This window comes from Camellia sinensis, chromosome 1 (genome assembly GCF_055761805.1).
Source record: "Camellia sinensis isolate YWXY chromosome 1, ASM5576180v1, whole genome shotgun sequence".
NCBI lineage: Eukaryota > Viridiplantae > Streptophyta > Magnoliopsida > Ericales > Theaceae > Camellia > Camellia sinensis.
The window spans coordinates 65,326,723-65,398,811 of NC_138961.1; the positions used below are offsets into that span (position 1 = coordinate 65,326,723).

General features: G+C 35.3%; 2 protein-coding genes across 10 annotated transcripts; both read left to right on the forward strand.

Moving 5' to 3' along the window:
• Nucleotides 1-32,525: 32,525 nt before the first annotated feature.
• On the forward strand, nucleotides 32,526-37,847 carry LOC114298571 (MLO-like protein 11). 9 transcript variants are annotated; one of them, XM_082878857.1, is made up of 7 exons: nucleotides 32,526-32,787; nucleotides 33,649-33,706; nucleotides 33,866-34,017; nucleotides 35,045-35,105; nucleotides 36,166-36,568; nucleotides 36,692-36,776; nucleotides 37,011-37,847. In XM_082878857.1, the coding sequence occupies exons 2-5, from the start codon at nucleotides 33,697-33,699 to the stop codon at nucleotides 36,195-36,197; spliced, it is 255 nt and encodes an 84-aa protein (XP_082734983.1). In that variant the 5' UTR covers nucleotides 32,526-32,787; nucleotides 33,649-33,696; the 3' UTR covers nucleotides 36,198-36,568; nucleotides 36,692-36,776; nucleotides 37,011-37,847. The 9 variants fall into 9 exon arrangements, 5 of the variants coding, with proteins under 5 accessions (XP_082734983.1, XP_082734969.1, XP_082734965.1 ...); XM_082878843.1 differs by having other exon boundaries at nucleotides 36,697-36,776; nucleotides 37,011-37,845; XM_082878839.1 differs by lacking the exon at nucleotides 37,011-37,847 and having other exon boundaries at nucleotides 36,166-36,346; nucleotides 36,435-36,568; nucleotides 36,697-36,915.
• Nucleotides 37,848-45,184: 7,337 nt separating this feature from the next.
• LOC114289421 (ethylene-responsive transcription factor 5) lies at nucleotides 45,185-46,869 on the forward strand. The gene has a single exon (XM_028233147.2). The coding sequence runs from the start codon at nucleotides 45,576-45,578 to the stop codon at nucleotides 46,488-46,490; it is 915 nt and encodes a 304-aa protein (XP_028088948.2). The 5' UTR covers nucleotides 45,185-45,575; the 3' UTR covers nucleotides 46,491-46,869.
• The last annotated feature ends 25,220 nt before the right edge of the window (nucleotides 46,870-72,089 follow it).

Below are 72,089 nucleotides of genomic sequence, written 5' to 3' on the forward strand. Positions count from 1 at the left end.
AATGAACCTTCGCCCAATTCCATATGAGCCTAACCTGTGCATTGAATGTACTGATGGAGAAAGAGTATCTCAAACCACTCAATCCTCGACCTCTCCCTAATCCTCTCCCACCTACACACGACTCTACCCAATATTCCATATTCCATCAATAGTACGGTCACCATACTGACTGTTGCTTTCGCCTTCGCCATGAAATTCAAGATTTGATTGACAACAAAGTCATCACCCTGCTTGAAAATCTCAAAGCTGTCAATAACCCTCCCCTTGACCGCAATAGATTGCCACTCCATAACATAAAACCCACCCACAGCTTGCCAACAACCAGCCATTATCCCAACTAACACATTGTACCTGCCAAGGAGCCCAAACCCATTATGTTCATTCTTGAATCATCTGATTCCGATCTAAGCAAAAGGAACAAAATCTTTGAAGAGATGGAAAGTTTACTTGATCTCGGTGAGTTCAAGCTTAATGAAGCACTGGGCTCTCTAGAAATGCCAGCACTGGTGGCTAGGATAATGAATCTCAGTCTCAACTAGGGTAATTGTCAAAAGCACTTGAGAAGGACCTTCTGAACTAGGGGCATAGTGTGAAGCAGTAATTGTTTCGGTCAATGATATGTGTGGGGACAACCGGGGTAATTATGAGATTCAATCTGTGAGACTCAGTTTAAAAGTCTGAAATCAATCCTGTCGGGTGTGGGTGTTAGTATTGCTAAATAGAAAGAAGGTCTAGACTTTCTCATGGGCTACTTGAAGTTGTTTTTGAAATTCTGTAGATGGACTTGGAGAAGGGAAACGCCCTTCTGTCTCAGAAATGCTTGTTTTGTTTTGAGTTGTGTCTTGTAAATATTTGTTCTAAGTCTTGTTTTATTTGTCTTTTCTTATGTTGTTGCGTCAGTTGAGTCTTTTCCTTTGAGTCGCTCTTGTATACCCTTAGGTCTTCATCTTTATGAAAGTGGGAGTCAAGTTTTTGATCATTTTATTGTGCCTATAGTGATGCATGTGTGACCTTTTACAAATAGAAAAGGGCTTTGAATTTGTTTTTGAATTTGTTTTTTGAATGAGATTTTGTTGATAAGCTCGAGTGTTGAGAAGGATCCCCTGAGTGGTTTAAGTGAATTCCGACTTATCGGCACAAAGTCATTCATGATTTCAAAATATTAAGCTATTTCTTTTGCAAAACTTGCGAAGATAGGTTCAGAATTGTGCGTGGTATTTTACATTGTCCTGGGGATTCTCTTCGCCATTAGGCGATCATTTTGGCAAGCACAATGCGGCTTTCAGACCTTACAAATCATAGAATTTCTCCCCTGGTGTTTTCATTATTTCAAAGAGATATTTCAAAGAGAAAAAAAAGAAAGAGAAAGAAAGGAAAAATGAAGAAAGGAAGAAAAAAAATAAAAAGAAATAAACCAAGAAAAAAAGAAAAGAAACAAAAGGAAGAAAAGAGAAAAGAAGTCAATCGTCAAGCCAGGGGCATCAGTTGGAATGAAATCTAATCAACTGTGAGGAAGGGAACTTCTGTCTGAATTCGGGGAAGCCAATGCAAGAAGGTACCACATTTCGAGAAGAACCAACACTGAAAATGAAGCAAGAGATAAGAAAAACGCATACATAAAAGAATGGAGAACCAAGCTCAAATCAAGGTGAAGCTAGTTTCAAGTGTTAAGGCAAGGATGACCATTGATCAAATCCATCATAAATGTTGTAACGCTATCCTTGAGAAGCTCACTAGGCCGAAAACCTGAAAGGGCGACCTAGGCAAAAGTTAGAGCATGAAAAATGAGAAATCAAAAAATATAGCTCACAAGGTTGAAAACCCCGAAGGGGCGACTTTAGCAAAAGTTAGAGCGCAAAAGGAGAGTGTCAATATCCGAGTGAACCTCAGCCATGAACTACGTTGACCTGATTCCCATTCTTGTGATACGTAGGCAACTTCATTCTAAAGTTCGATCTCAACCATATCTATCTCATTCATCTAAACCCAATCATCTTGCCCGATTCACGTCGTCAGCTTCACATCAACCCATGAGTTACACCAACTGCTGTGCATATCACATACTTGCGTTGGGTAAGAGAGAACTAGCTTGAATCAACAAGTGAAGAAATTTTCAATACTTGAACTTATCAGTAGAATCTCTATTTTGAGCAACAAAAAGGAATTGAAACTTGGGTTTTGCGAAATTGATTTCTATAAAGGAAACATAAGTAAAACTAGGGGCACTATGAATGATCAGTTACCATGAGTTTTTTTATGCTTTTAGGTTAATTGTAAGTTTTGTTGTGTCATGCCTGGTGTTTGTTTCAGACTGCGCTCTTCATTGAGTCACTATAATGTGTCTGTTGCTCAAAAGCACTCTTCATCAAGTCACCAAAGTGAGTTTGTCGCTCAAAAGTTTAACAGAGTGGCCTGGTCAAAATTCCATACACGAGTGTTCACTCCAAACTCGAAAACAAGTCCATGTGTGGAATTCATAAACAAGCTAAGAGTGTCCATACAAGGGGCATCGCGTTTATGATCATTGCAAAGTGTATATGAGGAATCTATCACTGCTTTGAGGGGAAGGGGGGACTAGAGTAAGTTCTTAACATACTGGGACAGAAAGAAAACATGAGTCTGATTGGTTGGCAGTTGTTCTAAGATCTGATGATCTCCATCGCACGTGCCTGTATAATCTTGAAAATAATGGCCAATGGTCAGACACTAGGACAATTTTCAGTGTATTTGACCGGCCATCCATCGAACAAAGGGCATGAACCCAATCGGTGGCCAATGATTGGACACTAGGGGCAATTTTTAGTGCATCTGATCGGGTCATCAATTGAACAAAGGGCATGAACCCAATCTATCTCTTAATCTGCCAAAGCCATTTTTTGGGCACTTTTCCCTAGGTTAGAGTAGCTCACCCCCATGATAATTCTAATATGATTCAGCTTTTGAAAGTTGTCTCCAACCTTTTCAAAACTCTCTTGGGATTGCCATCTTCCCTCTGATTAATACATGTGCTTTGGGTTTTTCCTGCATGCTTATACACTTTGGTTGAGTTAAACTGCGTGATTGGTTGCTCTTGCTCTTAACTTTGTTCTGCACTCAACAGAGTTTTGTCGAGTTACCACTCTTTGTATTACACTTCAAATGAGTTGTGGCAAGTTTCCCTGCACTCATTTCGTAAGGTACATGATGCACTACTCTGAGTACTGCTCATTTCCCTCTGCATACCCTGCACTGCACTATTTTGTGCATTTCACCTTGCATCGCATTGTTTTGTGCACTTTGTATCACACTATCCTATTCACTTTGTATCGCACTATTTTGTGCACCATTGCATCATCTTGTGCATTCAACCCACATAGCACTATTTTATGCTCCACTCACACTGTTTTGTGCACCTCACTCGCACTGTCTTGTGCATTCGCATCTATTTCGTACATTTAATTTGTGCATTTCAACTTGTATAGCACTATCTTGTACATTTCAAATTGCATCGCACTGTCTAGTACATTTCATCGTACATCGCACTGTCTAGTGCATTTCAACGTACATCGCACTGTCTAGTGCATTTTAACTTACATCGCACCGTCTAGTGCATTTCACCTGTATAGCACTGTCTTGTGCACTTCCTCCAGTACTGTCTTGTGCACTATTTGGGTCTAGAAGACCTTAAATCCTCTAAAGGTGCAATTCCTTTAGTGTTTGTCATGCCCGAACGACTTCCGGCGGTCTGGTATAGCCACTTGCTTGTGTTTACGGTAAGTTCTTATGAGATCAACTGCGACGGTAGAAACTAGAGTTCGAAAAGCGATGCCTAGAACGCAAAGGTTCGAGATTTCTGAGACTAAAGTCTGGTTTAAATACCCAGGGGTGTATCCTCGGCTTGACATTTGTATGACAGCCCCATAGGTTGAGGTAGCGTGTATGCGCCTCAATTCTGGATACTGAACCAACCTAGTATGTCACCCTGTTGGAGAATAGGGAAAGTTGCGAACATGGCCATGAAGAAAAGTAGTACATGTGGTTTGGAAGCGAAACCGAGACGAAGAGGAAGATCCACAGCAGCATAAGGTGAGTCATCGCCAATTGCCCCTGTAAAGTACTTCCACTTCCTAGATGCATCATCTATTTATCATCTATTACCTCTATTGCATTGCATATAGAATTTATTGCGTACTTCTACTACATTATCCATTTTATCGCCTACATCCTTTCCGTATTAAGCTTAGTTTGGCATGTGCTCATACCTTTCCCTCATTGAAACATAGTTCTGTCATGTGTCAGTACCCATGCTGCGCTAAGGCCAGTATTGAGGGTGTCAACACCTTTTCTGTGTTAGACGTGGTTTGTTTTGTGTCCATACCTTGTCTAGGTAAGACGTAATTTGGCTTGCACTCCTTGTTCACTGCATCCATTGCATCATATTTTGTCTTGTTGCATTCAGCATTTAGGATCACAATCCTTCCTCAACAGATCATTCCTCACTTATATTATCCCACCCAATTACTTGTACTCTTTCTTTTTCTACGAAACACATAGTTTTGCATGTGCTCGCACCCTTTCACATTGAAACATGGTTCTATTATGTGTAAGCATACATGTTGTGCTAAAGCTACTATTGAGGATGTAGGCACTTAGCCTGTGTTAGGCGTCATTTAGCTGTGCCCACTTCTTTTCTGTGTTAAACGTAGTTTGATTTTGCATTTCCGTCCCTTTATGGTATTTGTGTGGTTTCGCACTGCTTGAGGTTTGATTATTTCATTACATTATATATCTTTACATTGTTTTGATGCATTGCATATCATTTTGCATTCTACCCCTAAACTACGCTAGTTTGATTCCTTGCAATGGGATACGTAGGCAACCCTTGTGTCCAACCAACTGCATCTGCATTTTGTTCGTTTGCCCAAGTCTTACGGCCTTGTCAAAATGGGTCATCTCCGGGCTTTGACATTCACTCACATCACTTCATGACTTCAAGCTTTGTCAAAGAGGAGCAACTATAGACACCCCATTTTTGACCACCCTTAAGACTTGGGCGCCACTAATTGATCACTCGATGATGAAAGTGGTGTTGTACAAATCGCTCAATTTCTTCAGTAACAAGAGCTGCTAAATCCCAACCTTACACCCTATTTTTGACCAAAACTATCTTAGACCTCAAAATCGTCTTTTTCAAAATATTTTTCCAAAAAGTTTCTACAATATTCCAAGGCTCGCATTTCGGTAAAAATTACACTTTTCGGTAAATCGAGCAAAGACAAAGTGCAAATAAATGGAAGAGGGGTGAACTCTTTGAAAAAATATTTTAAACATATTATTTAGAGATTTGGAGTTAAAGAAAATAGGAGATGAGGAAAGAAAACTAGTTGATACGCAGTTAGGCATCAATCCGTTAGGACCAAAACTAAGTAGCCTACACTAAAATAGGCATATCTTTTTTCACACTTTGAATTTAGATGTGAGACTTCCACCATTGGAAAGTAGACTTCCGGGGCTTCAATTTAGACTTAAGAATGACCTAAAAACAAGTCCGGATGAATGAGTTATGCCTATTTGAAGTCGGGCCTAAAATCAAATTTTTGTGGCTGGCCACTGGTGCAAATTTTGGCCATTTTGAGTATTTTTCCGGCCAGCAGTGATGGCCAACCGGCCACTGGTGTCAAAAGCATATTTTTTGCAGATATTTTCCTCCAGCTATTTTCATACTACTCGAGCTATTTCTAAATAGATATTTTTGAATTGAGGCTCATGTTTTCTATATATACATGAACTATCTCTCATATTTCAGGGTTAGAATTTTTGGAGCAAAAATTATCTCTCTCTCTCTCTCTCTCTCTCTCTCTCTCTACATTTCACTCTCTTTCTTGCAAGTTTGTGCATAATAGTTTAGATACACCACACTTTTGCCTACACCTCCTTAACCAAAGTGGTTCATCTTTGAGTTGAGGTTCCTTAAGGCCTTCTTGGAGCTCTAGAAGGTGGTTTTGGCTTGAATTGTTGCCTAGAGTTGGTCTTTGTCACACCCCAAATCCGGGCATGACCGGCCGTGGCCCACAGGGACTTAGCCCAAGGCACACGTAAGCCTAAACACGAATCCAATCACATTGAACAACTGAATAATAGTCCAATAATAAATAACCAAAACTCAATCCAGACATGTTACAATTATAAACGGCAAAATCAACCGTAATAAAAAACCATCCAAACTTATGGGATATAAACAACCCACATATCAAAAATAATCCTAAATGAACTTCGATAAGAATAAATATAAATATGCACAAACTTGACATAACACTCTAAACTAAAGGAATGCCCTAGAGGTCCATGCAATTGAGTCCCCGCTACGCCATGAGTCCACTCTAAGTCCTTCTAACACCAGGAAGTGATAAAAACTAGGTCAGCTGATAGCTCAGTGAGTAGCAACATGGATAGTAAATACAGTTTTGAAAACAGGGTTCAATTCCAAAATAAGTTATATATCACAGAAACTAGATTGGCATACAGTTTGGTAAATACAATCTGTTTCAAAAAGAAGGTTCCACAAATCAACACTTAAAATACTCATGTCTCGCAAGAACATGATAAACGACATTTTCCACTTAAAACAGATTATAACATGAACACCAATAATTTTCTGGGTACCAAGAAAAACAAATAATCTGCCACACAGTTCTCAGGCTATAAGCCCCGTTGGATCCAATACCGAACTAAGAGTCATCCTCAGGGTGGCACCTAGGCCTTTTCTCAAAGACGATCCGATTGAAGGTCACCTAGTTGTTTTTAAAGGTCTGTTCCTTACAATCGTTGAGCACTAGAGTCATCACGGCCCAACCCGGATCTGTTCCCTAGTGGCCAGAGTCACCACACACAGTGGAATAATTTCCCTGGACTAAATACACACATGGTCCCAATAATCAATACACATCAGTTTTTCAAAACATGGTAGTTCATCATTATAAACATGAGACCAAAACAAATAGTTTACAGTATGCCAAGTTCACACATGATTCAGAAATAATTTGATTCAATTGATAATATAATAATTTATCAAAACAGTTTAATCATGAAACAACAATTTAATTTTCCAACAGTTCAGGGTAGGGGAACATTTATAAAAAATATGTAGCATGAAACTACTCACCTGAAACGCAATAATATAATCCTCGAATAGAGTGTAAAAGTCCAACTAGTGGCCTGAACCAAGTATAAAAACTACGCGTCACAACTAATTTAAAAATACTAAAAAAAAAAAAGGAACTAAGTAACCTCAAACTAAAACGCACTAACACGACTCAACCCAACTCACCGTTACTCTTAAATATTACCTAAGTTCATATTCTTCAAGGTCTAAAATCACCCAAGACATAGATTCCGATCGAAACTTAACTAAAAATAACTTTAAGATGAAACAGTGTTTTAAACAAGTTTTCCCAATCTATTCGCTAACTTTGAAAATTACAAAACCCACTCCACGCTATTCGAAAAATTGCAATAACCTCCAGATATGATCTAATATATCCTAAGTTTCAAACCCAATTGGTTTCACTTGATTTGCTTATCAAAATAATTTTCTACAATTCATTATATCCAAACAGGTTGTTTTCTGCAGCACTTTAAAGAAATTGACGGTTCTCTTAATATACATGAGCAATCAATGCAAGGCCAAAAACATACGAAACTAGTCTCGTAACCGGTTCTAATGACACTAATTTGATAATTTTTGGATTTATACCCAAAGAGAACAACAATCCCGAATTTACTGTTTCAGACTGGTTTCCTGGACAGATTTGAATACCTCAATTTATATGGATTTCGACTCCCAAAAATTATGAAAAAATTCAGATATGCAATTCAATGTGTAATTGATCTACTGTAAAAAATTTCAGATTAAAATTCATCCGTTTGATATGGTTTCTTGATTTTTAAAATTTGTGACTTTGTACAGAATTTTTGGACTGAAAATTACACCCAATCTTTACACATAAATTTAGCTCCTCAAGTTTCTTAATAGGATATCTATATACACAATGCATAAACCTACAACCTCTCCATCAATGAACAAAATAATTATAGAATAAGGATGAAAAACAAAAAGAAGAGAAGAAAACCAAGGAAGCTACACAGCACAACACACCCAAAGCTCTCCTTCTTGGCTACAACAATAATCTTGATGATTGAAAAACCCCTCTCTTTTCTTCATAAACCCACGGTTGCTAGGGCTACTAGTGTTGTGGAAAACAATTATAACAGGAGTTAGGGTTTGTGTTTATTTTATTTTATACTAGTGGTGGGCACACTTAGGTCAAATAGATAGATAAATATACAAAATACATATATAAGTTACATGCAATTCAAATGGTAAGAGTCTAACTTATTAATTTTGTGGTCTAGAGTTCAAGTCACACCCTCTTCTCTATTTTTTTTTAATAATAAATCTTGCTTCTCAATCAATGACTTTCACCATAAATTTATTTTAGGTTTAAAATTAATTAAAAGATCCTCCAATAATATTTAATTTGCACTTAAAGATTCATAATAAAATATTTTAGATTTGTAAAATTATTATGTAATTATTTACTTAATTTTTATATTCGGGTTCTCACAGTCTTCCCTTCAAGACGTATAACACTTGACTTTTGAACTTGCTTGCATACTTGTTTTTCTTATCTTTTCCCACTAATTTGGGCTGTTTTTGGGCTGTAAAAAAAATTTGTTTTATGGGTTGAAATTGGTGGTTTTAGGCCATTTAAAGTTAGGGAGTAGTCCACCCTTCTTTCTTCTTTGTTTATAAGGCCTTTCCACCTTTATTTCCCACTTTTAAACCATCTTTTTTTGGGCTTTTAGATACTGAATTTCAGAGTATTTTTAGTGTTGAAAATCATGTTTTGAAGTCCAAATTTAGAGGGGTTAGCCTCCCCTCCTTCTATTTTGTTTGCTAGCCTAGATAGCTCTATGTGTTTAGCATATTTTTCTATTCTTTTGTAGCTTAATTCCAGCATGTTTTAGGCTGTATTTTAGACTATTTTGCCTCTGTTTTTGGCTGGTTGTTGCATTTGAGTCTTGTTTGGCATGCTTCTAGTGTAAGTGTTCGCACAAGCTTGGTGTTTTAGGCCTTTAGACATCACTTGTTTGAGTTGATTGCATTGTTTTAGTGCTATTTTTCACTTAATTTCAGCAAGCATAATCTCTGCAACCTCCCCCATTTCTTGACTCTTTGTTTGCTTTGAGGGTTGTTTCAACCTTAGGATTGTTTAAGCTCGAGATTGTGGTCCATACTTAATGGTTTAATCCTCTTTTGGGGGTTTCATTATCAACGGCATGACACCTCTCTCTTACCTTAAACTACCCCTTGTTTGACACTTCCTTCTCTTTTAGAGTACTCAACTCATCAATGGACTTAATTGATTAAAGAATTGAAGGGTAATTAAAATGAGTAACACAAAGTTAAAACTAAAATTGTGCAAAGATAAGAATTTGATTGTGTTTCGGTGTGTTCAATCGAACGTTAATTGAACATAAGGAAAATTGGGGCATTTCATACTCAAAGTGATGAAATGTGCCAAGTTTCCTAGGTCTCCATTACCCTTGATCATACACGATAGGGTGAAGGTTGTGGTCTTGTTTACGCATTTATTAACTTGTACACCTTGGTTCTTTGGCCATCATGCAATGAAATTGCTTGATTGATAGTTTTTGAACCAAGTGTATCACTCCTTTGAGCTTGTTTTGATGATAAGAAGGGATACACAGTACAAATAACCTGTGAGAATACTCTCTCTTTTCTCTGTTTGCTCTCTGTTGTAGCAAGAAATGGTGCATCATTAGTGGCCGGTCGGCCACTGTTCCTAGCCTTTTAGCCATTAGTGTTGGCAACAACCCCCTATTGGTGGCCGGCCAGCCACCACTTCTGGCCTGCCGGCCACCAGTGAATTTTGAGCAAAATACTTATGAAGTAGAGCAGAGTTGGTTTGGAAGAGAAAAACCAGTGCAAAGGTTATGTAACAGAGGCTTTCAGAAGCAAACAGTGGAAGTTCTTCAGGTGGAAACCGAGCATGCATTGGCCTCCCTCGTTCCCAGACTAGTTAATTAGTTTAAATTAGTCATTTGTCATTTAGTTGTTGCACTTACGTGTTTTAATAACTTACTGAGTCTAGTTGATTCATTCGTGTTATAATTAATTAGTTAGCTAGTTTAATTAGTCACTTTGTAATTAATTAGTTAATGTAGTTAGCTAATTAGCTTTGCATTGTACTTATTTAATTAGCTTAAAGTAGTTAATTAAATTAGTTCGTCATTGTTGTAATAATTAATTAACTTAGCATAATTAATTATTTACTTGTGGTAATAATTAATTAGGTTAGATAGCTAGCTTATTTATTCAAGGTTTATTATAATTATTTAAGTAGTTTAGCTTAGCTAGTTTATTCATTTAGACCCTCATAAGCGAGGGCATCAATGTTATAATAATGTGTATGGCTTCCAACCCCACGTCTTTCTCCTTTTTATTTATCCGCTTTTGATGGTTAGATTAGGGGCATCACGTTTCAATTAGCATATCGCATGTTTGCATCCTTTCATTTGTCTTGCATGCACTGAGGCTCGGTCTATCATTCTAACTACATTGTTAGTTTAATACTTCTTTGAATATGTGCTTACACCACATGCTATTTAAATTGTTTCATATGCCATATTAATAACCGAGCCTATCTAATTTCGTTATTGCATGCGTTGTAGTAGCCATCTTGTATAGTTAGGTATCATGCATATTTTTTTTCTAAACTCTTTTGTTTTATCTTGGCTTGGAGTACTAGGTGAGTTTTTAGTGCTTTAGCATACTTACACGAGTGTGAGTGACTACCATGACTAGCATGCTTGCCATGAGGCAAAATGCTTACTTGTTAAACTGTTTGAATGCCTGTGGATAAATGTTTGTTGCTTGAATTGGAATGATTTGATAAATATACGTTTAAGCCCATTTCATGAAGTGACAAATTCACAAATTTTAAGCCCACTTTGTTAAGTGGCAAATTCACAAGCTTTAAGCCCACTTTATCAAGTGGCACATTCAAACCTTTTTCGAAAAACAAACATGAAATTGAATTGTTCCAATTTGAGAAAACTAGTCTATACCTTGTATGTGCGCATCACATTGTAATGCTAGCCTAATAAACCGGAACAAGAACATATAATGTACTTAAGAATCATATCATGATTAGTAGAGGCCGATCTTTGATCGAACAAGCAGGGGTGCTCAATTCATGACCTTCCCTTCTCGTACCTAAGTTCCCGAGCAGAGACAATCTTGGTGATGATGGACACGTAGCCTTTGGCATGAGTCATGGGTTTCCTAAATTTCCCAAAAAAAAAATATATTTAAGTGGCGACTCTATATCTAGCAAAGCAGTCCAATTTTGGCATTTTTTATTCAAAATCAAATTTCCAAAAGATTTGTTAGATTTTGACTCTTTGATGATTATTAATTTCACATTGCACTTATGAGATTAGATTCAAAATTGCAGGAGTCCGAACTGTAGGGCTTCTTTCAAACTTCCGAAAGGGGGCGCGAAAAAGCCGAGCTACACCAAGGAACAAACACAGATGCCTCTTCAACCCAAATAACTTGTAGTGGTCTATGAGACAAAAAGCAACAACCACCAAAACAACAACGATAACCACTCGGACTCAAAGACGTCAACCATGCTTGAATCACCTGCAACACCGAAATCACCACTGAGTGTTCAAACGCTCAGACATAGAAAATAAGAGAACTCCTTGCACACCAGACTCTCGATCAACTCTCAGAACGAGAACACAAGGAAAAATACGGCTAAAGAATAACAAATACGACATAACAAGCCTCAGACAAATTCTAAACCCCCATAAAGTAAACACATAGCACATAACTAGTAACTCAGGCTAAATCACAATGCACCGCATAACATAAGGTACCACATCCAAGTTAAAGAAAATTCCTTACTTTTCCCATTTGTCTCAAAACACTTTGCTTTTCCAAAAGGCGCCCAAACTTCACCGTCACGATCCAGATACATATTTTCAACCGTCCACAACAAAACTCAGAGATTTCCAAGCTGTTTTTACAAAAACCATAGATGATATTTATAACACAAAACCATTTGCATTTTGTTTCTGATTTGTTGGATTCAACATTTATTAAACCGAAAACTTACGTTTTAATTCAAAATTGTTTTAGTTCAAGAAAAAATTTCCCCCTCAAAATCATTCAGTAGCATTCCTCTGGACCCATCACACCCACGGTGATGCCACAATACCAAAACCAAATTTCCATGATGAAAATCCAACAACTTTCCAAAATGCCTGCAACACAATAACACAAGAAAAAGAAATTTCACACCTGCAATCACATAATGGTGCAAAAGCACAGTAAAATCGTAACCCCAAACCAGTTACCTCAAACTCAAAATAACTTCCTAACTGTCCATAAGGAACCTACATGCCACGCAATGACACCGCTCAATTACACAACCTTCAATTCCAATCTATTCCCAAGGTGACTATATGCCAACCAAACCAAGTACCAACCAACCAACCAACTATCCAACACCACTATCCCACACTAGCTTTCAAATGCTAATATACCTTTTAACTCCACTTATCTCAACACCACACCAACACATATTACCTAGCCAAACCAACTCCAGGATGGAGTTCCTCACACAATCTTACATTCTCATTTAATCACACCGTATTTCGCAAGTTAACCCCTAATACCTCAAATCATTGCCCATCCTCTGCACTTATGCTTACATCGCAACACTTCCTCGCACCATACTTGAGTTCGAGCTGAACTCCCAAAGATCATAATACACACTCACCCCAAGACAAATGATGTAATGACCCTCATCCTCGTCTTAGCCATGTTCATGTGCATCTGCATGATTTTGTTTTGTTAAGCTTGCATTTTTAGATTTTGAATTGTTTTGCCTAAGTAAAGGTCCCTGCCTTGTTTTGTGCTTATGTGATTTGCTTGAAGTATTGCTTGCATGCTTTGTTCCTTGCTTGGTGTGTTAAGCCTAGGTCCCACCCTTGAACCTCTTATACCTAGGACCATCTTAGAACCACTTTGGTTGACCTCCACCTTCACCCTGGCATGTTGGCTGAGATGTCATCACCTAGGCCGAGATATGTATCGGCTAGGCCGAGATGTGTAACATCCTTGATCCTTGCACCTGGTGATCTTGTTCCTGGACTGGTATGACGTAGACCGAGGTGTGGCACAGCTAGGTCAAGTGTTATCCTTCCTATCCGAGATCATTGAAACCTTATTGCCGAAGCCTATGTCCTAATCCGAGGTCATTGCCCTGTTAGAGTGCCCTTGTCACCTTGCTTGTTAAACACACTTTGTCATACTCTTGTCTTGTCATTCTATCACCTTTTTTAGGAGATCCAATCCGGCGTTGCCACGTGTCCCAACAGAGGGTTAAGTCAGGTACTAGCTGAGAACCCATATCATTTTGTGTCATACCTTTTGCATTGTAGAGAGAGAGGTTCTAGGAAGAGGAAGAGAAGTTTAGAGTGAGAGAACTAGATCCCAAGCTTGATCTTTAGAGTTTGAACCGTCGGATTTGCATTTTGAGGTTAGATTCTTGATCTACTCTTGTTGTTCTTTATATTGATCCGATCACATTCCATGATCTAGCATGATTCATGAGCCATGCATTGATTTAAAGTTTTGTTTTAGAAAGAGAAAATGATGTTCTTGTGTTCTTGAAGAAAAACCATGTTTTGATCTGAAAGTTTGTATCAAGATCCATGTTTTTATGTTTGTTTTCATGGAATCTTCATGTATGGGTACCCAGGTCCATGTTTTTGGAACTCATATCATGAAATCTCATATTTTGAATAAAAAAAAAAGTTATGATTTGGCATTCATATTCTTCATGTTCATGTTCTTCATATTCTTCAAAAGGAAACCCAAATTTTCCCAGACTTCATTTCCCTGAATGTGGTCATCGGGACCACACCTCAGCCAAGAGGTGTGGGACCTCGGCCAAGACCTGGTTGATACCTAGCATGTTTTCCCGAGATGAAAAGCAGTGTTTTAACTCCCAGCACATGTTTTGCTTTGTCTTGACTTAGTTTTGAAAGAAATGCTGAGATCATTTGCACTCATGTAAAGCTTGTTCTAGGGATGCATTTCATATCCATCTTTGAGCATCTTTTCTTGTCTTCTTGAAATGTATTCAATGGGATTTATTATGTACTTGTAGGCCTAGGATCCTTGCTTTAATCCCCACACCCGAAGAGCTATGTGAGTGGTATTTTTAATAAAGCTATGTTCTAATGTTTTGATAAAAGCTTTGCTTGTTTCGTTTTGGAAAAGTGTTTGTTCAAGTATGAATGATTATTCCTAGTTTTGTATCAAGTATTATCTCAATTTGATGACATTCTTGGAAAGTCCTTAGTGCTAGGGGACTATAATGCAACTAGTACCCTTGTTTGAGATATCTTCCTTGCCACCTACGGCCTTGTGCGAGTGGGTTTGTCTAATCGATTCCGGGTCGATTATTCCCTTGTTTTGTCAGGAATGTCATCCCTTATATTATATTGATGCTAGTAAGCATCCCTTGAAGCTTTGAAAGACTTGATAGATGAACTTGGTTCATCCCTTGATTTTGTACAAGTTATGCTATGTATTGTTTTGATAAAGATATCGAATATCATTCATTCAAACCTTTATTACTAATATCATTCACTGAGTATCCAAGCTCACCGTCTCCTTATATATATGTAGGTGATGAGCAAGAAGGCAGCGACGCCTAGATGTATTTTGCAAGTTGTGTTCGGATTCATGTTTTGCTAGCATCTTGAAGATTATGCTTCTTAGTTTGTAACTCATTTCTTTTGTATGTGTTGGTTTGAGAAGCCTTTTGATCAAGATGTAATATGTACCTTATTTTATTTGTATCCAAGTGGTACAACCATGTTAAATGTATGCCATTTCATTTGATCTATACATAGCTCTTATGGACTATTTAGATTTAAATTTATTGCTTCCGCGCATGTAAGCCCCATATGTATACTCTGATTGTGTGTGACTTTGCAAGTTGGCCTTTGGTAATCTTGGATTACTGGCCATCATGGCACCATTCTATTAGGGGCAGAATGGGGTCGTGACAAATGAAGTAAATAACAAACTTACACAACTTACTACCCGCTCCACACAACCTTATCATACCACTAGAAGTTCCATCCTCAAACTAAAACCGCAACAGAAAATCACCCCAACACTAGGGATTGTACATGGGGTTCATAAATAACCTCCACTTATGATAAAAATAGTTTAACTTAGCACACATTGAACCATGCAACAATACAATAAGCATAATATTACCACACCAAGGCAACCTCCCAGGATAGTCCCATGAACAATTCCTTTCTACACATCTCCTAACAACATACTTCTACATACCGCCAATCCAAAACAAAAGAATCTATACTTAAAAGCAATTCCATAAAACCAACAACTCCCTCAGTAGACTAGAAATAACTGCCCCACAACAGAAACTCAAGTCACTCTCATGCCAACCACTTAACTCAAACACCAACACTACCAATTCTTAAAGATGTTATAAGGACATCGATCCATCTAACCCACTTCTTGGTATGAACAACAATACTCCAACACCAAACACCCCCATAATGAGTTCCAAATACGCACAAACCACTCGAACGACCAAAACACCACACTTCTAGAAATTACAAATAGAAGTTAACCACTCGAATGTAAGAAGTACCGCTTGAGCGCAACACTGCTCGAGTGTAAGAAACACCACTCGAGCGAAGAATACCAACTCTCAGAAGTTTTGTAGACAAAAACCACCACTTGAGCTCAAGAAATACCACTCGAGCGCAACACCGCTCAAGCGCAGGAGACACTGCTCGAGCTAAGAATACACCATTCCAGTATCTCTGTAGACCTGCCAAAGTACTAAGAGTTCTCAATGACTGCTCGAGTGAAGAAAATACCGCTCGAGCGAATAGGCCAAAATTTAGACAAAATTTCTATTGAAAAACAAACCTCCGACCTATTCCAAATGCAACCATAATACTCAAACAACTCAAATCAATAAGGAATAAGATAAATAAGGATATGAACAACCATTAAAGACCAAAAAAATCGGAATCCCAAAACATCAAATAGGTCAGGTCTAAACCAAAATCATCATATCTCCAACATAAACCAATAACCAACATCAACCAAACTGAATATATTGACTGGTAAAACTCCACCCTCACAATAACCCAACAAGTCACAATGACCCACAAAGTACTCATCTTCTACAACCAAAACTCTACCGTCCATCCATTCTAAATCAATTTCAACCAAACACAAATTATTTAACATAACATACAAACCCTAATCAAAACAAGGCTCTCCAACCCTCATATTCCCAAGTCAAAACGCAATAGTTCTTACACGTTCAAATGAAGATTTTCAAATTCCACAACAACTCATAAAATAAACAACCCACCATACATGCATTAACATAGTCATAATATTTCAACGGTCCACATCATACCGATTACAAAACAAAACAACCACTTAATAATTACAACCGTTTATCCCCCAATTACAAAACAAGATAACCAAAACTAATTACCCAAAGCAACTATAAATCCTGCCAGATATTCAACTAACTAGTTCATCTAACTTACACAGAAAACAACTTCATCTGTTCCAACCATACATCATCTATAAAGAGAAACCCCAAGCCTAAATAGCCCAACATACTCTGCCAACCTCGAGGGAAGTCAAACAACAACTCACATCCCAACCAACCACACTCCACAATACTAACCTTTAGGTTACCAACACCATAGTCGAAACTATACACCAACACTACCCATATCTACAAGAGAAATCCCAACTCTTCATGTTCTAAAAACTCTTAACACTATCAACACCTCTTCCACGGGTTACAAGACTTAAAACAATTCACTCAATTGGGAACACACCCCATGCCTCTGACCACTCAAGGTCATAACTAATTCCAACACATACTAGTCCACGGACTAACAACCCACACCAAACCTACACAACGTCACTTAAATGAGTATAACAACTCCATCCAACCACCAAGCACAAAGGACCCCTCAAAGACATACTAACTGTCACTAAAGATAAACCAACACCAACTCACAACTTATGCTAATACACAACATATCACCAGTATAGCACTCACCAAGGTGCCCACTCCGAGTCCATTACTCAATCCATAATGTTTCTATAAGAAGGGAAACACACAACTTAAGATACATAACACTGGCATATTTCCAAAATACTAAAACAACACAATCACATGACAATTACTCAAACAACCCCATTGAGGCTCCAATTAATTTACATACCATCTACCACATAACACATAATCGCGCTAAGTCAACAAAGATAATCATTCGTTCCAGTACTCGCTTAGATTTCATCTTAGGTACAGATTATAACGATTCTGGTTCAGACCCGACCCAGTTCTTGCTTTTGAATTCGAGAAATCGTGTACTTAATTGTTGTTTATCTCATATCCATCTTATTGCTTGTTGAGGTTGGCTATTGGGAGTTTTGGTTGCATTTGAAACATGTTGGAAAATTAGTTTTTCCACGAATTGTTGCCCAGATTTTTGCTTATTTGCTCAAGCGATCTTTTATAGTCTGTAAAATTATTGAGAATGTGATATCTGCACTTGAGCTATTGCATTCAAGCGGTCTTTTGCAGTTTGCAAAACTACTGGGAGTTTGGTCGCTCAAGCAATGTCATTTATTGTGTATGTTCGCTCAAGTGGTGTTTTGGTCGCTCGAGTAGTCTATGCTTATGTCTGTCCGAGAAAATGACTTTTGGATCACTTTTTGGATCAATTATAAAAATGTTCAAAATTCATAATTTGAGATTTTCTCCATGGAATGCGGAAGAGATTTTCTCCTTAGAATAAGGGAGAGATTTTCTTCATAAAATGAGGGACTATTATTATGTATTAGTTTTAAAATAGAAATATGTGCAAAAAGGTAGAAAGGATGATTTGGTCATATTATATTAAGCAGAACTTAATGGAATATTCAAAAAGAATATGCGTTAGATGGAATAAAACACTTAGAAAGATGATTTATCAAAAAATGACCCAATTTTTAATGATGTTAGAAATATATTTCAATTAATAATTTAAGTAATTTTATTATTGTATAGGAGAGCAATTATGAATTTAATTTTTTTAATTAATTCTGTTAAATAAAAAATTCTGACAAGTAAGTATTTGTAATTTTCTAAATCACAGAGGACAATTTGTGCTTTAAGCAAATCTCTGAAGGTGTATTTATAATTTATTCATTTTTTAATATAAATTAGTTTATGTACTAATTTTTTAATTTTTTATTTAAAAAGTATATAGTAGAGCTTTGTTAAAAATAGAGAGTCAATGGTCTCATACTAATTTAAAATATTCATTTCATCCCAAAATATAAGTTTTTTATTTTATTTTTCATTGTTACAAAATATTTAAAAAAATCAAAAATTAATGACTAAAATAACATAAATTTATTATTTTGTCATTCTTTTAAATTCATTAATATTAATATTCTGAAGTATTAAATGGTAGTTTTGGAAAGTTAATATTCTTAAAGTATAATAATTGTACTATTAAAAAAATTAATTTTTTCAAAAACAACTAATATTTTGGGACGGAAGAATTAACGGAGTTCGTGTAAATTAATCAGTCTAGTTGGATTAGTATAGAAGCCATAACAAGCCTTATTCTTATCATCGAATCAAATTATTAAAGTAGGTTGTTAGAGTATCTCTAATGGTTCAAGTGAAAATAATTTAATCAAAATCATTTTTTGATTTGTTATTGTGCAAAAAAGCTAATTTTTTTTAGCGACAATGTTAGGTAGCTCAAAATTTTGTGGCTCAAATGGCTCAAATCTGTCAAAACGACGTCGTTTTGACAGATTTTGAGTGTAAAACGACGTCGTTTTGACAGATTTGAGCCATTTGAGCCACAAAAATTTGAGTTACCAAACATTTTCCTTTTTTTTAGTATACCACTCCACTAGAGACTTTCCATTTTAGCAGAACCATTTGTCAAATTTAACTATTTTTTTTTTTTTTTTTGTTCTAACCATTGAATTCACAATTCAAGAAAATATATTTTTTTTTTTCTAACTATTTGATTTTTTTTTTTTTTTTTTTTTTTTTGCAGCAAGATAACTTGCCAAATCTTAAACCAAATTTCACTCAAGACTTGACTTTACCATTTTTTTAGCTATATCAATGGCGCACTATTAAAGCATCACTTTTAAGAAACCAAGCTATTTTTTAATTTTGACATAAGCAATAACACAGATCCCAAAGCCAAAAATAAATAAAAATTACAATAAACGAGAAGAGGGAGGACTGAAATTAATTTGTCAAACAGTCAACAAGTTGAAAAATTGACCATCAGTCAATCTAGTGGTGTAAGTTTGACTTTGAAATGTTGGCTGTTGGTTTGTTCGTTCATTTATTATCTCATGTATCCTCCAACAAACCTCTCTATCGACTACCGCAATGTTTGAATCAGCAGCTAAACGACGACGCCGAGGTGAGGCTGTCATAAATAATGCTCTTCAAATAGAGCAATTTTTTTTTAAACTCAAATAATCATGAAGGGGGAATTTTTTTAATATTTTAAATAAATTTTTTTATTTTTTAAATATATTTAAAAAGTAAAATATTTATAAAAAAATATTTAATAAATTTAATAAATATATAAGAATACAAAAATATTTTACTTTTAAGTGTATTTATATTAGGTATATCTAAAAAGTAAATAATTACTTAAAATATTAAAAAATTTACTAAAAGTAAAAAATTTAATTTTTAAAAAAATAGTGTAAACCAAACAAGTTGATGGTGTGTGTGTGTGTGTGTTTTTTTTTTTTTTTTTTTGGATAAATTACAACAATTAACTTGAGATTTAAAAAATAATACAATGGTAAACCACTAATAGATCCTAATAGTTGAACTTAATTTTCATCAAGTCCTATTGAAAATAAATCTTGGTAAAATTGTCGCTAAAAATATTTTTTTTGTGACAATTTTTTATATATGTCGCTAAAAATTGACAATTAGTGATTTTTTTTGTTATAATTTTTATAAATTGTCTCTAAAACTTACAATTAATAACATTTTTTTATGACAAATTTTTTTCATATGACCTATTAGACAATAAATCCACTTATTAGGACCTACACGTAAGTATCCCTAATTTTTAACAACACATTTTTTTATATATATAAAATTACGTTATTTTTTATTTCAAAAAGGAATTTAATCATTTTTGTAATAATATTACATTTTTTCTAATAAATATTATACATTTTTGTTTGCACAAAAAATTATTTTCACATATACCCAATTAATTTTCACCTGCACCTAATCCAATTTTAATTTGCATAAATAAGTCGATAAGAGTACCGTGACACAATCCAAGCACCGCCCTTACTTTTTACATTATAAATTGAGGAGCAATGATAATTTCTTTGCTTTATATTTATATCATTTTCAGCATCATACCATGGAGCACCATTAATCTAATAAGGATTTCTCGTGTTTGGGAGAAATCTCAACTGTTCATTTAAAATTAAAAAATAAATAATTAATCTCTCTTTTATTTTTCTCATGATAATTTCCTTGCATTCTTTCGATGAATGATTAAAATTTCAATTCATCTGCTAAAGTTGTAAACCGAAATTTTCAAAACTTATATTTTGGATTTTTTTTTTTAAATTTAATTTGACGAAATTAAATATGAAACAAGATAGTTTTGAATTTTTAGACAGATAAAATCATATGAAAATAATGGATATTCTTTATTTATTTTAAATTTTTTTACAAACTAATTTTTCATTTTAAAAAATGAATTCTAAAAACTAGGCAAAAGACCTTATATTTTTTTGACAGTCCAAATAAAAGAAAAAAGGAACTCCTACTTGCGTATGTTATTTTGAGTTCACTTCTTCTGTCAATTAATTATACACGATGGTCAATGGAAAAATCATTGAATCAGATAATTATGGCACATTATTGGTTTGAATGACAACAGTAAAAGTCCATTTTCATGTTCAAGCAAATAGATCTAGGCACAACGTTTAAAGGATAGATTACACGTTTTACCTTATCATTTTTATCCAAATTTTATTTAAGTTTTTTTATTTTTTAATTAAATTTCATTTCAATTCCTCATCTTTTAATGGCAATAATTAAATCGTTAAATTCAACATTTGTTTCAATAAAATTCTCTCATCACTTATTATTCAAAGAATAGATAAAAAATAGTCATATCATGACCAGGTGAACACATTTTAAGGTCACTAAAACACCAAAAAAAAAAAAAAAATTATAGAACAAATTAAATTTTTTACCGTCCAACTTTCGTTGGAAAGCAATATAATTTTTCAGTGATTTTAATTTGAAATTAAAGTGGGACACAATTGCTAATTGAGATGGATTTAAATAGATTTGTATTCTCGTAAGTGAGAGGGGTACACCGTAAAAAAAATAAAAATAAAGGGACCAAAACCATTCAGAATTAAATAAAAAATTATCTCATAAAGTAGATATCATAAAAGAGGTTTTGGAAAAGGTTAAAAATTACCTATCCCACATTGATTAGAGAAGAAAGTATTGTCAAAACTCTCTCATAATAAAATTTGAGCGCTGCTGGGGAACCCCAGTGGGAGGTGACCCCCAGCACCCCCACCTCCACGTGAGGGGCTCTGAGAGCAAGGTCCAAAAAAAAAAAAAAAAAAAAAAAACAAACAAACAAACAGTTTTCAACCAATCAAAAATCAATGGGGGTGGTGGGGGTCACCCCCATTGGGGATCCAAGGCATTTTCCATAAAATTTTGATACATTAAGGATAAGTATAAAAAGTTTTCCTTGAACAGTCTAATAAATAATACTATTATCAAAATATTAAACTTTAAAATAGCATAACTTTTGATGTAAATGTCCGTTTTTAATAAAATTAATATTTTTAGAATTTTCACATCAAGATCTATCAAACAATATTCATGTTAACTATGAAATTCTTAACAAATAAATAAATAAATAAATAAATAAATAAAAGATTAGGACTGTTGAAATTGATGTAAACAGTAACAGTGACATGTTACTCTGTTTGACAGTAACTTGTTATTCTATCTCACAGTAACATGTTACTCTGTTTGACAATAACATGTTACTCTAACAATATTGTTCAAGAAAGAAAGAAAGAAAATATATTTTATTTGTCTTTACTCAATTATGTCTTTTCTCCTTAGTAGATTTATGAAGAAAAATAAATTAAACTGTTATTTTCACCAAACAATGGCCCACTAAAGGGTTTTGACTAAATTTCCCTATTTATATCTCTTGTTCTCTTAGAGGGGTGTGAGCCTTTTGAGCATTCAAATTTTTTGACAGAAGGAAATTATGGATGTGTGAAGGATGGGCGTGAGCTAAAATTATGGACTAAGTTTATTTTGTAAAAATTGTCACACATTCACGCCGCCGCCCTACCTGTGGAATGTGTATCGTGGGGTTGAGCTTCAGCTAAGTTATGATGTGTTGTGTTGTGTTATGCCTAGATTCGTATTGCGCTGGGACCAAGTCGATGGTCTACCAACCCTGTCCCATATTGATAATGGCCTTCAAGGTTGGGAGGCCCCTCCTACCTTTATAAATAGAGGCTTTCTTGTATAATTTGTAAGTGCTATTGTAGTAATATCCAACCATTGTATCTTAGGAGATAGATGTCAGCAGATCACCAGTACTTTTTGGTGAAGCGGCAAATCTATTTGAATAACACAATGTGAAACACGAGCCTCAGTTTTTGCTATTTGTTTTTGTTTTCGAGTTTCAATCTCATTTTTGGTTTTTCAATTTTTATTTTCCCTGTTACTAATATATTCCTCGCAGTTCTGTGATTACCAAATTTGTCAATTTCTGCAATTTCATTTTTCCAGATCTTTAATTTCTATAATTAATAAAAATAAGACAGTTTAATTTTTAATTACAATAAAAACCAACAACTTTTACTCAAATTCTATATCGATCTGCATATTTCAACTTTCACTCAAATTTTAAACGACGAGTTGGCAAGAAGACTAAATTGAAATTCTTTAATGATTTTAATTAGAAAGTGAGGGATCAAATGAAATTCAAGTAGTACTTGAAGGTGAAAAGATTTGTATTCAAAAAACGAAAAAGATTAGTCTTTTGTTAGTCAGGTAATTATTCAGTAATTCTAGAGTATAGACACGTGGTACTCTATAGTATTGTGATTGGTAGAGAATGTGAGTATGTAAGATATTGTGTTAGATGATTGAGAAATATGAAAGGCATAATAAATAATGATTGACTGAAAATACAAACACGTGGTATTCTGAAAATACTGGATAATTTCCTCCGTTAGGCCTCATTTGGGAACAGACTATTTTAGTAACTTTTTGACTTTTTGGCTAGTATATGAGGTAAAAAAAATTAGTATGTATGGGATGACTTTTTGACTTTTTACGAAAAGATGTATAAAAAGTAAAGAGAAAAAAAATCTTTGACTTTTTTGTATAAATTGTTAACTTTTTAATTTTTTAAATATTTTTTTGACTTTTAAACTAAAACTGTCACTTACCAAACGAGGCCTTAGTCTCCCTTACTGATGGCACAAAGTTTAAGGGGTTGTTTGGGATGACCTAAATAAGTGCACTTTTTGTCTTTTTACGAAAAAATGTGCAGAAAAGTAGAGAGATGATGTGATGAAAAAAAAATAAAAAGATAAAAAGATAGATTATTTTAGTATCGCCAAACTTGGCCTAAATGAGTCAATTTTTTAATATAAACCACTGTTTTCAAAGCCAGAAACTTAAAAGTAGAACTTTAGTAAGTACAATATTGTGGCCTTGGTTGACAAGTGGGTTTTTTTGTTCTTTTTAACTAAAATTTATAAAAAAATAAAAAATAGTTTAATAAGATAAAATGTCACATCAAATTTATAATTATTTTATTTTTTATCTCACAAACATCATATCCAATTACAAAAAAATTAACTATTATTTTAAACATAAAAATTTTAACCTATTAAAATAATCAAAAACTAAAATAACCTATTAAAATAGCCAACTACCTAAACGTATGGTAAAAACACCACATAATTTCAAATCTCTCCATAATTCATTAGAAATTTATGAAATTTTCAAGTACAATATTGTATCCATTAGAATTTTCTTGTAGAAATTTATGAAAGCCATTATTGATAATGACTTTTTTAATATATCACATGTCAAAATTATACCCGTGACATCATTTGGTAATCAATTCAAACAGTCATTTTTTTGGAATGTTTTTTGTCCTTAGTGATTTTTTTAATAAAAATTATATCAATTTTTTTTATTTTTCTGATACTTGTTAAAAAATCTAAAAAATAATAAAATATTTAATTCTACTAAAGAACAAAAAAAGGCCAAAAAAATTGTTTTCACTTTTTTTCTTTTTCTTTTTTTTACAACTTTTTTGGTTCTTCTAGTCAAATAGATTTTAAAAGTCTTAAAAAAATTTAAAATTAAAAAAAAAAAATCAACAAAAAAAGTCATTAAAAAAATAAATCCCAAACTACTAGTATAAGAAAAATTGAATTACTTGATTGACTAACATTAATAATAAAACAATGATTCAGATGAAAACACCACATGCCGATAATTCTAACAATGACCATTTTGGTAATACTTGTAAAGCCTCTTTTCATCACTCAATTGCCGCTACAGCATAATAGTAAAACACTTTTCAAAAACACTCTGCTTGGTTATCATTTTTTAAAAATAATTTTCAGAAAATTTTATTTTTTTATTTTTCATGTTTTTTTTATTTTTACTGAATTTTTTTAATATTTTGAGCAATTTTTTTAATTTTTAAACATACCTAACATACATATACCTAAAAAGTAAAAAAAAAAAAATTGAAAAAAACCTTTTAAAAATTCACTAAATACCAAATATACGAAAAAATACGATAATTTTGTACATTTTTTTATATTTTTATGTATTTATTAATTTTTAAAAATATTTTTTCACAAATTTTTTACTTTTTAAATACATCTAAGTAAAATGCATCTAAAAAAGTAAAAAAAATGTCTAAAATTTTAAAAATATTCACTAAAAACAAAAAAATACGAAAACCAAAAAATTCAATTTTCAAAAAACAATTCAAAAAACCCATACCAAACACACTCATATAATATTTTTGTTGCAAAGATACTGAAATGAGTTCAAAGAATGAAAGTAACATCTCAATCATCTGTGATTTTTTTTTTTTTTTTTTTTTTTTTTTTTTTTTTTTTTTTTTTCTTGTGTTCTAGATGTCGATTGCATTTGAAGAAGAAACTGCATTACACTATCATAAAATTCAAACTCAAACATTAGGCTTAGGTGCAATTTGGGAAGAAACTAAAAAAAGTTAACTTTTTAGTTTTTTAGTTTTTTTACACAAAAAAGTTGAGAATTTTTTTTTTTCACACACTACTTCCTCTCATTTCACATTTTTTCTTAATACATGCGTTAAATAAATTTAAATTATCAACTTTTACTCAGTACACATCCTACCATATCAAAAATAACCTTATCATCTTCGTCCTCCAAACTCTAATCCTAACAAGCCACCACCGCTTTTATTTTTTCAAGATAGCTGGTATTGAGTTTTATCATCTGCAGACGATACAAACAATTTTTTTTGTTGTTACATCTATGCAAATTGGCAATACTTTTTACAGTTGAAACAAATTGAAATCTGCATAGCCATTCAAGATTCCATTTTAAGGAGATAAATTTTGAAAAATTGCTCAAATCAAAATTAAAATTGCTCACCCATGTTCACTTTATTGCAGAGCATCTAATGTGGAACACCTTCATATTTCTCTCTCTCACAGTTGTGAAGGGGGCAGAAAGTGAAGGCGGCGGCGGGGAGAGACGAAGGTGAAAGAAGATCACGACGTTGAGCAATGAAGGCAGAGAGGGACCGTAGTGGTGCGCCAATTTTTTTCTCAGGCAAAGGGGGGTCTCAAATGGTGGGAAAGAGGCGACGGGAGTAGTGGAGAATGGGAGAGGCGACGGCCATGGATGGTGATGATGGAAAACTGATGGTTTGAGAGAGTTAGAGTTAGGATTTTGAAAAAAGATGAAATAGTGTTTGGAAATAGAATTTTTTTAAAAAATCACCAAAAAATCACAAAAAAAAATCAATTTTTTTACTAAAAAATATTAAAAAGTAAAAAAAAAAAAGACAAAAAACTAATTTTTTACTAATTTACCAAAATATCTTAAATGAAAAATCTCATGCAATCGTGTTAAACCATATTTTGCAGTGCATCGGAGGCTATAGCATGGAAAAGGAGATACTTACCGATGACAAGACATAAACTTGGGAAAGGAGGGACTTACCGATGACAAGACAAATTTTGACTTGTCAGTACGATACAAATACTCTCACAAAAATGAGTGTGATCACTGAAAAAAAAAAAAAAAAAAAAAAAAAAAAAAAAAAAAAAGTATTAGTGTTTGGTTTGAGTTTTCTGAATTAAATTTTTTAAAAATTAACTTTTTTTATTTTTGTATTTTTTTGTTTTTAGTGAATATTTTTTAAATTTTAAACATCTTTTTTATTTTTTTAGATGCACCTTACTTAGATGTATCTAAAAAGTAAGAAATTTGTGAAAAAATATTTTTAAAAATTAATAAATACATAAAAATATAAAAAATGTACTGAATTCTTGTATTTTTTTATATTTTTGGTATTTAGTGAATTTTTAAAAGATTTTTTTTACAATTTTTTTACTTTTTAAGTGTATTTATGTTAGGTGTGTCTAAAAGGTAAAAAAAATTGCTTAAAATATTAAAAAAAATCAATAAAAGCAAAAAAACGCGGAAAATAAGAAAGTAGAATTTTCTGAAAAGTGTTTTAGAAAACTGGAAACCAAGCAATAGCTCTAAAGTGGTGTGGGTCTCACATGATAGGATGTTCTTCTCTTGTATTTTTTTTTTTAAATTTCTACCTCATTAGTGGTCTATTAGTACTCCTAAATTAATAGGATGAATCATTGTTGAATATTCTAATGAAGTCTTTTGTTTGAGATGAATTATTTTAATTTGTCATTTTGACTATTTAATTATTATAACTTATTTAAAAAAATTATGTTTGAAATAATAAAAAAAAAATTAATTAAATTGATAATTGTGAGAAAAAAAAAAGATTTATTATAATTTAGATGTATCTTATAAAATAAAATAATTTATTTTATCTTTATTAATTAATTTAGTCTGAAACTTTCATCCCAAACAAACCCTTGTCTCAGTTCATGGTCTCCAATTTGTCTAAAGTTCAAAGCAATAATGTTTTGCAATTATTACATTTAGGAATCATGTTTTGCCATATTTGAAATTTATCTCACAAGCACTTTAAATATCAAAATAAATACATCTATATAAAAACTTCATTAAAATTTCATGATCATCCTTTGTCACATTGTAACCTTGTTAGATGATCCCCCTAAAAAATTAATGATTGAAATCTATTTCATATTACTTTCAAAACTGCCTCCCGTCAATCTAAAACACAAATAATAAGGCTTGTTATCGCTATCAAAAAAATTATTAATTTATTTAAGTTACATCATTTATATACTTTTCTAAAAGTCTTTTCATAACAAGTAAAAAAATCAACTTATAAATCATATTAAAAACAACCCTTACTCTATGGTTTAGCACATTATGGCAAAACTTGATTAATAATGTGCATAGGTTGAGTAAAAGAATAAAAAACTATTTCATAAAGAAAAATATGGACCCCAACTAAAAAGGTGAGAAAGTTTAACAGAATTCAAATAATTAGATATTTTAGTTTAATTAATGTGATGTCACTATGAATTTTAAATAATTCATGTGAATTGTCTTATTAGGGTTAGGAATAACTTTTGATATGAGTTGTGGAATGCCCATGCCCTAAAGTTGGTGTAAGTTGAATGTTTGGGCACATTCATCTCCCCATTTTTCCTTTTTTCAATGTTTCAAACTCTTGCATGTAGAGAGAGATACTAATTTGTAGTTAATTACTTTTGTGTACATAATTAAATATTTTAAATATAATAAGATTAAAATGTCAAGATATTTACATGTCTCTCATTTGTCACTGTTTAATCTCTCACTTTTAATTACTTTGATTCTCATCCACTCTTATTCCTCATATATCATATATTCTATCTCTCACTAGAATTGCTCTTCTCTTTCCAGGGATGGAATCAGGATTTTATTATCGGAAGGGTCAAAAGGAATTTTTTTTTTTTTTTTTACCATATACAGAAAACACACATATATGTATATATGATATATAAATTATATATACATAAAAAAATTAAATACCATAGATGAATAAGTTTTTTTTGATAATAGAAAGAGAATTGAAAATGAAAGAAGAATAACATACATATTTTTTATACTGGAGGCTATTTAATATATAAAATGATATACATATATATATATATATATATAAAATTTTATGACAAACAATAATATTTACAGAAATAAAAAGGTCATGACTCCGCATAATCTTCTCTTAATTCCATTCCTGCTCCCTTCACCCCGCCACCTTCCTAATTTTTCTCACCATACCAAAGAACAAATGAGAAGCATTGTCCTGCCCATAGTCATTTCTACTACCACACGATGTTCTTAATCCCATTAAAAAATTGATTATTTCAATACATAATGTGGTAGTCGAGAAAGAATTTGGGACGTAAAATAAATATTGGATGCAATGATGAGCCTTTTACAGTAGTCACCCACTAATTACCGATCAAATGAGTGAGATGGAACTAACTTTTTCTCCCAACCCTCAACAGTGACTCCAAGAATTTTGATACAAACTTAATTTTCACAAATTTTATAAGGAAAATAACTTTTAAAACTAAAAAACATTCAATCTGTTTGGTTTTGATTTACAAAATCAATTTGAATTTTTTGTTTTTCGTATTTTGTTATCTTTGGAAAACAAATTTCAAAATTTTTTTTTTAAGATGCACATAGATGTATCCAAAATATATATATATATATATATATATATTTGTGAAAAAAATCTTAAACAAATTCAATAAATACAAAAACATAACCAAAAATATACTAAATTTTTGTATTTAGCAAAATTTTAAAATATTTTTTTATAATATTTTACTTTTTAAATGTATCCAGATTAAATATCTAAATTAAATGGATCTAAAAAAAAAAAAACTTAAACTTAAAATGTTCATTAAAGACAAAATAAATAAATAAATAAATAAAACTCAAAAGAGTTTTTAACAACGGTTAGCCAAAATCAATGATTTAAACTTTTCAAACAGTGTCTCTAATGGGTGTAGATCCCAATTTGATGGGGTCCGTCAAATTTTATTAAGATTAAACTATGTTAAATCAAATATTGATAATATAAATTAAAAATATATATTTAAAGACTCTTGATAGTTTCATGGGGTCCCGGGACCCTATTAGCTCCTATATAGTCGCGCTCGTCTTTTTGGATTTAGGGTGGTTGATGTGCAGGGTGCATAGCAGTTACTGTTATGCAGTTAAATAGGTTTATTTTGAGGCTTATTTTGATAATTCGAACAGTTTATATTTTAAAATACATCAAGTAAAATATATCTACAAAAAATCAAGTTAATCAGATATTGTTTTATCCACTCACATTTGTATTCATTTTAATACTTTAAATCACAATTGTTATTTATTTTTATAGATACAAATGTGAGTCGATGAATGGATAAACGATATTCGATTAACTTAATTTTTTACAAATGTGTTCTATTTGATGTATTCTTAAGTATGAACAGTTCAGATTATCAAAATGGGCCTTGAAATGAACCCATTTGACTGCACAACAATAACTGTTATGCACTCCGTACAGCAACCATCCTAAATCCTGTCTCTCTAATTTTTAAAGGGATAATTATTGGTCCCAACTAATCATGAGTATTCATTTCGACAAATATGAATGTGAAGTCAATGTATCATATTTATTATCTCCTTGGAATCCAAATAGCATAGAAGAAATTTTGAGTACCTTATGATTTGCCAGGTGATTTTTTTGGATGTGATTAGTTTGCACGGAAATATTCATTATATTAAGGTTGATGTTTTATCTAATAACAAATTAGTGGTAAATAATGATTGAGTTGAGATATCACATAACAATGCAAAATGTTATCATACTTATACTCAAAAAATTTCAAATGAGAGAGACCACAGGTCCACCTTTGGCTATTAGCAAATTGAATAGGATCAAAATCTAATGATTTTAAATTATCAAATAATTTTTCTCTTTAATGTCATATAATGATTGGCTATACCATCTGTTATTATTCATACCGTAATATATGAAGAATTCAGACAATGAATCTCACTCCAAAAAAAATCAACAATTTTTATGCACTAATCTTTCTAATGCTTAATAATGCAGTTGGTCAAGTTCATAATTATATGGCAAGTTATGAATTCAATCTTAAACATAGTTTACAGTGACTAAAAAAAATTATTTTTTGTTTTCTGTTAGGGCCGTCTCAAATTTAAGTCTAATAATTATCTTAAAAAAATATAAGACCCATCAACATGAAAAAGCGACTGATCCAATTGCCAAGTTGACGAAAATGACCTTGTTTGTAGCCGCGAATGACTTTCGTACAGTTGATCAACCTTTTGTAACAGATTTCCATTGAAAAAAATATAAATAAATAAATAATAGTCAAAAGTCAAGGATGTCATGTGGCAATTGCACGTGCCTTTTGAGAAATGATTACGGGTACGCAACTACCTCTCTGCATGGTGTTAAAACAAAGGATAAATGGCACTTATACCTTTCAGATTTAAGTTTAATATATATCATCTTCTAATATTTAAAAAATTATATTAATTCTTTTAATATTGTAATTATTTAGACAAAGTTAAAGTTAGTATAAAAAAGATATTGAATTTATGTATTCTTTTTTTTTTTGCTTTGCTTTACTTCTTCTTCTTCTTTTTTTTCCCCTTTTGTTTTACATTTCTTTTTCAATATAATTTCATATGTTTTTCTATCATAAATTGTTATCTTTTATATAAGTATAAGGGTTTGTGAAATGAGACTATTAACCACATGGATAATGTAATTTCTATAACATTAGGAGGTGGTATGTAATCGAATCAAACTTCTAAGGGTGTCAGTATAATTTACCCTAAAACAAAATAAAAAATATTGGTCTTGTTTGGCTAGATTAGAGGTTGTTTGGCTAAAATAGGTGATAATGATAAAATAAGTTAAAATAATAAAAAAAAATGTCACATCTAATTCATAATAATTTTACTTTTTCTCTCACAATCATCAAATTAGCTACCAAAAAAAAATCCAACTATCATCATAAACATAACTTTTTTAGTCAAACTAAAATAGTCAAAAAATCAAATAACCTATTCCCAAGCAGGCACTGTTGGTGCCATATTTAAACTACCCAGTTAGAAGGTGACATGTGACAAAGTAAAGGGCGTGTCAAAATAGCCAACATATTATTACAACAGAAAATTATTGTTTGCTCCTAGGACAAGCTGATGATGTGGTGCTCTAACTTTGTTGTTATTAGTTGAATCAATGAGACTTATCACCTTTTTGTCTCCTTTTAGGGGACAAGAGAACACTTGTCACTACAAGAAAAATGATATACAGTGACGTTTTTTTTATGACGTTTTTCAAAAACGTCGTGAAATCTGTTCAAAATTTTCAAATTCCAAAAAAATTAAACTAAACCATCTCGTTTTATGCACCAGTTATTTCTTTTAAACAGTGGCTCAACAAGGCTATGGCGTTCTTCTATTCTGATGGAACAGAGGCGTGACTTTAGGAAGAGAGAGAAATCGAGGCGTCGGATCTTCGAGGCATCGGATCTTCGATCTCCATCAATTCTTCGGTTGTTTGATTTGAAAAATCTTGTTCTACTGGTGATTTGAGCGTGTATCTTCCTGATTGTTCGAATCCCTATGATCTAAATCGATCTAGGGCTCAAGGTTAGGGTTTTCTGATATAGATTTGCTACATTCACACAAGATCTATAAAATTTCATGGCTAAAACTAATGATTTGGAATTGTTTTCTCTCGATGTAGTTGATTTCTAGCTTTTTTTTTTGCTTTTGTTTTGTGTTTTCTTCTTTCGTTTTTGTTCCTTTACTCTTTCTAGTTGTTGTAGGGAAAACTCTTCTCTTTTATCAGATTGAGTCGTAGCAATGGTGAATCGATTTATCTAGGTTTCGAGTGCGGCGTTAGTGTCTCCGGCGTTAGTGTCTCTGATCATGTACGGGACAAGTAGGTGGCATTGGATGTGGATCGTTGGAAACAATGAGTAGAAGCTGATGAAGAGATGCAGATCTGCTCTCTTCGACCAGATCTGTTCTCTCTCTCTCTCTATATATATATATATCTCTATCTCTCTCTGTGATCTGCTAACATGGTAATATCATATCTGTTTTTTCTCTCTCTAGTCCATTATTTTGCCTTTTTTTGGAATCCCATTTTGGCATTTCTTGCTTCTAACTCTCCTAATAATCATTTCGGTGTAGTTCCCATGTAAAATGATAGACTTGCATCTTGGTATGTTCTCTGAGTTTCCTTCTTTTTCAAGCTACTACACATGGGTGGGCCTGTTATTGACTACTTGTGCAGAGAGCCAAGAAAAGAAAGGTATTTTCTTGATTCATATCTTTAACTATCTTCTCCCTCTGGATATTGATAATATAATAAATTTGTTTGGTTGGGTTGGATGCAGGAATTGGGATGTAGGCATATTGGCTTGGCAAGATTTGATTTATTTTCTATTTCCCTCTGTCTCTATTTCTCTTAAATGGGGACAATATCTTCTGCTCAATTAAATTCAAATTCAAATATGTCATTGGGTTTCCTTTTTATTTGATTCAAATTCAAATATACATAGCAATATATCATTGGGTTTCCTTTTTATTTGTCAATTTTAGAGGGATTTTGTTGCAATTCTTCTTGATTGAAGAAATTAGTTAGTTCACTCCGTCCTAGTTTGGCACAAACCCGCTTAGCTGTGCTGCATCATTGTTACTGACACAGTTTTTTTTAGTTTCTTAGTATTCTGGGGCTACTTATGCTTATGGTGTCTATTTTAGTTGGTAATTTTTGTTTTTTGTTTTTTTGATTGGCAACAAAAGAAATTTTATTAGAAAGTAATGGAACAAAATAGAACATAAATGAGATCTTTGGCGTTAACGCCAACATGGTCTGTTGCTACTGTAATGACAATCTTTGTTGTTGTTTCTTTGCTTGTGGAGTGATCAATTCACCGCCTAAGCAATGTAAGTCTAGATTCACTATTGATTTTTTGCCATTTATTATGATTTAGGTTGGAAATTGGACTATTATGTTTCAATTGATACAATTTGTGATATCGACCTAAGCTTTTCTGCATATTTTCATTGCAAAGTTAGTTGAATTTGTTCCACTGCGGTAGCAATAAAATATCAGTATGAATTGCTTTGGGCTTGTTCTGATGAGCTTATATTTTTTCTTTCATTCTAGTGGTTGCGGAAAACAAATCGAAAACCTTTGTTCGAAGCTGTAGAGAAAATGAAAGAAGGTATTTGGTATAAATTTCTATGTCAATCCTTACAAAATTTATCAACTTTTCTTATGTGTATTTTTGGAATTCTCATCTTGAAGCTGCTATTTTTTGGATTTCTGCTTTCATAATTGTTGCTTCTAGGCTTCATATCTCTCATTCTCACTGCTACTTCAGGCGTTATATCAAATATTTGCATCCTAACATCGTTCTATGAGAGTGTGTTTTCTCCTTGCACCAAATCTGAGGTTCAGGACAACACTGAAGATAATGTTTCACAGGGTCGTAAACTTTTGATGGATTTCTCTCTTCCTCACTCAATTGTGAAGGTTACATTCTTTTTTGCAGTTGCAGTTACTTAATTCAGTTGTTTGCATGTCTTGTTTGTTTTTCTTGTCTAGTTGGTAGAAAGATCTCCAAAGTCTGAAGAAAAAAATTATGTACTGTTTTGGTGTCTCCAAAGTCTCAATAAAAATTATTATGTTTTTCTTTATTGCATGTCTATGTCAATCTACTAGTTCCAAGGGAGCTGTTGCCTTGGATGAATGGTGTGAATGAAATTTATATAATATACTCCCTCCATCTTGAAATAAGTGCCTTGATTTTATTTTTATTGGTCCCAAATTGAATATATGTCCCAATGGAAAATTCAAAGCAATATTCTATTGCTCCCCAGTGTTACCAGTTACGGCAAACATGTTACATTACATATGTATAAAAGCAAGCAATTTTGGAAGAGTTTATGCCAAAGAGATGCAGTGACAGTGCTTGGATTTATTGTTGCTTTCATAAGCTTTATGCTTTTTCAAACATAACACTCATTTGGGATGGATAAAGCAGAATGATCTGGATTATACCTTCCAGAAAATTGATGATATAGTGATTATTATAGGTCATTTGTAACATTTATTTTTGTGGGTCATGCTACCAATTATACATCACAGACTATGTAAGCTGTGTTAATTGGTCCTTGTATTGTTGATATGGTTCTACTGCTTGCAAATTTGCAGAAAACTGTGTTGAGTAGGTTTTTTCTTCTTGTTGCTCTGCTGGTTTGAGGTTATGCTCTAGTGTTAGTGACATTAAGAGTACATGCTTTACAGAGATTTTGCAATTTTTTTTTAAAAAATTTATTGTAGTGATTAATCTGCAACACATACATCCTTTGACATGAAGATGAATAATGTGCTGTTCAGTTTTGTTTATATTAAGTTGAATTTGTCATGTATTCATTATAGCATCGTAGTCAAATTTATAGAAGACAAGGACTTCACAATTATACTTCAATTGAAATGAAACTACAACACTTGTGTGTTATTTTCTGCTTAATGGCTGTCTTTGTAATAATGTGATCAGATCCATAGTTGGAGGATATGGGAAGTTAAGGCCTATTTGGAACAGCATGAATTATTAACTGGTAAGATCTAATGCTTGATATAATTTACATGATTCTTAACATTTTCTAGAGCCCTATATATATTCTAGCCTTGTTCTGGTGGACGGGTACAGTTCTCCTTTTTATATGCTTTATTTTTAGCTAGAGATGAATTTGTACATTAAAAAGAAAAGAATAGGGAGAAGGAGTTGGAATCTATCAAGTAGAGAGAAGGGAATGCCTAAAGAAAAACATATGAGGTAGCAAAGTGAAAAAAAAAGGTAACAGTTGATGTTAGATTACAACAGCCAAAGAGGACTATAAATTTTTGTTGCCCCAATTAGCAAAAGAGTTGCCTATGACTTAGATTAGCTATAATTTATAAATACATTTCAAAAATGCAATTCTCAACAACACGATATCACGTTTTGATGATGAATGCTTTAAAATTGCCACGGAAAAGTCAACTGGGAGTTGGGAATCTACATGCAGTTGACATACCCAAAAATCTCAGGGAAGATTTTTGGACCAGTGTTCTCATATGATGTTCACCTTTTGTTATTGATATAATAGTTAGAAGATGGTATTGAAGACAGTTGAATTATTAAATTGCTCTGTGAATTGTTTTGTGGTTCTTTTTTTTGGGTTTTGAAAGATGGTATTGAAGACAGTAAATCTTTTGAAAAATGAAATTCCATTTGAGGAAGAATCAGTAGTTTTATTTGAAGATGTCAAGACTGGTTTAGTTCTCGTCAACATCATCAATGGCTTCTGCACCATTGGAGCTGGAAATCTGGTCTCTCTCCTCCCCTCTCTCTTTATCTTTTCATTATTACCCAGTTTCAATTATTTAGTAATGGCTAGATTTTTCTTTACTTCAAATTAATATGGATTAGATTGTCCCCATCTGCTAACCCACTTGTACAACAGATCGTTTAAACTTGGCTTAAAAAGCTTAGCGATTTTAAAATCAATTCAAGTTTAGCTTGTTGACAAAACCAGTTTTTAACACGACACAGATTGTTTGGTTCTCTTTGTGGTCTGAAACTGAGTTGTTATGTTATGATGGTTGAGTCTGTGTTTGGTTGAGTGTTTTTTTCAGGCACCCACAGAGCCCAACAGTCAGATCAATGAAACGATCGATGAATCGACAAGACAGGCAAAAGTGTTTTGAAACAAGAAATGGCTAGTTCTTGCATTTCTTGATTCCCACTATCCTGGAAAACTCGAACATCCCTATTCTCATTGCATCATTGGCACTGATGAATCTAATTTGGTTCCTAGTATATAAGTGAACTCTGTTTTCTCTGTTTTTTTGATCTATTCATTAAAATTCAATTCTCAGGCTCTCTTTCTCTCTCTCATGTGCAGCTCTGAAATGGTTGGAGAAGGAACCAAATGTAATGATAAGGTGAAAAGATTGCTACGTTAGATATCTAGGTTCAATGGAAGAGGATGGTTCTAATATGTTTGTGGATTGGGTGAAAAATAACCAGATTAAAGCTGTGAGTATATATTTGCTATTAGTAGATGGATATAGATATTCCCATCAATCCTCAATCACTTTCACTTCGCATTATATCCAAACAACTTGTTCAATTCTCATAGATGTCTTGTTTTGTTTTAAGTGCAGGCATTTGGAGTATCACCTTAGCAGCCATGGCAGAGTGAACTTAATGTCATGAAGTAGTAGTAGTGTCATGATCTGCTAATGTATGATTTTTAATTTTTTGTTATGTCAAGAAATGACCAGTGTTCTCATTCCATCAATACTATCAGTATAAGTAAACAGAAGACAATTCTATAGCTTATCTCATTGCATCAATACTAATTTACCGTGCTTTGCATGCCATATTCTATTTGTCAGTTTAGTTCTTTTTGTTCTTTCAATAGTTAGCTTTCAATTGATGACTTAGCTCTCACAATGTTGGGGTTTATGAATAACAGGGCAGCAGCACCTGCAGCTAAGAACACAGGTATTCATAAGTAAATACTCGGTGTAATTGACTTACAATATTCACATTGTGTGATTAATGTGTCCTGTTGTGTGGTAATAATGAAAAAGTGAAGTTGATAATACTCTTATTTATGATTTTCTCTCTGTTCCAATGAGTTCATAATAATTCTAGATTATGTTTAAATAAGTCCTCAATTTATTATTTTTTTTATTCTGCTTTCAGTGCAAGCCTTTTCTGGTATTTTTTATGTAGTCCTCTTTGCAATTCGTGCTTCAATGCTTGGCCTTCTATCAGGTTTGATTTGATATTTGATATGTCGTATTTCTAAGCCACTGCGGGCATTGTTATGAAAATTTTCATAAGCCACCTCAGGCATTGTTATGAATTTTTTTAGCATCTATTGTGTGGTTGCAATCATGAAATAGATCAGATCTATTGTGTGGTTGCAATCATGAATCACATTTACCCTTAGTTTTGCAAATTGTCTTATCTTTAGTGACAAAGTTTTTTGTAGCAATTCCTGGCACCATTGAGAATGGCATACCTATCGATAAAGGAAAATTATTAAAGTCATTCTAGAGTAATTTATGGAATTACTTATTTAGTAATGTTGACAAATGAGAAACCACATAACACTCTAAATGAGTTACATATGGAGAAAAGAGGGTATTAATGTTGTGGTATAAAAGGAAACCATGGAACAGGTGTCAGAGAACAAATTTCCTTTCAATGCAGAAAATTACAAATTATATGAAGAAGTTGGAGAAGGTGTCAGCGCCACTGTTCACCGGGCTCTCTGCATTCCTTTGTCTTGACTGGGATTTGGGAATGTATCCTGCTCAAAATTGTCTTTGTTGTACATGAACCTATTATGATTAATTGAATACGAATCTCTATTCTGCAGTGTAATGATGTGTAATATGCTTTGACTATTCCATTGCATCTGCATGTGCAAGCAAATGACTTAACCTATTTTTTCTTTTTATTTTTTGATTGTGTTTGTTGTTTGATTTTGGTTCAGACACAATCATGTAATGTTTATTTAGTCAATATATTGAAGTAGCTGTAAAATTTTATTCATATTATTGTTATTTTTTAGCTTTATTACAGGTATGTTTTTTAGTTAAATATAACAAATTCAGAACAATTTTTTTTAAAAAAAAAGATCTATAACGGCGTTTTTTCAAAACGCCACTACAGTGCCAACGGACATTTTTTTAAAATAAAAAAATCTATCATGGCGTTTTAAAAACGTCGCTAAATATTGGATGACGTCATTTTATCATTATTTATCGCATTTAGCGGCGTTTTTAAAAACGCCGCCGCCTATACTAATTTTACGACGTTTTTAAAGCGTCATAAACTTATAGCGACGGCCGCGTCCTCGACGTTTGGTGATAAGCGTCACTAAAGGAATTAGCGGCGTTTTTCATACATATAGCGGCGTTTTAAAAGTCATTTTTCCAGCAGTGTGTCCCTCAATGAATGAAATGGAGTAATACTCTAAAACTAACCAATAAGTTCTCCATTACAACGTCAACCCTAGTGTTGCACTTGGAATTTCAACCCAAAAAAAAAAAAAAAAAATCCATTCATATATAAAATTTATATAAAATTAATAAAATTGATATGATATGAATTCATATTTAATAGTTTTCTTTTTTTTTTTTTTTTGAAATTAAGGCCTTGTTTGTTATAATCTAAAAAAGTCAAAAAGTCACTATCTTATTTAAGTCGCATAACCTCTCTACCACATTACTTCAAATCCAACCCATACCCAACCCATATTTCATAAAAGTCAAAAAGTGTACTTATTTAAAATATCTCAAACTACCTCTAAAGGCTCATAATAGTTCACATCCATATTATATATGAAAATTTTGTTTGGTGAACTTTAATAAAAAAAAATTATCAACATAAAATGATGAATAATCAACATTCCCAAAATGTACTTGTTACTTATTCATAATACATTATTAGTTTTTATAGTAGTGCTTGTATAGTCTATGTTTACATGGGTCCCGGTTTATGGTTTTCTCCGGACAAAATTTTCGGGAAAGGTTGTATTGTTTTGGAAATTTTCAAAGTGTGAATCACCACCCTAGTTTCCATTGAAATGGAAATGAATTGTGAATCAAGATATTAACTTGGCATTGCATAGTTTTAAAAAGGGATATAAATGTGTTTTGGCGAAAACATGGCATATGTATTCTCTTTATAGCTTTGTTAAGACTTATATACTATGTTAGATTATCTCTACTAGGCTTTGACTCATCCTATATGAGAAAAACATTTTAGGTACTGATGATATGCCTCCGTCAAGGTAGTAGCTTGAGAGGATTTGGAGCAAAAGCTTCTTTTTCTTTTTTTTATATTCATTTTTTGTATGGCCAAGGGCCTTAAATGTATTAGACCTAAAGTCCACTTTTGTTGTAACCAAGAACTATCTTGAAAAATCGTAAGCCTTTAGGGCGTTTTTTTTTTATCTATTTAGCTTCCATTCTTTTCTTATATTTGTAACATATGCTATAGATTCATGGCTAAGCACATTGAATGTATACCGCTTATGTTTCTCTTTTGCAAATCACGTTGGATTCAATGAAAGGTAATTATGTTAGTATTGTTGTCGTTTATTAATATTGTGAATGGATTATGGTAATTATTTTGGGACGTAACAACATGGTATCAGAGCGTACTAAGTTTAAATACTTTGGATACGTGGGAAGTGGAGATTATCACAATGGGTTTGTCTCACTTGACAGAGATATTTATATGTGTAGTATGCTTATGTGATAACATGCATATATGGCTATATGAGTATGGAATTTAGTTCCGAAGATACTAATTGAGTCTACGAGTTTTTAGAAGTCCTATTAGAAGAGCACTTGATCACTGTTATTTCTAATTGGAACTTTGGCAACACCGCGGGCAATCATTATCTAGGAAGGAAATTGATATGTGTTTACATGACTATGTGCTTATGTGGAGTAAATTACTGTTGCCCATCGCATTACGACGTGAGTGAGTTAGCTTTGGCATATTTGTAAATGTGCCAATCTCTTTTGTTACCTCCATTAGGATGCTAGGACGTGGACGTGATAGTGGTAGGCGTGGTAGGCCTAGAAAGTATGAGGTATCTTTACTAGACAAAATTCCAACGCAAGAGGAAAGGGTTGGTTAGGCCAATGTGGCCGAACCAGTGAGTCAGCAGGCCATGGGCGCTTTGGCCCGTGAAATGGCCGGAGCTTTGCTGGAATCTATAGACAGTCTCTGAGCTGAGAATCAAGTCCAGCCCTAAGTTGCTGAAGCAGGACCGTCCTTCTTAAAGATGGAGTTTTTCGGGTCTAATCCAGATGAATTTTTAGGTGATCCGAAAGAGCTTCTAAAAGTGGATGAATGACTCGAGCAGATGGTGAAAACATTTGAGATGCTTGGCATCGAAGATGACAGTTTGAGAGTGACCTTGGCATCCTTCCAGCTAAAGGAAGATGCGGGTCAGTGGTGGAAATACGTCCGTAGGCGCATTGGAGTAACTTAGAAAGCTTTTGTCAACGCTTTCCAGGACAAGTTCTTACCTCCTACTGCTAGGGAAAAGTTGAGAGATCAGTTTCTGAAGCTCAAGCAGCTTAGCTTGCCAATAGCAGAGTTTGAGGCAACTTTCACAGCCTCTCTAGATTTGCACTAGAACTCGTGGCGATAGAGGAATATCGTTGTATCGAGTTTGAGAAAAGATTGAGGACTGGGTTTCTTTTCAAAGTAGCTGGGTTGATGATAAGGGACTAAGGACGCATTGTGGAGGAGGAGGCGACTCATCTTAAGATCATAGTTTAAGTAGAGGAGGAACAGATGAGGGGCTTCAGGAGAAATCAGGAGGTTTAGGAGGAAAGTTGGGACAGTAAGAGGCAGGGAGGGTTACACCCCACAGTAGTCCCATGCAGCACAGTCTAGATCCACCTTCCCAGTACTGAGTTTGAGCTCAAAAAGAGGTAATCAAGGAGGTTTCTCTTGTTACAAGTGTGCCCAGTTGGGTCACAAGTCGCCAGCTTGCGCGCAGAGCGTAGAAGGGCAACAGTTTGCACCGCCTGCAGCTCGTTCTCAGAGCCAGAGTCAGGGGAGGGGGCAGCCGCCTACTTGTTACCAGTGTAGGCAATCAGGGCACATGAAAAGGTTTTGCCCTTAGTTGGGTAGCACACCTAGTGCATCTGGTTCGAGGCAGACACAGAGCCACCAGTCGGCACAATCAGCTTAGGCCTCGAGGGCCAATTAGGGAGCCTCTTCGGCTCAATCAGTGCATCAGGCTTACGCTTCAAGAGGTGAGCAGGTGAAGCAGAGACTTACAGAGCGTGTGTATGCTGTTATCGCGCCAAACCTACTACAGATTTCTGACTGAGATACCGTCGTTCATGGTGACAAAGAGAAATAGACCATCGTTTATGAGAGAATGAGAAGAGAGGGATAGTTGATTTGTCTATCAATCGTTTGTTGTTCTCAATCGTATCTCAATCATTCATCGTTCACCAAGAGAAGAAGAAGAGAGGGTGTACAAAATTAGGTGGGTGTGCAATTGAGGGTGATAATAGTATGAATATGGATAAAATTGGTATTAAGTGGAATGTTCAAATAATAAATGTTATTAAAATTTAGAATATAAAGTGAGGGTTGAAAAAAAGTTGAAGAATTCAAAAAAATTAGATAAATACTAATAGCAACCGTCTTATATAATAAAATTTCGGGTAAAATTGGAATTCTCCCTAGACTTAATTTTATGTATATAATGTTACGTAAGCATCCAACAGGTTTTCCTCCCAAGTTTAGTTCCATGATCGGGTAAGTTTCCATTTTACAGCTATGCTTGAAACTTTGATCATTTATTTTGATTTTCATTATTTTTTTTTTCTATATATAGAAGAATGGTTGAAATTCCACCTAAAAGACTAATTTTGGCATCACATTATTGGTACAATGGATCCCATCAATTATGTTTATCTCCAATAAAATGAATGATGATATACATGAGGTAATACACTAAGGCTATGTTTGTTTAAACAAATTGAATAGAATGAGATTAACATTGGGTTATTTATATGGAGACTCCTAAATTATTGAGAAATATTCGTTAACCTTTTAAATTATAAAAGCGTACAAATAGGCTCTCTAAACTATTGAGAAATATCACTTTATTATCTAAACTATAAAAATATACAGATAGAACTCCTAAACTATTAGCATTTGATCCTTTCCGTTAGAGGGTCCAATTTATATGCTTTTAGTCTCTCTATCCCAAAACATTAGTCCATCCAACTTCTTTTATAGTACAATTAATACACTTCAAATAGTGTTAATGAATTTAAAAATTGATAAAATAAGAAATTTATATTATTTTAATTTTTGATTTTTAAAAAGTGACTAATATTTTGAAATAATAAAAAATTAAATAAGAAACTAAAATTTTGGAATGGAGGGAGTATAGTTTATGAGGCCCGTTTATAAATGTATGTTTTTAAATTTCATAAAAAAAAATAAAATAAAAATAAATAAATAAAAATAAATAAACCAAAAAAGAGAGATACAATTATTTTAAATTTTACTTACCTTTTATTTTAAACACTAGTCAACAAAACTCATTTAGCCTCCGTTTGGGAAGTGTGTTGACTTTTTGGCTTTTTGGCTTTTTTGGCTATTTTAGCCTGGGCTTAAAAGCTTGGTTTGGGAAGGGCTTTTTGGCTTTTTGGCTTTTTTGAGTTTTTTTGTGAGAGAAGAATGTAATGATTATGGGTTGAATGTGATGTTTTGTTTGTTATGGCTAAAATAACCTATTTTGTTTTTTGTGACTAAAATAGTCAAAAAAACCTGCAAACCCACTTGCCAAACACAGGCTACTATTAAAAAGTCCAAAAATCTTGAAATTGAAAAGGACATGTAAAGCATGACTCACAAGTAAAACTTGTCTTTTTTGAAGACATGTAATTTCGAAGAACAAGATCACATGAATAACTGTCCCTTTCAAGTCTTCGTTTGCAATAATAAAGCTTGTTCTTTCTTTGTTCCTTCTCTCTCTTTTTTACCCTTTCTTTTTTAGTGGTCAAACTGAAATAATTAAAGTGTAATAAACAAATAAAATTTGAAAAAAATATTATCAAAATTTTTATCAAATGTCTTAAATAAGTATGAGATCCGCATGAGACTCACATGGTGTGGGTCTCACACTCATATGAGATATTTGATAAAAATTTTATTAAATCTTTTGAAATCTCTAATATTTTTCTTAGAAAAATAAATTACAAATTGTTGTAGGTCCCATAATATTAATGATAACTAAAAAAAAAAAAAAAAAAAAAACTTTGTACAAAATTTTTAATACTCTTTGTACCCTATGTAACGAAATCCTTCGACTATCAAATTTATTTTTTTGAAGGAAAAGTCTTAAGGTTCACTCTTCATAATAAAAAGTGCTTGTAAGGAGAGAATAAGAGTTTTAACTCCCCTTATATTCTTATCTAATAACCATTGGCTTTCACTGTTAATTAAAAAAACAAAACAAAAAAAATTGTCATTTTTTTTTTAATTTTCAATCAAAACATACATTATTATCCTTATATTTTTAAAAGGATTGAGATCCTCGCAATTTAAGTTTGAACCTAAGAGAATTCAAGAAAAAAATATTTTTTCGTGATTTCTTTATTTTCATTCCGAACACATTATTATCCTTATAATTTTAAAAGGGTTGGGTTTCTCTTGATTTTAAATTTGAATTTAAGAGAAATTTGAGGGACTTATGGAGCCTACAACATGTTCCATTTCGATAATCCGAATCATTTTATTTTGTAAGGCCTCAATAATTCATGAAAAAAAAAACTAATCCGATCTAATAATCTAACATTTTTATTATATCGTGTTTACTCTAGATTTTTTTTTAAATATATATATATATATATATATTTGAAAATAGATCATCCATCTTTTTAAGACAAAAGTGATAAAATAAAAAAATTTATAATTGTTAAATTGACCTAATTTTTTTAATGAATGATGTATACAAGAATCCTAAAAACTAAATGATTCGGATCATCGAAACAGAACCCATATTGAACCCCATAAACATCTCAAATTCAGAGAAACCCAACCTTTTTTAAAATGTCATTGAAATATCATTTTACAAGTATCATTTTTGTAAATTGGTCTCATTTAATTTTTTAAATTTAAAGTTAAATTATTGTATATAAAATAAATTTGACAATTTTTTTAAAGGAAAATGATATATAACTCTATTTTCTAGATCAAATAATGTATAAATGAGATGATTGATTGATAATTAGAGAAGATAGGAAAAAAAGTTTTACTTTAAATATTTTAATTAATTACTGTATCATAGTTTGAAAAGTGTTTGTTCTTAAAAAGTGGTGATACTATTCAAATGAGAATTATTTAGTTTGTTTGGTTTTAGTTTTCTAAATTCAGTTTTTTGAAAATTGAGTTTTTTTTTTATTTTTCGTATTTTTTTATTTTTAATGAATATTTTTCAAATTTTAAGTAATTTTTTTTACTTTTTAAATGCACATTACTTAGATGTATCTAAATAGTAAAATATTTATGAAAAAATATTTTTAAAAATTAATAAATACACAAAAATATGAAAAATGTACTGAATTTTTATTTTTTTTAATTTTTGGTATTTAGTGTATTTTTTAAAGATTTTTTTTTTACAAATATTATACTCTTTAAATGTATTTATATTAGCTGTGTCTAAAAATTCAAAAAAAAAGTACTAAAAATATTTAAAAAATTCATTAAAAAAATTAAAATACAAAAAATAAAGAAAGTAAATTTTCTGAAAACCAATCAAACAAAGTGTTTGTTTTAAGGAAAATTACTTTAACAATAGACCAGAAAAAAAAGGGGTAATGATACATCTCACTAAAAGTGGTGCTCTAAAGCACTACTAATGAGTTGGCAAACACTTTAACAAAAAAAAAAAAAAAGATACAAGCAGTGGGTTCTGTTCACTGTAGCATCACTAGTGATACTTTTAAAGCACCACTTTTAATGATCTCAAGCATTATTAAAAAAAAAATTATAAACACATGTAAATAAAATACCGTGGACTGCAAAGGAATCCCCCCTTTGTTTTATACCCGAAGTACCCTGGAAGCAGAGTTTTGGTGGAAGTCATGGATGGATAAATGGCCCATAATAATAATACATCCACAAAAGGACACAACACCAAAACATCAATTGTCCCTTTGTTTGCACTCCACTCACCTTCATTTTTTAGGAAAACTCCAAACGATACTTCCTACCTCCCTCCTCGAAACCTCATACGAACCTCACTCATTTTCTCTCTCCTACCTCTTAAAATTCACCCCCTTTATAAAGCCCTTCATCACTCCCGTTTTTTCCACTCATCCCCCAAACTTTGAATTTCAACTACAACCAAACCCACCAATCTTCCCTCTCTTAAACCCATAAATTTCAGTTTTTGAAAAAGAGAATTTGAACACACACACATACAAAGACTACTTGTTCTCTTCACTTCACTCAAAACAGAGTCTTTTCAATGGCCTCAGTTGTTGAATCCTCTGCTTTGGAACTCATTCGCCAACACCTTCTTGATGATTTTGCATTCACTGAGAACTTTGTCACAAATCTTGATCATCTTTCTAGTACTTCAAAATCCTACGAAACCCAGTTTTCTCAGAGCTCTGTTTCCGATTCCACTTCCTCTGAGCTGAAAAACACTCCTACTATTGTTAGTATTAATGATGATGGCGAGTTTCAGATACCCAATAACTTGGAATTGAAACCAGTCGAAGAAGAAATTGATCAGTTCGAGTTCAAGATAAAGCCCCAAATCATCAGCCCAAAGACCTCGAAGCTAAGCGACCGCAAGCCTTCCCTGAACATTTCGATTCCGGCAGCGGCGTTGGCGGCGAAGAACAAAATACAGGGGTCAGATTTGTGTGCCGCCGGGTCTCCGCCGCAGGCGGCGGATTCCTGCGAGAAAAGGCATTACAGGGGGGTGAGACGGCGGCCGTGGGGGAAATTCGCGGCGGAGATTCGAGACCCAAATCGGAAAGGGGCGAGGGTTTGGCTCGGGACCTTCGACACCGCCGTGGAGGCGGCAAAGGCGTATGATCGAGCGGCGTTCAAGCTCCGGGGAAGCAAGGCTATACTGAATTTCCCTCATGAGATTGAGAACTCGCTGGAATCTGACCCACCGGCGGAGACTTGCCGGAAAAGAGGGAGAGAGGAGGAGAGTGAAGAGAGGAGAAGTGTGGCGATTAAGAGGGAGAAATCGCCGGAATCTGACACCAAGACGGCGGAGAGTGGTTTCGCCGCTTGTCCGCTGACGCCGTCAAATTGGACGCCGTTTTGGGATTATGCTGATATGAAGGGTATTTTTGAGATTCCTCCGTTGTCTCCGTTATCACCCCACCCTTCTTTTGGATACTCACAACTTACAGTTATTTAACGGAGTTTACTAAATTAGGAGAGATTGGGTTTTGGACGTTTCTTAAGGCGTTTACTAAATCTAGCGAGACCCGACGACAAAACCCCTGAGGTGATAATTACATTGAATTATCCACCATAAAAAATTAAAAATTAAAAAAAAAAAAAAAGAAAGAGATATAGCTACACCTACTCATCCAGAAGAGAGAGAGAACTCTAGTGAGAGGAGAGAGGTGGTCTTATGCATGTACATATTAAGAGGTGGTGTGAAATTTTAGCTGTCTTCTGCTCCTTTCTTTGCATTTCATTATGCAATATTATAAATTTTTTGATTTATTTGTAGTAGATTAATGCAGTGCTATTTGCATGCATATAATGAAAAATTCATTATTTATTGTTTATCATTGTTCCTTATTTGCATGCATATAATGAAAGATTGGGATCCCTAACGCAATTATTGTGTTGGGATTAAATACTAGTAAATGGCGTGCAAACACTTGTGCCCAAAAATAAGTTTTTCTCATTTTTTTTTTTTTAAATTCTTTTGATGAATGAATAAAACCCTAATTTATAGCATTTTTTCCAACCTAATTTATTTTTTATATTAACATTATGGTTTCTCTGTAGAACAGAAAATGTTGCTAGGTGTTGTCCAGAGAGCTCCAACAAAACTTAAACCAATGTTGATGAGGGCTATAATTATTAAGAATAAGGACTATAACAATCACAAACCAATAGAGAGAATCAAACAAAACACAAAAAATTATATGGTTTAGAGTAAGCTTAGGTCTACCGTCAATCTCATAAGTAGTAACACTATTTTAAAATCAAAGTTAAATTTATTTTTTAAATTCAATGATATAATAATGTACTAAAATATTCAAGACAATTCTTTTTCATGTATTCTGTAATTACCAACTAATTATCTCTTTTACATATTACTAATTTTAAAAAATAGATTTAGAAAGCGGACGTCTATACTATTTTTGGGACAAATTACATTAATAGTCCCTGTATTTTAGTACTTGTAATTTTGGTTCCTGTAATTTCAATTGATTCAATTTTGACTCAAAATTTATGATTTTGTCTCAACTTAATTCAATTGATTGCAATTGTTAACATTTTTTAATGAACAATAAACATATAAGTGGCATATATAATGTTTTTAGGGATAAAATTATAAACTTGCTCAATTTAGTGAGTTAATTTCAATCAATTTAATAATAATTTTTAGTCAAAAATACTAACGATATTATTAATTGGATACAATTTAAAATTAATGGTCAAAATTGAGACATTTGAAAATATAAGGATTAAAATAATATAAGAACAAAATATAATAACTATTATTGTAATTTGCCCTCATTATTATCATCATTATTATTATTATTATTATTATTTTTTTTTTTTTTTTTTTTTTTACGTTATGATCAATAGTAAGTGTCTAAAAAACTACAATATTTGTATCTCTGCATCTATCACCAAAATCCAACCTATTTCAATAACTAATCTCACATAAACAATATATAAGGGTATATATATAAGGGTGTTTGGGAGGAGGATTGAACTAAAATAATTTATTAAAAAATAAAATAGGTTAAAATAGTTAATAAAATAAAATATTATATCTAATTTATAATTATTTTATATTTTTTCTCATAACTATCAAATCAAGTATAAAAATAAAAAATCAAAAAAAAGCAACCAACTTCTCAACATAACTTCTTTTAGACAAACTATAAGATGGTTAAAAATCAAATAATCATTAAAATAGTCAACTTCTCAAATAAGACCGTAATAATGAAAGAGTTTTACCAAAACAAGACAAACCAAATTCAACTCTAGGTATATAACGTCCTTAATGATACCGTTTTGAAAAATTTTAGTATACACGTTCTTTAAAAAATGTGTATTATATATATTTTTAATTATGTTATTTTTTTTCTATAGTTATAATTAATTTTTTTCTTTAGTTATGATAATATTTTACTTATGACTTATGAGATCTTTAATTGTACTTCATGTGATGTTTGGTTATAATTTTTTTTTAATTTTTTAATTTTTTTTAGTTATGATTCAAATAATATGAAATCATGTTATTTTCTTCAATTATTATAAGGTGCATATAGTGTACTCTTTAAAGGGTGTATACCATAGTGTTTCCTAAGAAAAAATTCTAATATACACCTTTAAAAAGGGTGTACTATATGCACTTCTAATTATGTCATTTTCTTCTTTAATTATGATATTATTTTAATTATGACTTATAAATTCTTTAATTATGTTTTATTATGTTTAATTAAGATACTTTTTATTTTTTTAATTATGACTTAAAAATATAAAATCATATCAATTTTTTTCTTAATTGTAAAATGCATATATCACAAACCTGTTGAGATGTGTGTACCAATTTAGTTTGACAAAACGTTCGTCCTGGTCTAGTGTCAGTCTTTGAGATAACATTAAAAACCTCCTATTTTTCAAGGGACTGACCTACACTCTTTTTGTTTAAAGAAATATATATATATATATATATATAAAAGAAATGAGTATGAAATATCATACGATCTCAACTCCAAACACAATTGAGGGTGAGTATAGGTTGGGTTAATTTTGGTTGGATTTAAGCTTGAAACCAAAACTAATTGGAGTTAGTTTGAGTAAGAACAGCCGTTCCACTTAATTAATATTTTTGATTTATAAATACTCATTATAAAAACAAAATTTTGGAACAAAAATAGTTTGTAAAATATTTGGTACAATTACCAAAAAAAAAAATTTAAAAAAAATTCTTAAGATTTGAACCTTGCAACAAAATAAACCTGAGTTTTTAATTTTGTTAATTTAAATCAAACTCTTTTGATTTGTTTTCAATATAAATCATTCACTTATTTTTGTTAAGTAAAATCAATGGAAAAAGAATATTTTAGTCATTAAATATTTAAAATATAATTTTTTTATTGAGTTTAATGACTAAAATATCTTCTTTTTTAATTAATTTTACTTAATAAAAATAGACAAAAGGTTTAAATTGAAAATAAATAAAAAATTTAGAGTTTCAGTTAACAAAATTAAAAATTCAGAGTTTATTTTGTTACGAGGGTCAAATTTTAGAATTTCTTTTTATAATTTCCCCAAATATTTTATATTACATGATTAAGTGCAACAAAGTTCATCACAACAAATGGAAACAACTAGTTTTTTTTTTTTTTTTACTGGCAAAATGGAAACAACCAATTTATATGAAGATGTGTGTTCCAAATATAACATTTATGTAATTGTGGGGATATATTTTCTGAGTACCAACACGTGGCAAGGTGACGCCGACGTGTCAGTCGAGGTGCCACGTGTCTTGGTCGTTGTGCCAAGGTCATCTCGGCTAGGCCGAGGTTGCCTCCGAAGATATCGGAATCCGAGATAAGCGGATAAGGGACAAGAGTCCTAGAATGAAGAGGGAACTCAACTTGGATATGGACAAGAGTCCTAGATTGGAAGAAGACTTCAGTTTGGGTAAAGATAAAACTCTTAGAGAGTTTATCTTAATCCCACTGGAAGTCCCAGATTAGTAGTAATCCTAAGTTCATTAGGGCCAGGCTCCTATTGGGACTAGGATTGTATTGGCTATAAAAGAGAGGCACCCCCATGGGTCTAAGGTATGCTTTTGATACTCAAGCTTGTGAGTTTAGTACTTGATTTATCTTTGAGAGATATACTGACTTGATCGTCGGAGTGCCCCGGGTGGTCGAAACCACCATGGGATTCTTATATTTCTGTTACGGGTCAGTCAGATGCCATCTATTCTGCCAGTGCTCTCCAGCTGGTTACTAAGCGGGCACTGTGGTCGAAAAATTACCCATATAGTAATATAATATATATATATATATATATATTTATATTTGGTTTTTGATTAGTCCGAACTAGCACGAGAGAATGGCCAAAAAAAAAAAAAAAAAAACTAGCACGTGAATTTAACCAATTCAATCCAAAATCAAACCGTCTCTTCACACACACACACACACATATATATATATATATATTCAAATTAGTTTGAAAATTGAACAAATCTAATTGGATTGATCATTTTTAAACACAAAATCGAATTGTGTCTCTTCAAGAATCGAATCAACTCAACCCACAAAAATCTATTAGTTTAGTTTACGAGTTTTTCATCTAATTTTCCAACCCTATATATATTCTAAATACAGTAATGATACAGAGCCCGAATATAGGGGCTCGAAATTAGGGAGAAGAAAGAGGAGGAGGAGGAGGAGGAGGAGGAAAATTTATAAGGAGGTAGTTGTGAATTGAAATAGGCTCCATTTTGAATGAAAGGGTGTAACCTTTCATGGTGTCTTTTTGTTTTAAAGGAAGGGTCAAACCTCCATTTGAATGAAAATGTGCAAACCTTTCATGGTGTCTCTTTATTTTAAAGGAAGGGGTATGTCCCTGCTTCATACCTTTTCTATTCAAATTGAATAGGTGCCAACAAAGCCTATATAAAGGCAGCCCCATTCCAATTTTGATTGATTCCGAAAATTCATTTTTCTTGCCTTCATTTTGCTCTCTTGCGTCCTTTATTCTTCATATTATTTTAGGGTAATTTTTAGAGAGTTAGAACACAGGTTTGGTTCGCCGAACAAATTGTTTGGAGACTACTACAATTTGTGAAGATCATTGTATCCTGGGAAATAGACACCACTCAACCGTAAGCACCGTAACGGGGCGAATCTGTCTTAAGGACAGAGTGTCACACACTCGACTTGGTCTTTAAATTATTAATTCGGTTCAACAAAATAAATTCTGTAAGTTTTATTTTATTTTGTTTGAATTATTTTAAGTTATTTTATTTACACAGAAGATTGTCCCAACAATCTTAAGACAGATTCGAATTATTCTGTTTACAGAATTTTTCGTTTGTTTCCCTTTTTTCATTCTTCGTAAATAATTTCGGAAGAAAATTATTTTCTGTGAATTTACAAAATAATATTCTGGTTGGAAAAACAAATAGTGATTATATGCTATTTGATAGATAGTAGTAATATATTGTCTCTTTTCTTTGACAACAACTAGTAGTACGATCCTGGTGTCATTAACAATTCAGAATATATTTTTGTGAAATTTTTTCAAAAATTAATTTTGGGTTTTAGAAATTATTTTCTGAGTTTTCATTACTTAAAATTCTGTTTTAGTATTTTAATTATTGAAGTGCTATAGAAATTAATTTTCTGTGTGGAATTAATTTGGTTGAATAAAATTTTATTTTATTTCCAAATTAATTGAAAAATAAAAGTTATTTTCTTATTTCTTTTATTTTACAAAATTTAATTTCTTGTGTGGAATTAATTTGGTTAAATAAAATTTTATTTTATTTCCAAATTAATTGAAAAATAAAAGTTATAGTTTTATTTCTTTTATTTTACAGAATTTAATTTTCTGTGTGGAATTAATTTGTTTAAATAAAATTTTATTTTATTTTCAAATTAATTGGAAAATAAAAGTTACATTCTTGTTTCTTTTATTTTTACAGAATTTAATTCTGTGAATTTGGTTTATTTTTTTGTGTAGTGTAAATTCTAATTCTAATTTTGTTTTATATATTAGAATTGATGGCTATTGAAACTAATGCCCAAACAAGTACTATTGTGGTGGCTGCAATGACGCCAACCCCCTCTCCTGTGGTGATAGTGCCAATAAATCATAGAGAAAAGCCAGAGAAGTTCTTAGGAACTGACTTTAAAAGATGGCAACAGAAAATGTTGTTCTATCTTACAACTCTGAACCTAGCTCGTTTCCTCTGTGAAGATGCTCCTATCCTGAAAGAGGATGAAACCGACCGGCAAGTGGTTGCTGCGGTTGATACTTGGAAACATGCCGATTTCCTTTGCCGGAATTACGTCTTGAACGGACTTGACAACACATTATACAACGTCTACAGTCCAATCAAGACAGCAAAGGAACTTTAGGAATCGTTGGAGAAAAAGTACAAACCGGAAGATGCCGGCTCAAAGAAATTTGTGGTTGGCAGATTCCTGAATTTTGTAATGGTTGATTCAAAAACTGTGATCAGTCAAGCTCAAGATTTCCAACTCATTCTGCATGACATTCATGCAGAAGGCATGTCTCTCAATGAATCCTTCCAAGTTGCAGCCTTAATTGAAAAATTACCAAAAGGCTGGAAGGAATTCAATAACTACCTCAAACACAAGCGCAAAGAAATTTCTATGGACGAATTAATTGTGCGTTTAAGGATTGAGGAGGACAACCACAATTCTGAAAAGCGAGCTGGTAAGTATCCTATGGAGTCTAAGGCAAATGTGGTGGAACATGCTTCAAAAACTAAGAAACAAAAGTCTTCTGGAGAAAGTTCATCACAAGACTCTAAAGGGGGGGATAATAAAAAGTACAAGTTTAATGGCAAATGTTACATCTGTGACAAAGAGGGACATCGGGCCAAAGATTCCCGTAGCAAAGGCAAAATCAAAAGAAGAACAAGTAAGAAGCCTGCTCAAGCCCATATGACCGAAGTGGACAATGTTTCCAATGGTGTCGATGACATCAATCTTTCTGCAGTTGTTTCCGAGGCAAATCTTGTCGGAAATCTTAAAGAATGGTGGATGGACACTGGTGCTACTCGCCATATTTGTGCCAACAAAAAGATGTTCACATCTTATTCTATAGTGGACAATGGTGAACAACTTTTTATGGGCAACTCCTCAACTTCCAAAGTTGAAGGACAAGGAAAGATTGTTCTTAAGATGACATCAGGAAAGGAATTCACTCTCAACAATGTGCTGCATGTACCGGACATTCGCAAGAATCTTGTTTCCGGATCTTTGTTGAGTAAGAATGGGTTTAGGCTAGTATTTGAGAGTGATAAATTTGTACTTACAAAGAATGTGATGTATGTAGGAAAAGATTACATGTCTGATGGCCTTTTCAAGTTAAATGTAATGACTGCTGTACCCTCAGTTATTAATAATACTACATCTTCTTCTTACTTGCTTGAGTCTTCAAATTTATGGTATGGTAGACTAGGACATGTTAATTATGGATCTTTGTGTAGATTAATTAATATGGAATGCTTACCTAAATTTAACATTGATTCAAATCATAAATGTGAAATTTGCGTTGAGGCAAAATTATCTAAAACTCCTTTTCATTCAATTGAAAGAAGTACGGAACCACTTGAATTAATTCATAGTGACATTTGTGATTTTAAATCAATTCAAACTAGAGGTGGGAAAAAGTATTTTATCACTTTTATAGATAACTATACTAGATATAGTTATGTTTATTTAATTCGAACCAAGGATGAAGCTTAAGAAACTTTCATTCAATATAAGAATGAAGTTGAAAATCAACTTGATAAGAAAATCAAGAAACTTAGAAGTGATAGAGGTGGTGAATATGAATCACCTTTTGGTGAATTTTGTAAAGAACATGGAATAATTCATCAAACCACCGCTCCTTACTCACCTCAGCAAAATGGAATTGCTGAAAGGAAAAATAAGACTTTAAAAGAAATGATGAATGTCATGTTAATCAGTTCTGGATTACCTCAGAACTTGTGGGGAGAAACAATACTTTCTGCTAATTATATTTTAAATAAAGTACCCTGAAAGAAAGTGAATCAAACACCTTATGAAATGTGGCATGATAGAGTACCATCCTACAAATACTTAAAAGTGTAGGGGTGTTTGGCTAAAGTGGCTATTCCTAGTCCTAAAAAGACTAAGATAGGTCCTAAGACCATTGATTGCATTTTCATTGGTTATGCCAAGAATAGTAGTGCATATCGATTTTTGATTCATAAATCAGAACATTCCGAAATGCATGTAAATACTATTATTGAGTCTCGGAATGCATCATTCTTTGAACATATATTTCCAAAGAAGACTGGACAAGAGACTAGTACTAATAACAGATCTTTAGATGCTATTACTAGTCAGGATCAAGAACATGATCAAGAACAAGAGTTAGATCAAAATGAGGAAAAGGAACTTAGGCGTAGTAAACGTGCTAGAACCTCAAAATCTTTTGGTCCAGATTTTCTAACATATTTGTTAGAAAATGAGCCTTTAACTTTTAAAGATGCTATGTCCAGTCCTGAAGCTCCTTTATGGAAAGAAGCTGTCAACAGTGAAATTGAATCCATTTTGCAAAATCACACTTGGGAATTAGTGGACTTGCCACCAGGTTGTAAACCTCTTGGATACAAGTGGATTTTCAAACGAAAATTGAAAGCGGATGGATCAATAGACAAATACAAGGCAAGATTTGCAGTCAAAGGTTTTAGACAAAAAGAAGGTCTAGATTACTTTGGCACATACTCACCGGTTACTAGAATAACATCCATTAGAATGCTAATTGCCATTGTATCTCTATACAATCTAGAAATTCATCAAATGGATGTTAAAACCGCTTTCTTAAATGGTGAGTTAAATGAAGAAATTTACATGGAACAACCAGAAGGGTTTTCTGTTCCAGGGAAAGAAAAGAAAGTGTGTAAATTGGTTAAATCATTATATGGTTTAAAACAAGCGCCAAAGCAATGGCATGAGAAATTTGACAAGGCAATGATGTCAAATGGATTTAAAATTAATGAGTGTGACAAATGTGTTTATATTAAAAACACAAATAAAGGTTATGTCATTGTATGTCTTTTATGTAGATGATATGCTCATCATTGGTAGTAATGATGACATGATTAAAACTACCAAGAAAATATTGAATAAACATTTTGATATGAAGGACACGGGCATTGCTGATGTAATACTTGGTATAAAAATTACCAAAACATCAGAAGGATATGCTTTGTCACAATCTCATTACATTGAGAAAATACTTGACAAATTCAGCAAAGATGATGATCATCTTGCTAGAACTCCTGTAGATGTTAATTTGTATCTTTCTAAGAATGTACAGGAAAGTATTTCTCAATTAGAGTATGCCCAAATTATTGGAAGCTTAATGTACTTGATGAACTGCACTCGCCCAGATATAGCTTATGTAGTAAGTAAATTAAGTAGATATACGAGTAATCCGGGAGTAGAACACTGGAAAGCAATTATAAGGGTTCTTAGATATCTCCAATTTACTTGTAACATTGGGCTTAATTATACTAGATATCCAGCAGTACTTGAAGGATACTGTGATGCAAATTGGATATCGGATACAAGAGACTCAAAGTCCACTAGTGGGTATGTCTTTACTCTTGGTGGGGCGGCTGTATCTTGGAAATCTTCCAAACAGACTTGTATTGCTAGGTCTACTATGGAATCTGAATTCATAGCTTTAGACAAAGCAGGGGAAGAGGCAGAATGGCTTCGCTACTTCCTTGAAGATATTCCAATATGGCCAAAATCGGTGCTTGCTATATGCATACATTGTGATAGTCAATCATCAATTGGTAGAGCACAGAGTCATATGTATAACGGTAAGTCTCGACACATTCGTCGTCGACATAATACCGTAAGACAACTACTCTCTAATGGAATTATGTCCATTGAATATGTTAAGTCTAAAGACAACATAGCGGATCCACTAACCAAAGGGTTAGCAAGAGAGTTAGTTGAGAATTCATCGTGGGGAATGGGACTAAAGCCTATTTAATAAGAGTTACCACAACGGCAACCCAACCTAGTTGACTGGAGATCCCAAGATCTAGGTTCAAAGGGACAACCGAGTTGTGAATGACTCAGAAGGATCACTGGGGATTCTAACTCCTATCCATTTCTATGATGAAATAGTGATGTCTGCAGCATTTTAGGTTAAGTAATACTTTTAATGATTCTTATATCTAGGTATATCTAGTGGAGTATGACAGAATACTCTTCATAAGAATCACCTATATGAGTGTGAACTGGGCCGGTTCTATGAGATTTGTGAAGGGCTACAATTCTCTAGAGCACTCATGAAAGACCAGGTTGTTCAGGGCCAAAATGAACACAATAGTGAGAACTAAACTGTGTCTAGAGATATACTGTGTGAGTTCTATTGTCTTGATTTACACAAACGGCTGAACAGTTCAAGACATCATGTTCACTGGTTAGCTAGTAAATCCGATAGTGTCTCACAAGGGAAGGTTCAAAGCCAAAAGCTACCTATCCTTTGCAGAATATTTCTAATTTCTGTACTCTCTGCATTTACATCATGTTGTTGCATTTTCTCTCTGTCAATTTCATTCATGTGGGAGATTGTTGGAAAATTTATAAAGAGGTAGTTGTGAATTGAAATAGACTCCATTTTGAATGAAAGGGTGTAACCTTTCATGGTGTCTTTTTGTTTTAAAGGAAGGGTCAAACCTCCATTTGAATGAAAGGGTACAAACCTTTCATAGTGTCTCTTTATTTTAAAGGAAGGGGTATGTCCCTTCTTCATACCTTTTCTATTCAAATTGAATAGGTGCCAACAAAGCCTATATAAAGGCAGCCCCATTCCAATTTTGATTGATTCCGAAAATTCATTTTCCTTGCCTTCATTTTGCTCTCTTGCGTCATTTATTCTTCATATTATTTTAGGGTAATTTTCAAAGAGTTAGAACACAGGTTTGGTTCGCCAAACAAATTGTTTGGAGTGCTACTACAATTTGTGAAGATCATTGTATCTTGGGAGATAGACGCCACTCAACCGTAAGCACCGTAACGGGGCGAATCTGTCTTAAGGACAAAGTGTCACACACTCGACTTGATCTTTAAAATATTAATTCGGTTCAACAAAATAAATTCTGTAAGTTTTATTTTATTTTGTTTGAATTATTTTAAGATATTTTATTTACACAGAAGATTGTTCCAACACTCGATTGGAGAGGCCAACAAAATCGGGCGGAGGTGGAGGTGGAGGCGGAGGCGGCAGCGAGCGGAGGCAGAGGTGTGTAGACACCCCATTTTTGACCGACCTTAAGACTCAGACATCGCCGATTGAGCGCTCGGTGACGTTGCATATCGTGCTCGTTCAGAAGTCTCAGAGTCGCGGCCGTGAGCCCTGCCTCCGGATTTCCGAACCCTCTTCTGTGCCTTGTCTCGGTTTGCGAACCAGACTCGATTTTCTCTGTTTCTTTTCCTGAGGGGAGGGAGAGGTCCTTTAGACCATCTCTCAGTGGCCGTGGGCTACATTTGGTGGCCGTAGGCCATTTTGCCCATTTCGGAGCCCAGTTTCTGATTTTTTTTCGGGACCGTTGGCCGTGTGCCTCGGTTCGGGACCGCTTAACCATCTCTGTTTGCTCTAAATTTTGGCATACATCTTATTTGCTCCCTTTTGAGGGACACTGGGGTCTAAGAAACCCACTTCGTGGCCGAACGCCACTTTTGGTGCTTAGCAGCCCATTTTCGGGACCTCGAACTGCGTGTTTTGGCCCCCGAGCATTCGTTTTGCATTGGTTTTCGTTCATTTTTGGCAGGTGCCTCTGTTTCATCACCAAGAAGGTCACTGGAAGGTGGGAGGCCAGCAATTATCTTGGCAACCAGTTATATTCCATTTTCGCCCTCCGGTACCCGTTTTTCTCGCTTCCGAGCCAACGTTGAACACCTTGGGGCCACTTTCTTGAACTTTCAACCACATATTTGTAATGTACACACATGGGAGGACCCTAAAATCATATGGCCAGCCGCTAATGTTTCCTGACCCTTTTGAACCCCTCCTTCCGAGCTAATGTTGAACACCTTGGAGCCACTTTCTTCAACCCCAAACCACATATTTGTGTTGTACACACATGGGAGGATCCTAATATCATATGGCCGGCCACTATTTCCATTTAACCCTTTTGAACCCCTCTTGAAAATGGCTTGTTCTCTCTCCTGTTTTAGAGTTTCCAAATTCGAACCACAGGGTTGTGATGAGGAGACCTGGGAGGCCACCTTTTTGTCATGGCCGACCACTAATTAAACTTGGCCTTTTTGACCCTTGGCCGGCCGGCTAGGGGAGGTGGCCGGCCGGCCACCTGCAGCAAAAGTAATGGGCCGGCCATGTTCCTCTCTCCTTCCACTTTACAGCTGTGCAGCTGTTTCCCCCAGAAAATATCTATATCCGGGGGATATTTTGTGGGGGAACAAGAGGCTTCATTTTGGCTCCACTTTGGCTAGACTCTTCTCTCTCTCTCTCTTGGATATTGCTGGCCTCCCAACTCAAGAAAAGGGGTTACAAGAGTTGCTTGGAGGAGATACATGCATAGCACCCCATTTCCTTCAAGTTTTGGGCTCCATTTCTTCATCATCTTCAAGCTCTACCATCACCCCTCCATTCCAGCAGCAAGGGGAAGAATTCCAGTAGCTTAGAGTCACCAAATCTGGTCCAAGAAGCAACAAAAGTGTTGGTCTTCAAAGGTAAGTCCAATTGCCCTCATTTCTAGCTCATTTTTGCACCATCTCTAAGCCATACATGCTTGCTGATTTGAGCTCCGACCAAAACTGAAAGTAGCCTTATTTTAAGCTCATTTTCTTGTTTCATTAAGGACTCAAGCCTGTTTGAGGCCCCCATATTGCACTTGCTTCAATATCCCTCTTTTGGTCCCCATTCTTGCATGCTTTGGCAGCCCATTATGCTTCCATTTTTGGACGATTTAAAGGCCTAGAGATGGCCTTATTTTGACCTTATTAACATGTTTTATTAAGGGTCTTTGCTTGTTTGATGAATATTTTGCATACTTTGTGTTATAGCCTCTTTTGGGCCTCATTTTGCATTGCATTTCTAGCATGTTTGTATACTGTTTTTGGGTTTTTATAGTTCTGTAAATATGCTTATTTTTGGTCCCTCTTCAATGTTGTAGAAGAGAATTTTTCAGTTTGGGCATTGCATATATCACTTGCCTCTTTGGCTACCTTTTGGCCCTTTTTTTGCATAAGAGCTTAGCCATATCTCTGTTTGTTTTTAGGGTTTTTACAGTTCTGTAAATGTACATATTTTGGGCCCCTCTTCAATGTTGTTGAAGGGCCTTAACCTGTTTGGAGTTAGCAGCTGTGAGTTGCTTCATAACCTCATGCTTAGGGCCATTTTTGCATGCCACTGTTGCCCTATCTTTGCTTGCTGTTTGGCCATGATTTGTACTAGGAAAATGCTTATTTTGGGGCTGTCTTGCTTCTGTCTTTTCATTCCATGTACCAATTATGCTTGCTTTGTATAGCTGTAAGCCATTTCATGTGCCTAAATTTGCATTTCGGGAGAGATTCCATGCATCGGGTGTACTTTCGCTTCATTTCGGGACTGTTTTCCCCCACATTTCGGTTCTGAAATTCCATTACCATGTTTGCATATCATTTCCCATGCCATAGTTCACATTTGTGCCATTGCCTCGGTTTGCGTGCCCGTGTGCACGCATTTCGAGACACTTCATTTTCATTCATCGGCCTCTTATGTGAGTGTGGCTGAGGCTCTCTCATGTTAGTATAAGTCCATGTTGCATTCTATATGCCATTTCCATGCCATTGCATTGCATATACCATTGCCTCGGTTTGCGTGCCCATGTGTACGCATTTCGAGGCACTTCATTTTCATCCATCGGCCTCTTATGTGAGTGTGGCTGAGGCTCTCTCATGTTAGTGTAAGTCCATATCATATTCCCATGTCATTTGGATTGCGTATGTCATTTTCTCGGTTTGCGTGCCCGTGTGCACGCATTTCGAGGCATCTCATTTTTACAGCATAGTGCATACTAGGTTGTATCTTAGATCGGATTCAGTCATTTTTCTCAGTTTGCGTGCCTGTGAGCACGCATTTCGAGACATCTCATTTTCATAGCATTGTGCATGCTAGGCTGTATCTTAGTTGCATTCATGCATATCATGCATATGGCATCGTGTTCGGGATATGAGTTAGCCCGGGCACGGGAAACGAGGTATGTTCCGTACTCCGAGTGACGGAACGTATCTTAATTCCCCAGTCACCGACACTCCGGATCATCCATGATGGAGTTAGGTCTTGTTGTGTTTTCATGTGCATTCATCCCATATTAAATTGTGCAATTCGACTCCTCGGCCATCATGCCTCGATATGCGTGGTTGGTGGCACGAGGATCGAGGTATGCATATATTTGTGAAAATACATTGCTATGTCCCTTTCCTGCTCTCTGTTGCAGCAAAATGAAGAATCAGCAACTTTTCGGAGTCTGGCACGCTTTCCAAGAATAACTGCTAAACAGAGGCTAATTGGGGCATCCCAGTGGATTTCCGCGCAAGGCAGTCCAAACATACAGCATTCATCAGAAGCAAGGCAGTCCCTGGCTTGCACGCCAGTTTTACAGCTTTCTTAGTTAATTTGATTAATTAATTAGGAATTTGTATATTATTTGGACTGTATTATTTGGACTGTAATATTCTTTTATTCGGGAATGTATATTTATTCGGACCCTCTGCGCGAGGGCACAACTGTAATAAGTGTGCATGTGTGTGTTGTATGCCTTCCAACCCCACGTCTTTCTCCCTTTTATTTATCCGCTTATGATGGTTAGATTAAGGCATGTTTCAATTAGCATACAGTATGACAGCATGTTTGCATTCATTCATCTGTATTGCATGCACCGGGCTCGGCGCATCATACTAACTGCATTGTATTTTTTTTCAAATCTAAATTGAATACATGATAGTTGTAGCATCTCATATGCCATGTTTAGAATAGTCGAGCCTGCTATAGTTTGCATTTTGCATGTGTTGCATTAGGCATTTCTGTATACTTAGGATTCATGCATGATTTCTAATGAGTTTCTGTTTTGGCTTGGAGTACTCGGTAAGCTTTATGCTTTAGCATCCTTGCATGCGTGTGAGTGACTGCCATGAATAGCATGCTTACCATGAGGCTATATGCTTACGTGATATATCTGTCTGAATGCCTGTGGGTGAAGGTTGGGTTATTTGGATTGGAACAAATCATTGACTGTGAGTTTTAAGCCCACTAGATAATGGCAAAACCATCTTTTCTAAGCCCACCTGCGGGTGGCAAAATCTACATTTTAAGCCTACTTGCGAGTAGCAAACCATCTTTTAAATAAACAAGCATGAGATGTTTTGTTCCAATTCGGGCGACCCAGTCTATACTTATATGCTGTGTGCATCACATAGTAACCTAGGCTAATAACCGGAATAAGAACATACAAAGTTTTCAAAAATAGATATCATGGTTAGTAGAGGCCGATCTTTGATCGGGCGAGCGGGGGTGCTCACGAGGTGACCTTCCCCAATCGTACCCAAGTTCTCGAGCCGAGGCAACTTTGGTGATGACGGACACGTGGCCTTTGGCACCGAGTCAGGGTTTCCTAAATTTCCCATTAAAAAACATTTAGGTGGCGACTCTGTATCTGGCAAAGCAGTCCATGTTTGGCACTTCTTTTCAAAATCTGTTTTTCTCAAAATGATTTGCCGGATTTGGACTCTTTGGTTCAGACTTAGAACCGTGACAAATTTTAGAGTTCTGAGCTGTAGTGCCCCCAAGATGAACAGAACGGGAGCTCACCCTCCCGGGAGCTCATCCTAGTTATGTCAAGAATGCCTAATGTAATACATGCAAAATGCAGCTAAGATAGGCTTGGCTATTCTAAGATGTCATGTGAAATGCAACAATTGACAACATGTATTCAAATTGGTATTGAAATACAATGCAGTTTGTATGATGCGCCGAGCCCGTTGCATGCAAGACAGATGAATGAATACAAACATGCGAAGCATAAGTATGCTAATTGAAACATGTCCTAAAACTAACCATCAAAAGCTGATAAGTAAAATGGAGAAAGAAATGGGGGTTGAAAGACATGCATCACACACACGCACACTTATTACAAAATTCGCCCTCTCGACGGAGGGTCTGAATGAGTACACTAAGCTAGCTACGCTAACTAATTAGACTAATTATTACATAATCAAATTGAATAACTAGCTAACACTAAGCAAGTTATTACAACACGTTAACTAATTAACAAATTAGCTAGTTTAATTACAAATTCAAAAGCTAATTAATCAAGTAAAGCTAATTGCAAATTACAAAGCCTCGGCTCAGTTCTAAGAGTTCGAAGATGCATGCTCGATCGCCTTGCTCGGAAATCCGTTGCCGTGCCTCAAGTTGCCTCTGTTTACACTGTTTTAAACTTCTGAAAATTGTGCCAATCTCCAAAACACTTCTGATTTATCTCATGGACATGCTGAGAGGCCATTGGCCAAGAGGTATGTCCATCGGCCAAAGGATAAAGGTCATCGACCAATTTTGAGGCCATCGGCCAATTATTGATAGCCGATCGGCACACTAGATAGCCGATCGACCATATCTTCTTGCAAACTCTCCTTTCTGCTGCAACAGAGCACAAACAGGGGCATGACAATATATTTGCAAGAAAATGTGTGTGCAACCACACCCCTTATCATGTCTAAGGCTCAAAAGTGTGTAGTGCTCTGCTTTCGAGCCATCAGCCACGCATTTCAATGCATGATGGCCGAAGAGGCCGAGTTGCACCAATCAATACCAAATGAATGCACAAAAACACATAAATGCCTTAACCTCTATGATGCATGATCAAGAGGGTCGGCGACCGAGAATTGAGGCGCGTTTCATCATTTCAAGTATGAAACGTCCCTCGTTTCTCGTGTTTGGCTTAACACCCAAACCAAACACAATGCAATATATGCACAACTTAACAAAGCTAATGGCATGCAAACAATGTAATGGAACATGAGCATGCAAGCACCATGCAATGCAACTCAAGCATGCAACAACAATACAATGGAACAAGCATGCAACAACATGCTATATATCAAGCATGTAACAACATGCTATCTAATCAACATGCTAAACATCATAAACATGCAAAAAATAATGTCATGCAACAATATGCAAACAACAATGCAATGGCAAGGACCATGTAATGCAACACCTAGTGGACTTAAACTGCATATGGGCATACCTAAGAGGGTCCAAAACAGTAGCCAATAACACCAAAACTAAGGCACCAAAAGGGAAAACATGCATGCACACATATTGGTCCATAAGCTAGGCAACAATGCACAACCCTTAGAGGCACTCAAAGGGTGAAAGAAGTGGGAGCATGGCAAGTCTATATGCTCTGAAATGTCATGGTAAATGTTGCCAAATCATACACATGTCACAAATTAAGCATGCTATGGTGCTCAAAGCTTAAAGCTAGCCAAAGGGACTTACACCAAGGCTATACAAAGCAAGCCTCGAGGGGCCAAGAACAACCAAAACAGTCCTAGATCATGCCAAAATAAGTCTAAAACATGCATGGAGCATCACCAAAACATGCTAGCATGAAGGGCTAAAGCATGGATCATGCGAGGGCGATAGGGAGGATTACTCTACACCTACCAAGACCAAGCATGAGATGACTTCACCAACAAAAATCAGAGTTATAACATGTCAAAATAACCCCAAATACACACTAATATGGCAGCTTACAAGCTTAGGCAAAATGGCATACACAATGGCTTATTCTTAAGGCATAAAGAACCAACTCTTCAAAACATTGAAAGAGTGACAAATGTGAGAACATGAACATGAAACATGGACTGAAATCACATATGAAATGATACCAAATTATGCAAATGGCTCAAGCAATGCATGCTAGTGGACTCAATACACAAAGCTAGTGAGCTAGTTTGAACCATGGGTATACAAAACAATGCATGCATGACCCAAAACACTTAAAACAGAGCTAGAGCATGGTAAAACATGAATAAAAGCTTCTTGAAGTTAAGCCAAAATATGCTAGAATGATGGTCTAAACACATGATGCATGTTAGGCTAGTGAATGGATTTGTACTACAAGTACAAGGAGCATGCATGATATGATCAAACCAAACCAAAATAGTGTTATATCATGGCAAAACAAGGCCTAAGACATACTGAAATAGAGCCACAAAGAGGTATAAAAACATGCCAACTTGGTGAGCCATCAACACAAGCATTCAAGAGAAGAGGATGGGGGACCACCCCCTCCTATTTAAGACCTCAAAATACACTTTCCAACATTGAAATTCCTCTGGAATTCAGTGGTAGAAAGGTCATGCAAAGACAAAAACAAGAGCCTAAAGTGATGGCTCAAAACAAGGCCAAACAAGGCCCTAGAGGGGGTAGACCACCCCTAACACCAACAAGACCTTAAACAATCATTTCAAACACATGAAAATGAAACTTTTTACAGTTGAGAGTTAAGCCAAACTAAGCATGCAAATAAGGCTAAGTAAGCAATGAACACAAAGCTTAAAAGAGGGTTAGTGACTCACCCTTGTAGAACCACTTCAAAGAGGTAACTCCAGCAACTTTTTGAGCTAAAAACCAAACTTAGAGTTCAAACAAAACCCTCAAGTACCTCAGCAACAAGAGTATGGTGTTCTAGTAGGTGCTTTAGTGCAAAAGTGTGAAGAAATTACACTTTTGAGCACAAACAAGGGTAGATATAGAGAGAGAGAGAGTGTGATATATAACTTCTATCTCAATTTTCAGAACCTCTGGAAAGGGAGAGGGGTCTCCCTTCTTATAGAAATTCAATTCCTAAGCTTGTTGAACAAGCTAAGGACTTGAATCAATCCCTCCATACACGTGTATGGAGGATGAAAACTGTGCTCAGCAGCTGTCACAGCTGGCACAAAAATATCTGCAAAAGCAGGTGAAAAGGTCTCGGCCAAAATATATGGCCGATCGACCAAAAGGAGTGTCGATCGACCAAAAAGAGTGCCGATCAGCCACCACAAATGGCCGATGGCAAGAAGACAAGGCCGATAAGCACAAGGCTTGGCTGATGGGTTGTAGGGATGGCCAACAAGCCACCCTCTTCCCTCAGAAGTAAAACCACAAGTCCTTGGTCCACAACCAAGCACAAAACAGACAAGTTGAGAGACCTTAAGGCAAGGTGCGCAGCCGAGACCTTCGGGAACTCAAAACAAACACGAGCATGGATAATCATCGAGTGTTCAAACGATGACGTCCAAGTCTTGAGGACGGTAAAAAATGGGGTGTCTACAATAAGGCAACCTTTCGTGCGGAGCCGAATTTGGTAGCAATAGCATTAGCTGCCCAGTCGGCCCTTCTGGTGTGTGACGGTATTCCTACTCTTTGTTTTAGTTTAGTTTGCAGACGGTATTTCTTGGTATGTGACGATCCCAACTTGTTTTGCAGACGGTTGGAAGGATAGCCGAAATTGGCCGCCGCCAGCATGATGCCATTAAAAGAATTAGTCGTTTGAAGTCAGAAGTCAAGGGTGAGAGGAGCAGGGCCAAGTTCGAGGCGGCGAGAGCCACAATGGAGAGTGCACGAGCCGAAGCTGAGAAGGAGAGGGCGCGAACTGCTGACCAGCTCAGATCCGACGTCGAGGAGAGGGCAAACGCGAGCGAGGAATCGTTCAAGTTGGCCAAGGAGGCGCTTTTCAAGCTAGAGGCCGAATTGGAAGAGTCGAAGAATGCTAAGGAAAAAGCCGACTCCAAGGCTACCGCGGCGTTTGAGGTTGGGAAGAGCGCCGCTCTTGAAAACTATGTAGAAGAAGTCCCCAAATTCGAGAATCGGGGATTCAAACACGGCTGGCTCAAAGCCCATGCTACCACTGGAGTGACATTGGCCATGCCAATTCCATACGAGCAAGTGGACGTTGAGCCGCTTGAGTCTGATCCCGAGGATTGATTTGGGAGACATTTTAATTTTGTTAGGTATTTTCAATGTATGTTCTTGTAAACATGTTTTGTTTTCTTAGTAGACATCTATTTGCTTAGGGTAATCTTCATGTATAAAATGATGACTATGCTGCATTCAATTTATGAATGAATATTTCCCTTGCCTTGCATTATTTCCTGTATTTAATTGTTGTTATCAATGAAGATTACTGTTTTGTTTTTGCTATTTTGGGTAAAACTATTGCTGTCTATTGCGCAGTAGCTAAACGTTCGTGTACACTTGCCGATTAGATAACTAAGGGTTAATAAATGTGATCAAATTAATAAATGTGATCTTGCCGAATATCATTAGTTCATGGAGTGGTTGCGGCACAAATCGATCGGCATCGGGCTTAGGTATTTGGCTGATCAGATTAATAAATCTGCTATTGTCCCAGCCAATGTATGAACTCTGAAAGCCGAATATCATTAGTTCATGGAGTGGCTGCGGCACAAATCGATCGGCATTGGGCTTAGGTATTTGGCCGATCAGATTAATAAATCTGCCCTTGCCCCAGCCAATGTATGAACTCAGAAAGCTGAATATATCTCCTAGATCGGAATGTATTTACAATGCTGAATATCGGTGGTTGCAGGAGTGTGTGCATTGATGATGTCGCCTCGGGAGTGGGGTGCACTCCTAAGTGATTAAAAAGAGGGGTTTCCATTTGAGAGATTCCATTTGAGTTTCATAAAGCGACTCGATTTTGCTCGTCTTTCGTGGCCAGAAAAGTGTGAATGTCAACCAGAATTTTCTTTAATAGTAAGGGAGAGGGAAGAACTCTGGCGGAGCTGGACTCATCAATGAATCGAGGTGGCGAGCCTCCCCGTATGAAGGTAAGGCATCTGCAGAGCATGAGAGGTGCCACTCTCTGCGTTAACGAAGCAGGTCACTGAGGAAGGAGAAGCGCCAGCGGGGGAGCTCTCCTTGTTCGCGAAGTGAGGCCAGTGGACCACCACGTCCATTGAGCTTTTCTGTTTTCGTTGGGAACAAACCGATGACAGAGGCAGATTCCATCATTCGTGACCCGAACGTAGCAGTCGAATTTGCGCGATAGATTTTCCGCCAGAAGTCTAGCAGTCGATTGTTGGTCGACTTGACTTCGAGGTGTTTCGAGAGGGCGTTCATGGGGCGGTGAGAGTGTTGTACACCACCTATGAAATCGGCATGTGCCTCCATGCTGCGTGACGAGAAATAGAGAAGAAGGATGAACATATTCGAAATTTGAAAGCTCACGTAGAAGCGGCTGAGCACGAGCTAAGGAAGGTCAAGGCCGGTCAAACACAACCAGTCAGACAAGCTAACCTAGTTGTGGAAGAAATGGTGACCCAGCGACTTATCAGTAATGCAATTACCGATCGTGATACGGCGAGCATGTTCACCATAGAGTCCGCGAAGGGGAGGGCTTATGAAAAAGGCTTCCATGAAGGTCGGAAAGTAGGGATAGAGAAGACCAGGGAAAAGCTCACCGAGGAAGTTTGCCGATGTGAAAATCGTGGATTTAAGCACGGTTGGATCAAGGCACTTCAAGCCGCGGAGGCTCTCCGAGCAGAGGGCGTTGATTCGGCGTTACCGCTGTACCAACGTGATCATTTCCCTTTTTCTGCCTTCGAAGTCAAGAAGAGTGACGATGAGGGAGACGTCGAATAAAAGTAGACATTGTAGACCTTGTAATGCAAAATTATGTAATTATTGGCTAATTGAACAATAGTACATTTTTTACTTCAAGTGTTTTCAAGTGTTAGCGTACTTTCTAATTATATTAGTACATTGCACGCCAATCGATTAATCTAAGGACACATTTTATTTTAAATGTTCGCATGTTTCAGCCTACGTTTATACGACATGTTTCGCCACGCGTTTATACGGCTTGCCTAATTTCTTTTTGAATGTTTACATGTTTTAGACTTCGATTAATCATGCACTAATGGGGATATCCACGAATCCGGAGACTTGGCTAATCGTGATATCTACGAAGGGCGCTCTGAATCCGGAGGATTAATCGGCCCAAAGATGTCATGCGCTAGTGGGGCTCCGAATCCGGAGGCTAAATCGGCCTAAAGGTGTCATGCACCAATGGGGCTCTGAATCCGGAGACTTGACCAATCGTGATATCCATGAAGGGCACTCCGAATCCGGAGGCTTAATCGGCCCAAAGATGTCATGCGCCAGTGCGGCTCCGAATCCGGAGGCTAAATCGGCCCAAAGGTGTCATGCACCAATGAGGCTCCGAATCTGGAGGCTTGACCAATCATGATATCCATGAAGAGCGCTCCGAATCCAGAGGCTTAGTTTGGCCAATCGTGATATCCACAAAGGGCACTCTGAATCCGGACGCTTAATCGGCCCAAAAGTGACATGCACAAAAGGGGCTCCGAATCCGGAGACTTAGTTTGGCCAATCATGGTATCCACGAAGGGTGCTTCGAATCCGGAGGCTTAATCGGCCCAAAGATGTCATGCACCGATGGGACTCTGAATCCGGAGACTTAGTTTGGCCAATCGTGATATCCACGAAGGGGGCTCTGAATCCGGAGGCTTAATCGGCCCAAAGATGTCATGCACCAATGGGGCTCCGAATCCGGAGAATTAGTTTGGCCAATCGTGATATCCACGAAGGGCGCTCTGAATCCGGAGGCTTAATCGGCCCAAAGATGTCATGCACCAATGGGGCTTCGAATCCGGAGACTTTTGAACTGAATTGCGTGAAGAGGAATCCGGAAACTTTGCATTGCAAAAGTGAAATATGTACATCGTGAACCATTCAAAACTAGTATCATTTCCCACAGGTCGGGTTTAATGATAGAACTTACGCAAGTGCGTTGAATTCCAAGGCCATGGCAGGCTCCTTCCAGACATGTCTCTGAGCCGATATGCCTCTACTCCGGCGATCGAATTGACCTGATAGGGACCGTCCCAGTTAGGACCCAATTTTCCATCGGCCGGTCTCCTGGCAGCTGGGAGTACTTTCTTCAGGACCAACTCTCCTGGTGTGTAGCGGCGCGGCTGAACATGTTGATTATACGACTTAGCAAGCTGCTGCTAATACCGTGCCATGGATGCAAGGGCACAGTTTCTTCGTTCTTCAATCAGAACCAAATCTAAGGCCAGCATCATGTCGTTTTGGCCCATATCAAAAACTTTCGATTTTAAGGTCGGGAGGCCGATCTCCAGGGGTATGATTGCCTGGGTTCCAAAGCATAAAGCAAACTGCGTGTCCCCAATGGATCGCCTCGGCATAGTTCAATGAGCCCACAGCACACTCGGCAATTCTTCGACCCATTCGCCTTTAGCTTTCTCCAGCCTCTTCTTGATACCGTCCAAGATGGATTTGTTAGAAGCTTCAGCTTGACCATTGCTTTGTGGGTAAGCTGGCATGGAAAAGTAAGGCCGAATACCATACCTGCTACATAGCTCTCGATACACGTCATAATCAAATTGGGTGCCGTTGTCTGAGATAAGTGCTCTTGGAATGCTGAATCGTGTTATGATATTTCTCCATACGAATTGCTTAACATCAGCATCTCGAATGTACGTTAATGCCTCCACTTCGACCCATTTTGTGAAGTAATCAATCGCGACAACCAAGTACCGCTTGTTCCCTGGGGCCCTCGGCAATGGTCCGACGATATCAAGTCCCCACTACGCGAACGGCCAGGGACTTGTGATAGAGCTTAACTCTTCAGCAGGCAGATGAGTTAAGAGGGAGAACTTCTGGCATTGTTCACTTTTTTTCACATAACATTCAGCATCTGCTCTCATTGTCGGCCAATAATACCTTTGTGTTACAGCTCGATGAGCCAAAGAGCGCCCACCAGAATGTGCGCCACAACTGTCTTCATGTATTTTTGTTAGAAGCTCTTCGACTTTGTTCGGATGCACGCATTCCAGGTATGGGCCAAAAAGGGATTTCTTATAAAGCTTTCCTTGCGGATCCAAGTAGTATTGCAGGGCTTTGTTTCGCAATCTGTGCGCTTCTTTCTTGTCCAGTGGGAGCTGCTCAGAAGACAGGAATGCAGCAATGGTGTCCATCCAACTCGGTCCTGACTCTATGATATTGACCTGGACTTCCTCCGAAGGGCTAATGCTCGGTTCCGGGATGAAACCTACTTCGATGGTCCGTTTAATCTCTGAGTTAATGGCGGAGGCTAGGCAAGCCAAGGCATTGGCATGTGTGTTCTGATCACGTGTTATTTGATTTAATTCATGGTGGTCAAACTTTGTCAGCAAGGAGTTGGCCGTTTTCATGTAAGCCCCCATACGGTCATTTTTGACCACGTACTCCCCTTTTAGTTGATTGATCACTAGTTTTGAATCGCAAAATACAATCAAACGCCGAGCACCCAAAAGATGTGCATTCCTCAAACCGGTTAAAAGGGCTTCGTATTTAGCCTCGTTATTTGATGCTTCGAAGCCGAGTTTGACGGCCTGCTCAATTATTGTGCCGTCGCGAGCCATGATTACTACCCCGGCTCCACTGCCCCATTGATTGGATGATCCATCATAGTATAGCTGTCAAATGTCCCCAACATAAATTCTCTAGTTCGGCTTAGGTTGAATGTCATCAGACTTAAAGTCGGCGAGACCCCCAGTGAATTCGGCCACAAAATCAGCAAGCACCTGTCCCTTGATTGAAGTTCTAGGCACGAACTGAATATCTTACTAGCCAAGTTCAAGAGCCCACTTTGAAACGCGCCCTGATGCTTCTGCACTACGGAGTATCGACCGAAGGGGGTGGTCCGTTAGTACCCCGATGGTATGCCCCTAAAAGTAATGCATCAGCTTTCTCGCTGCCATGACGAGGGCCAGAATGAGTTTTTCCAATGGAAGGTAGCGTGTTTCGGCGTCAACCATTGCCTTGCTCACATAATACACTGGCCATTGCTCCCCCAGCTCTTCCTTTATCAGTACGGCGCTGACGGCCCGGTCTGAAACTGCCAGATACAAAATGAGCGGGTCACCTGCCGAAGGTGTTGTCAAGAGTGGAACTGATCGGAAGTAGGTCTTTAGGCCGTTGAAAGCGGCTTCGCACTCGGTGGACCATTCAAAAGCCTTTCCCTACCGTAGTGTATGAAAGAATTGTCGGCAGCAGTCCGTGGGACGACTGATGAACCTGTTGAGTGCGACAGCCATCCCCACTAACTTCTGAACCTCCTTGACCGATCGAGGGGAGCTGAGTTCCAGGATTGCTGTGATTTACCTTGGGTTGGCTTCGATTCCTCGGTGGTTGACAATGTAACCCAAGAATTTGCCAGAGTCGATCCCAAATGCACATTTGGAAACGTTCGGCTTCATTCTATATTTGCGTAGAATGCCGAATGTCTCTTCAAGATCGGCTATATGATTATGCTCTTCCTTGGACTTGACCTCCATATCGTCAATGTACACTTCCATAGTGTGGCCGAGTTGCTCCTTGAACATGGTGGTGACTAGTCTCTGGTAAGTTGCCCCTGCATTCTTCAGCCCAAAAGGCATAACCTTATAGCAATAGGTTCCTCTTCGGGTGAGGAATGCGGTTTTGTTTTGGTCCTTCGGATGCATGGCAATTTGATGGTAGCCTCTGTAGGCATCAAGGAAGCTCATTGTAGACGCGCCCCGAGGGCCTCATGCTACAGTTCGGACTCAAATGGTCACGGTTCTTAATCTGATCTCACAATGTGCAATGTGAGATTAATAAATCACCAAAGAGTCCAAATCTGGCAAATCGTTTTGGAAAACTGATTTTTTTAGAAAGAAGTGCCAAACATGGACTGCTTTGCCAGATACAGAGTCGCCACCTAAATATTTTATTTTGGGAAAAATTTAGGAAACCCTGACTCGTGCCTAAGGCCACGTGTCCGTCATCACCAAAGTTATCTCGGTTCAAGAACTTGGGTACGATTGGGGAAGGTCAGCTATGAGCACCCCCGCTCGCCCGATCAAAGATCGGCCACTACTAAACATGATATCGAGTTTTTGAAAATACATGTGTTCTTATTCCAGTTAAT

What these genes read in the sequence shown, in the direction of transcription:
- LOC114298571 (XM_082878857.1), top strand. An exon ending in TTCCTCACTCAATTGTGAAG is followed by an intron (nt 34,018 to 35,044) that starts GTTACATTCTTT and finishes TAATGTGATCAG; the next exon opens with ATCCATAGTTGGAGGATATG. An exon ending in ACAGCATGAATTATTAACTG is followed by an intron (nt 35,106 to 36,165) that starts GTAAGATCTAAT and finishes TGTTTTTTTCAG; the next exon opens with GCACCCACAGAGCCCAACAG.
- LOC114289421 (XM_028233147.2), top strand. Translation starts at nt 45,576, where the DNA reads ATGGCCTCAGTTGTTGAATCCTCTGCTTTGGAACTCATTCGCCAACAC.